Genomic DNA, 61,792 nt, shown 5'->3' on the forward strand with positions numbered 1-61,792 from the left:
ACCCCCGGCACAGAGCACAACTTCGGGCGTCTCCGAAGTTGCGTTCTGTGTCGGGGGAGGCAGGCGCTGTGGGGGGCTTTTTGCCATTTGCCCTCCCCAGCCAAGGGGGAGGCAAACTGCGAAAAGCCCCCGGCCGCAGTGCCACACTTCGGCTTTGGCACTGGCTTGGCGGCGGTGGGGGAAAGGCGCAGGATCGTTCCTTTGCCTTTCCCCCACCCTGCCCGACAGAGCCGGATCCGATGAAGCTTCTGAAGCTTCGCCCGATCCGGCTCTGTCGTTGGCAGCAGCGGCGGCGCTTGTTCTCTTGGCTTGCGGAAGCGCCTGCCTGCCTTCCCCGAGCCAAGAGAGCAAGCGCCGCCGCTGCCACCAGTTCCCCCAGAGCCCATAGGAACACATTAATTGACTTTTAATGCATTCCTATGGGAAACGGTGCCTCGCTAGACGAAATTTTCGTAGGACGAATTGAGTCCTGGAACGAATTAATTTCGTCTAGCGAGGCACCACTGTATTTCAGCTCTGGCACAAGTTTGGACTAGAACCCCCATAGTTCCTGACTATGGGCCAGGGTTCTGTTGGGAGTCAGAACCCAAGAACCTTTGGATCAGCAACTGGCAACCACAGGGCCAAATCCGCCCCCCTGCGCTGCACCAATGAGAAAGCGGAGCGAGAGAGAGGCTGCAGCAGCCAGCCAATAAAACTGTGACAGCCCGCCTGTACAGTACACAACTTTCATCCCACTGCTTATCATAAATTGGATCTCATTGGCTGACCCTCATACATAATACATCCCGCCCTTTCGTCTCCTTTGTCCAATGGGCAGGGCCAAGCAGCCAATGATGACCAATGACAGAAAACGTCTGACAGCAGAAGCGACGTCCAGTCAGATGCTTCCGCCTGAGTTATTGGCCGAAGGAAGTTCGGTACGAAGGAGGGAATATCCGGGACAAGAGAGGCGGCATGCGAGATGTGTTATCAGCCACGCACGCGCAGTTGGAGGCCCCCTCGGTTTCCGGCGCCACAAAAGTCGCGGGCGGCCATTTTAAGGAACCTTTCAAGGAAAGGCCACGTCTCTTTCCCTTCGGCCGCTTTGCGTCACTCGGCGACGGAGCAGCGGATTGGCTGTGGGGGGGGGGTATTGGCCCCAGCATCCCCCGCGCGGGAGGCGGGCTGCTCCTTTTCCTCGTCGCGTCTCGCTGGTCGGATTGGCGATGGCGGGCGCCAGGCTGATGCTGCTTCGTCTGGCTGCGGCGGCGCTGCTGGTGCTGAGCGGGGCTCGAGGTACGGGCACCTCCCGCGGCTGCGATAACGGGCCTGCCCTTCCCGGCTCTTCTTCCGGCTTTCCGTGGGGCTGGGATGACTCGGTTGGTAGAGCCAGAGACTCCCGCCCTCAGGGCTGTGGGTTCGAGCCCCCCTCGCAGATGACCCTCGGGACCCTTCCACCTCTGCAGTTCTAGGGTTCTGTGGGCTTCGTCGGGTAAGGGGAGAAGCGCGTGTGCGAAATGTGGGGGGCACGTGTCTTGGCCCCGGGAAGCTCGCCCACCTCGCGGTGTTGCTGTGCGGGCCCAAGGGGCGGGTGACTGAGCCCTTCGTGCTGCCCTCAGGCCTTTCCTTACAGCTCGGTTTGACTTGCCTAGCGCACCGTGTAAACCAGGCTTCCTCAACCTCGGCTCCAGATGTTTTGAGACTACAATTCTCATCATCCCTGACCCACTGGTCTTGCTAACTAGGGATCATGGGAGTTGTAGGCCAAAAACATCTGGAGGGCCGAGGTTGAGGAAGCCTGGTGTAAACTCACCGCTTTCCCCTCGGTCTCTCAAGGCTCCCCACGTGGCAGCATCTGCGCACCAGGCATGGCCGCCCTGGGCAGACTTTGTGAGCTGACCCATTCCAGGGGTTTCCTTAGGAACATAGGAAGGTAGGCAAAGGATTTCCCCACCTAGCCCCGCAGCGACATGCCAAGGCTCAGCCTGATAGGGTTGGGGGTTGTCGTTTTTCACAAAGTGTAGCTGAGTCGTTATTCTTATTTGGAAGTTAAGTCTAATTCAGTGGGTCTTCTTTGGAATAATGCAATTGCCTATAGTGCCTCTGTTTCATAGTGGCTTTTTCATCATATGCCCAGTGACATTTCCCATCCCCTCCCCTCCTTTGTTTTCACTGGTTAAGCTCTAGCTTGATGAAAAGTGTTGACAAACACTAAAGCTTGCTCACTTCTTTACAGCCTTCCCCATTTGTTTCAGTAAAATATATTGTTACTTTGGATTTTTCAATCATCCTGGAAGATGTTAATTAAGTATTCCTGGAGCAGTTCATCCAAACAACAGCAGGAGGATAATGTCAAGTTAGAAAGCAGCAAGCAACTATTTGTGTTTTCACAGAGCTCTTTCTTGGGACTAGATCTTGCACAGAACATAAAGGAGAAGGGAGAAGAGAAAATATATAGGGATACCAAATGGCAGCTCCTACTTGTACCTTTATAATGTGCAGTTTTACCAGTGCACATGTGTGTAATGAATGAGGCAGTACATGAACCGCTAAACTGGTAAAGGCCAAGTTAAAACTTACTAGCTTTTATTGATGAGGTTTGCATTAATAGTTGACACATCTAGAAACTTAATTTTCTCTAACCTTTCTTAATGTTTTGACCAATTTCTAGCCAATGCTGTTGAAGCAGTTGGCAATGCAATTTGTAGAAAATGATAAAACAAAAATATGAATCATAATCAACCAAAGCATACTAAGATCAATGTTCTGTAGTTAAATCTAGCTCGGATTGTGAGCCAACATGAAAAGACCAGCTGTCTAGCAATTCTGAGGAAGCTGATAAGTTGAGTCTCCTTAAGATGGGAGTTCCACAGTTGGGGTGCCACCACATTGAGATGTAGCAATTCACAAAGGGCACAGTTTTATAAATATTTCATAGATTTATGCGTATGTGCATGCACACACATATCTATCTTGTTACGAATGTGAGTAGCTTGTGATGATTACTAACTTCTGAATGTTGTTATTTTTTTCTAACTAGTAGGATGTGTGTTTTCTTTACTACTTGAGCCTTAGATCCAGTTCTCTCAACAGGATCCTTTCATTAATCTGTTGGTAGCAGTAGGTGGTTTCAGCAATTCCTTAAGATGCATTCTGACATGTTGAGCTCCGTAGGAACATTGCATGTAGACCTTGGGTCCCCAGCTGTTGTTGGACCTACATCTCCCATCTCTCTTGATTACTGATCTTGCTAGCTAGGGATGATGGGAATTGTAGTCCAGCAACAGCCCCAAGGTTGAGAAACACTGATGTAAACCATCCTCTGTGAATGGCCTCAGGTGCTTGCTTATCCCTTTTCAGATTGAAAATGTGTTGATTCATAAGCCATTTTCTCTTTACTATCAGCTGAAACCTGTACAGACCCAGTCATCTCTCCATCCTACTACACTACCTCAGATGCTGTAATCTCTTCAGAGACTGTCTTTGTTGTTGAGATCTCCCTCACCTGTAAGAACGGAGCTCAAGTGAGTGCTGGAATACTTGGCTTATTTCATTTCTAAAAATAAAGTGCCACTTTGTAGATTTGATAATGGGCCTTAAATGTAGGGGCTAGGGCAGGCATCCCCAAACTGCGGCCCTCCAGGTGTTTTGGCCTACAACTCCCATGATCCCTAGCTAACAGGACCAGTGGTCAGAGATGATGGGAATTGTAGTCCAAAACATCTGGAGGGCCGAAGTTTGGGGATGCCTGGGCTAGGGTTTCCCATTTTGCAATGAGCGCATCCCAAGTATGTGCATGGATTTGGATTTATGGTGGGTCCCAATCCATGGGCTTTCCATAGTGTACCCCATGCTACATTAACCTGCCTCCCCGAACCATTGGCTGGCCTGGCTTGCTGTAGCGCCAGCCACTGAGGTGGGTGGCACATGTACATTCTGGGAAAGGGACAAAAAGGGTGCATCCAGGGGCTCTCTGGAATCTTTACCAAAGACCGTACAACCCCTATAACTTTGATGGGATGTTGGCATTTGAGCTATAAAGATCTGCCTTTCCCATTGTCCCTGAGCTTTCAATAGGGCGTGCTGTGGATTCCCTTTGATTTGATATTCATCCTACTCTCTTTCTGTAGAATGTTGCTCTCTATGCAGATGTCAATGGCAAGCAGTTTCCTGTTACTCGGGGTCAGGATGTTGGCCGCTATCAGGTAAGAACAAGCAGTGATTTCTGGTACAGACAGCAAAGTGCTAGTAACACTCTGGGCAGAACAGTGTCAGATGTGAGTTTAAATTCTAGCTCAGTCATATATCTTCTGGGTGGGGCAAGCTTAATTGACATTAACTCCTGGGAATATTTTGAGAATGGGCATTTTTAATATATCACTTGTAGAAAATGTGCTCCCTTCAGGCTTCTCTGCAACATATGATGCTTTGTTAAAATCCAAAATCATGGATTTTTCTTCCAGCTTGTTTAAGCATTTTTAATGTTCATTTTCACTACTTGAAAACATAGACAAAAACAAAATAAAAAAATTCCTTCAGTAGCACCTTAAAGACCAACTAAGTTTATATTTTGGTATGAGCTTTCGTGTGCATGCACACTTCTTCAGATACACACGTGTGTATCTGAAGAAGTGTGCATGCACACGAAAGCTCATACCAAAATATAAACTTAGTTGATCTTTAAGGTGCTACTGAAGGAATTCTTTTATTTTGCTTCGACTCAGACCAACACGGCTACCTACCTGTAAATAGACAAAAACAGTGCATCAAGTAAATATAAGCCAGATTCATCAGACTTGTATAATATTCAGGGCATGTTCGACACATGAGAATAATGGTAACCAGAGCAAGAATATTGTAGAATACACCCTTTTCTACTCAATATAGTTTGCAGTAGAAAAATTGTGCAGTTTGCCAATAAAGTTGGCATGGGATGAGAAAGTTGTGCAATTTGCCAATAACTAAAGAAAGTAAGCTATAACTGCCGTATGGTTTTTAGGCTTCATATTTGACGTTGGCATTGCTGAACAAGTTGGCATTCTTTAGGCTGTACAAATTCAAGTTAGGAAATTGCAGTCCTCCTGCACAAATGCATGGCTCTGGATTTATGGCGGGTCTGGTTCCATAGATCCCCCCATAGTGTACTCCATGCTAAAGCAAGCTGCTACTCCGAACCATTGGCCAGTCTGGCTTGTAGTAGCCCTGGCTACTGAAGCGGGTGGCACATGTGTGCGAGCATCTTTTGTGTGCATGCCCATCTGTGTTCCCCTCTGATCAGGGGGAGGGCCCATCCTTGCCCAGCACTGATTGCCCATTCCTTTGCTTTGGCAGGTCTCTTGGAGCATGGAGCATAAGCTGGCTCGCTCTGGCACCTATGAGGTGAAGTTCTTTGATGAGGAGTCCTATAGCATCTTGCGCAAGGTGAGGTTGCCCCCTGGTGGGGGGAGGGGGATGCCTTAGCTAATTACATGGGCTGTAGGTGACATGACCTCTAGTAGCATAAGGAAGGGAAGCTCTTGCTGGTACTCTTGGCCTTAGTCTCACAGCTCTTACTCCATGTCTTCTAACATTTGTTGTCCTCACTCTACCTCCCATTTTGAGATGCACACAGTGTCTCACTTACCACTGAGCAACTGAAGCCTGTCTGCACACACTTGGAACTCGAAAGAGTGAGCGTTCCTTTAATGGTGGGTGGCAAGGATCCCATGGCAACCTGAGCCCCAGTACTTAAAAAAGAAAAGAAAATATTTCAAATCTTAATATGTTTGTCATCCTGGTTGCTCCTCTTTATGGTCTCCACTGGACATTTCCCTGCAGAGCTACTCATTGTAGGAGAGTGGCAGTGATACCAGATCTGTGGAGAGAAAATTTATCCCACAAGGAGCCCTGTTTAATTGTACAGTATGTAAACTCAGATATCCCAATTCTATCTCTCCTGCTCTCCCACCCCCAGGCTCAGCGCAACAACGAGGATGTCTCTGAGATCAAACCCCTCTTTTCAGTCAATGTGGATCATCGAGTGAGTAAAAGAGGGGGACCTGGGCAGCCTGCTTCTCTCTGGGGAAAGGGGCTGCTTCCAAGGGTGGGCAGTGCCCAAGACAAGGTGGAACGGCTTTTACATCCATGCTAGATCTTTCAGTGCTGTAATGCGGACTGGTAGTTTGTGGGTCTGTTCTGTGATGGGCACCATGGAACATTATCCGAGAGTCCAAATTTGGGTCCCTTGTCACAAGGCAGAAGCCTTGGCTCCACCAAAACAGGACAGTTGAGCATGGGTCACCTGCCCACAAGGCAGAGGTTATTCTCTTTGGGTTGGATGGAGCGGTCAGCAAGTGCTGGTGGAGGAGAACCTGCAACAAGGTATTGGGCATAAAGGGATGGTCCAGAATGAAGCTTTTTATGTCCCTTTTAATTTGGTCTGGGTGGCTGTGATTTGCACTTAGGGCACTGGCTGAAAATGTCTCCTCAGTTTGAGGCCTGATCTCCAATTTGCTGCTTGACTGTTGAGATTATTTCTACACCTGAGCCAGGGTTAAACCTTCAATGCAAATCCCTGCCCTCTGTAGAAGCCATCTGCCTTCATGGCCAATAATCTTTTAGTCTCTCAAAGACTCCTTATCCTTGGCGCTGCTGTTCTGTTCCCTGGAAGTGTACAGCAGGCCAAAAGCGGGGATACCAAAAAGATTCAGCTACAACATTCCTGATGCCCCTATATATGCCTAGCTCTGTGACTTAAATGTTTTCTGTTCTCTTTCTCCTCCTCTCTCTTGTCCCAATCAATAAGGGCGCCTGGAGCGGACCATGGGTCTCCACTGAGGTGCTGGCAGCATTCATTGGTCTCCTTGTGTATTACATGGCTTTCAGTGCCAAGAGCAACATCCAAGCGTAATCTTTTTCAATAAACCTTTCATGCCAAACTTGCTGTGTGCATTTGCCCTTGTCCTTTCCAGGGGTGGGTGAGGATTTCTTTACACTGGGCTCCACCAAGAGCCGTATCACACTTCAGAAGTGCAGCTACCCCTCTGGCCTGCCAATAATCAGCTCTTGGGGCTCTTGCAGGGGGGGGGATGAGAGAAGAATGCAAGGACCAGGAAATGTTTGCTCCTACTGGACTTCTTCCCTCCTTTTCTTGTTCCTAAAAGCAGCCTTTTGAGGATGCTAGGATACTTAAGAGTATAAGGAACAAGCACCTCATATGAATCCGCCTCCTAGACTGAACCCCAACCCATTTTTGCAGCACAGTCTTCTAAGCAGTGGCTGGCTCTGTGGTGTGGATGAGCTGTAATGGCAGCTGCCACCCCACCCCTGAGGTTTGGTCTCCTTTTCTTTGCCTTAATCCTGTTAAGCAGCCTGTCTCTGGGTGCAGCAATAGTCGCACCACAGCTCCTTATCCGCCTAATGACAGTGGCTCCTGGTGTGAGCCAGTGCAGTACGGCTGGGATTACACACTGCTCTAAAGTTGTGCTAATGCCGGATTAGTAAGGGGAAGCTTTCCACAAAGGGGCTGCAGGGAGTATCTCTGTTGAATATCCTACTGTGATCCTAGAAAGGCAGTGAATCTTGCTGGTTATGGAGAGGTCCCCATTTGCCATTTCCTTGAGTAAGCAAAGCTTGTGCTATATCATCTCTGCTTGAGACTAGCTTGGCCTTCCCTGCCTGAGTTTTTTTTTCCAGGTGGCTGCCTGCATCTCTGTGACCTGCTTGACATGATGAGTTAACATTGCTCTGTTAATCATCCAATGTCTTGGCCCCTTCCCAGGCACTTGGGGACTGACTGAGTGCTGCTTTGTCTTGACGCAGCTAGGGTAAAAGAAGTGGGAGTCCTGCCTTTGTTAGAGTTTGGGAGGGGTCTTTGAGTCCTCTCTAGGCAATCATTGTAGAAGTCCACTACAATAATACGAAATGTAAAATTCAATGCGATGCAAGTTCACGTTTTGCTTGAAGTGGGGGGTAACTAAAAGTTTGGTTGCTAAATGCAAAAGCTAAAGAAAAATATGTGTGGGAGGGTAGGGAGGGAATGTTCCATCTAGAATCCGCTGCTTAATTATGAGCCAAGAGTAAGTATGGACCCAATGTAAATATCCCCTGGCTGCAGCTGCCACTCCCTTCACTGAGTTGTCAGTGTGTGTGTGTGTGTGTGTGTGTGTGTGTGTGTGTGTGTGCAATTTTCAACAGCAATATGCTACCTACCCTTCCTTTGCCTGGGATATTCTTTGATATAAACTTCATGTACTATACCAACCTAAATGTTATGAATTTCCCTGAGGAACTTGGGGGGCTTGCAGTTTTGTTAGAGCAGTGCATGCAGGGTTTTATGCACATGCAAAAATAAACATATATTCAGGGGTTCATCAAAAGAGCAAGGACAATAAAAATTCATAAATCAATTTTTGAATACAGATAATGTCCATGAGACTACACAATGATAGCTTAGAAGAGCACTTTTTTTAAAAAAGGGAAAGAACCGATATTGGGAGTGAGTATTCACTGTTCCTTCTGTTTGGTTCTTGCCACAAGGCTATAACTGATTTCACAATTGTGTTCATGTTCTAAAACAGCTTTAAGCCTTTTCACTGTGGCATGCACTAACCGGATTGTGTTAAAAAATGAGTCAAATGTTAGTTTAAGCTACTTCATACCACTAAGCCAGGCATCCCCGAACTGCGGCCCTCCAGATGTTTTGGCCTACAACTCCCATGATCCCTAGCTAACAAGACCAGTGGTCAGGGAAGATGGGAATTGTAGTCCAAAACATCTGGAGGGCTGAAGTTTGGGGATGCCTGCACTAAGCAGTAATTAGTCCATCTCCCTACGGGCTTCCTCACTGCTCCTCTGACTAGTTCTGCAACGTCTCAGGGTAGAGCCCATCCCAGCTCTTCCACTTGAGATCCTTTTGATGAAGCCCAGGGCTTCATGCATGTAAAACATGTGGCTGCTCTGTTAAATCTATCTGAGGTGTTTAGAATAATAAATATTTATTTACTGGGCAAATAAGTTGCATGTTTCCTCAGAAGCCCCATTAGCTTCAATGGAACATGCTCCCAGGTAAGTTCTTACAGGATTGCAGCCTGAGGACTGCAGGAAGGGATGCTTGCAAGCTCTTGGTTGCGGGATGCTACCAGCATTCGGGGAGGGTTTTTGCTTACGCTCAGCTGCTTTGCAGCACTCGCTTCCCAAAGCAACCCCATTTTCAGTATCTGCCAGCGTGTTACTCATTAAGCACGTGTGTGTGGGGGTGTTTTGTAGGATTCTGCTACGGCGTGAAAGGATTTGCTGTTTTCTGGTGTCCTGTACCACTGAGCTTCAAAAATAAAGCCCCTGTGAAATGGATTTTTACGGTTTTTTGCAATGAGTAAAAAGTTTTCTTTTTATTGTAACAATGCAAGTTCAGCCTTGGATACAGGGTTTTACCACAAGCTCTCTGCTCCACAGTCTCTTCCCCCCCTCCCCCCACTAAACTAGAGCCCCTATCCATGGGGCAGGTGGGGTGGGGTAAGCAGGTGACAGAAAATGCAGAAAGAGGACTGTCAAGTTGCTTGTGAGATGAGCCGCCAGGGCCCAAGCTTCCACTTAAATAGAGAAATGAAAAGGGAATTGAGATCCACGACCACAAAAGAGAAAAGAGAGAGAGAGAGAGAAAGAAAAAGAAGAAAGAAAGATGTCACAATATCCCAAGGGGAGGGGGTGAGGAGTGCCTTCATTGGTCTTGGCCTGTACGGAAGGGGTGAGCCTCCTCACTTTCCTTGTGCTCCGCATACTGCACAGAGAGGAACCCAGCTGAAACCTTGTGCTTCCAAATGTGATGTGCCGGGGATAAGCTGGCAAAAACTCTCTGTCAGGGTCAGGTGAGTGAGCTTCCCTGCAGAACACCTTCAATACAGGTAATCTGTGCATTGGGATGGGGACAGACCTCTCTGTAGCAAGCTCCTGGTGGATGCAGGATCGGGGCTGTGGCCCCTCTTGCCCTCTTAAGGCTGCAAGGGACTCTGGGCTTACTGTCCCCCTCTAAATTTGGTTCAAAGAGCCCAATGGAGCTCCGGCAGCAAACGGCCAACGATTCCTTGGTGTGTTCAAAGAGCAAGCTTCCTGATAACAGGAAAGGATCGGCCCATCCAGTCGTCGTTCTCCGGCAAAGCCGGAGGGAAGGAGAACATCATCACAACTCCTTCTGTTGCTCCTTCCAATGCTCTCAAACCGTGGTGACAGACAGCAGTGGGTTGTAAACCCTGCGCCCGTCTGCTGAGCGAGTGCCATGTGCCAGCATCTCTTGGATGGTTATCCAGTTGTCCAGGATGCGCCGGCTCCGTTTCTTCATGGTTTTGCGGTGACTCAGGGCCAGGATGTTGACCTCGCCAGACACTCCCCGGGCTTCGCTGCCTTCTCGCTCCCTCAAGCAGTCCAGCCGGCTCTGCATCATGAACTCGCGGCGCTTCCGCTGCTCCCGGGCGCGGATCAGGTGCTGCTTCCGCTCCTCCTTGCTCCAGTACCGCCCCATCTTCATCTCACTGACGGCGTCGTCGTCCGTCGTCATGCCGCTGCGCTCCTCGCGGATCTTCATGGCCCTGGCTTTGAGCAGCCGGTCCCTCACTGGCCTCTTGGCCACATAGCGCGTGCCATCGCTGCGCACCTTCACTTTCCACTCCATGCGGGGCTCTCCTTTGCCCCCCAGAGAGTCCTTGCATATGCTGGCCAGGCTCATTGGGCTGATAGGAGTGGGCGGCTCCTCCCGCTGCCGCCGCCCCAAGTAGGGGCTGCCTTCCCCGGCTGCCTTGGGGCTGCGCCGCACCCGCTCTTCACGCCGGAATTTGGGCTGGGGCGGCGAAGGCGGGGCAGTCCGGTTGAGGTTGGGGGGCTCTGCCAGGCGGCGAAGGGGGCTCTCCAGCAAGGGGGTGCTTCGGCAACTCTCCCCGGTGTTGTAGGCACTGGTGCTGTCCTTATCGGAGCGTTCTGGCAGCTCGGTGATGTCGGACAACTCGTGTTTCTTCGGTTCCCCTTCCAAGGTATACAGCCCTTCCTCCTCCAGCAGCCAGGCCTTCATGCAGCGCTCGCGCAGCTGCTGCATCTTCTGGGCTCGCAGGATGTTGCGGCACTTGAACTCCAGGTGGCGGAGCTCCTCCTCCAGAAGGGCCACCTCGTTGCGGTTGACGTCCAGCGCAGCGCTCACCAGGCCCGGCTCGTTGCCGTTCTCCAGGTGGCACTTTAGCTCCAGCAGCTCGCGGTAGCGCTCGTACTCTTCGTCAGTGAGCCCCGGCATCATGTCGGTGCCCACGGCGCTGGGTGGCTCCCCTGCCAGCAGAGAGTCCATACTGTAGTGGAAGTCGCGCGGCTGCAGGCTAGGCCCAAATTTGCGCAGGGTTCCCGGGGTGTTGGCAGCGCTGGGTGCTTCGTCTCCCAGGAGGTCATGCTCAGAGCTCTCCTCGTTGCGAGTGCTTTCATCAGTGCGGCCAACACCACTGTCCAGCTCCTGGCTGTTGGTCAGAGGAGTGGCCGGGTCTCCAGGAGGCTTTTCTTGTAAGGGTTCGTTCTATGGAGAAGGAAGGAGAGGGCACCGTTCAGAGAAAAAAGAATGAACACCACCTTATGCCAGGCATCTAGCCCAGAATTTCCTACATGACACCTTTGTGTGACTCATAGACAGACCCCTGATGGGCAAGGAAGCTTCTACAGGCGCAAGGTTTTGAACTGGGCAAAAACTGAGAGCCCAGCTGCACTTCAAGATTAACACCCATGTAAGCTGAAAAGACAGGCACTTCTAAACTCCCTTTAAGGTAAAAGGACCCCTGACCATTAGGTCCAGTCGTGACCGACTCTGGGGTTGCGCGCTCATCTCGCATTATTGGCCGAGGGAGCTGGCGTACAGCTTCCAGGTCATGTGGCCAGCATGACAAAGCCGCTTCTGGCAAACCAGAGCAGCACATGGAAACGCCGTTTACCTTCCCGCTGTAGCGGTTCCTATTTATCTACTTGCATTTTGACGTGCTTTCAAGCTGCTAGGTTGGCAGGAGCTGGGACCGAGCAACGGGAGCTCACCCCGTCACAGGGATTTGAACCGCCGACCTTCTGATCAGCAAGCCCTAGGCTCAGTGGTTTAACCACAGTGCCACCTGGGTCCCCTAAACTCCCTTTATCAACCTGTAAATGGCTACAGAAAGGTAGGGAGAGAGTCATCCTCTTATTGTGCATCTCAACCAATCACTCAAAGCCTATTGCTTCCCAGGTGTGAACAAAAATAATAGCAGCATTTCCCCCTTCAGCGGCTTACTTGAGTGCAGGCATCAGAAGACTTGGGGTTTATAAAAGCTGCATTGTTTTCCACTAGTGCAATTATTGCAGGGGATGGAGTCAAGTACAAAATGCTGCCTGTGTGTGAAGCCCATTCCCTCCTGCACTCTAATATACCTTATTATACACAGCAGGGATCCTAATCCTAACCTAATCAAGTATTTGTGAATCAGGGAAAGGGCAGCCTTTCATTGAAGTCATTGCTAAACAACCTGGAGTTAGAAATTGTTGCTAGCCTACTGCAGTCCATCCAGCAACATGCAGGTAGATCTTGACCTATAAGCGTAAGCTGAGACATAGAGAAACGGAAGTGAGTAACTCAAGTGCATAATAAACAGAGATCTGTTGCTGCTCAGAGAAGGGAGCAGGGAGATTACCAAATTACCAAACCAAGTGAAAGTACAGGTTTCTACGGTACCTTCCTGCCAAGTGGAAGCAAAGGTGTCGCCTCATATTGCAAACCGTTGAAATGAAAGTTTGGCAGCAAATCTAGCCACCCCCATGACCATTCCAGGTTGAGTCAGCTAGGATTTGCAGCAGTCAGGGCTGTAGCTCCATGGTATACTTTGCGTCTGACGGGCAGCTTCCCCATAGCAATCGTGAACTAGGTGGACCAAAGGTCTGACTCGGCCGAGAGCAGCTTCCCCATCGGTTGAAAGTGAGCGTTTAATGCACATGAGAAGTGCTTCTCTAGACGTTCTATCTGTACATGATCCAGCCATAAGTCACTCCCTATCAGGTAATACAATGTACCCCAGTTGCTGCTTCTTGTGTCTCAAAATCCTGCAACACATACAATGTCCCACTGTGGGGGTGGGGAACTGCAGGCCTAGAAGCTAAATCTGGTGCTCCAGGCCTCCTCTCTATTCTCCCCTTGGGACTCTCCTCAGGCCACACCTGGGATGCCCTCCTCTCTGGCCCTGCTCTCAACCCTCCTTTAGTGCTTTTTCCAGGCTGGAAAATCTCTGAGTGATGATGATGCCTCTTGCCTGCCTGGATGGAGGTTGGGGAGTTTTGTGCGGGATGTATAGAAACCTTTGGCTTTCATGGTTTTGGAGTGTAGCCTTCTGTATAAAGATGAAAGTCTCACCCATTGCTCCATCTGTTTTTGCCTCTGGTCCCCAGAAAGTTACCCAGGAGAGAACTCTTGGTTCTCCACCCCAACTACTTTTCAGAGCATACTGCTGACTTACCCGCCACTTCCCCTTCTAGACCACCTACCTGCTGGTCTGGTGGAGAAAGGAGCCGCCGGGCCTTTGTTCCGGCTTCATGTTCAGAGCCAAAGTCATCCAGGAAATCCTCGCGGTCACTGTCCTTCCAACGCTTGGACAACTGGAAGAGTGAAGAGAATTAACAGTGAACATGGCTGGGAATTCCACTGCCTCGCCCGGGGCTGGAGACTTGGTTACCCTCCAGATGTTGTTGAATACCCATCAGCCACAGCCAGCAGGGCCAATGGTCAGGGATGATGGGAGATGTAGTCCAGCAACCCACGGAGGGCCGCAGGTTCCCTATCCCTGGCCTGGCTTCAATGAGCCCCAACCAAGTGTCCTTGCATCAAATTCACACACTATGAACTTTTTCTTTCCAAAACAAGTGCAATAGGTCAGTAAGGGGGTAAAATCAAATGTGTTTTTACGAAGCGTGTTTTTTTTGGGGGTAACTCTGGAATCATTGAGATCCACGTTCAAATCCTTGGGCTAGCCCCCCCCCCCGGCTCTCAGCCTAACCTACCATCCAGAGTTGTTGCAATTGCAAAATGGAGGCAGGTGGGGGGAAAGAGTCATATACATATATTGCTGTGAGCTCCTTGGTGGAAGTAACACCAGATTTAGGGCGGTGCGGGCGGTTCCGTCCCACAGAGCGCTGAGCCAAGGGGGCACAAAATTGAGAAGATATACAGTGGTACTTTAGGTTACAGACGCTTCAGGTTACAGACTCCGCTAACCCAGAAATAGTACCTCAGGTTAAGAACTTTACTTCAGGGTGAGAACAGAAATCGCATGGCGGCGGCATAGCGGCAGCAGGAGGCTCCATTAGCTAAAGTGGTACCTCAGGTTAAGAACAGTTTTAGGTTAAGAACGGACCTCCAGAAAGCATTAAGTTCTTAACCCGAGGTACCACTGTCCTCTGGTTTCTCTTCAAATCATATAAATTGAGAAGTTCTCTAACTGAGAAGAGTGATCTGGGACTGCCAAATTCAGGGCACCATAGCACCAAAGATGACCAAAGTCTGTCCCTGTGGAAAGACTGGATAAAAATATAAATGAAGGGTGGAATTAAATGTAACGGCAAGTGTCTCATTTCAACGGCACAAGGATTTCTGCTTGCACTGTGGGAAACGATCCCTTTCTCCCCTCAAGCCCCCCTGAATCTGTTCTAGGAGTTCCCCCAACCCTTTGGAGGAGATTTGGGGAGGGGTGTGCACAGGGGTGGGATGAGAATGGGGGGAGCCCTGCTGTAGAAGCAGAAATCCCTGCCCTGATGGGACGTGGCAGATGGATACCATCCAAAATGTCTAGGGGGGGGGGAATGGGCAGGGGGCGAAAGATGGCCGTTGAAACTATCTTCCCCCCACTAATTCACCAGGCTAACAAACAAGGTTCGGGATCCTATGTGTTTGCCTTGCAACATGTTGCTCCATCCTCAGTTTGAAGTTTTAAATATTTGAGTAATACAAAGTAAATGAGACATAAAGGGAGCCCACCATCTTTCACCAGGGCAGGGGCTTGGAGGGCTTATGGAAACCGACTTGCTGAGGAGGGGCTGCTGCTACTGGATAAATGTCAATCCATCCCTCTCCTGGCTCACAGCCAAAGCACCTGGCTGTTTGAAATCAGACATGACATTGACTTGAGTGTTCTGTAGCCATCCATTTTTGCCTGCTAGAGGAGAGCAGCTGCTCCCAATATATATATATATTCCAGTATTATTACCTGGGTTGCCTCTGTCCTTAATCCGACTCCGCCTACTTGCTTTATGCTTTAATATATATATATATTTAAAAATATAATTATGTTTGGAATTGGCACATGATCAGTTTGCCACAGTTTTCAATGCATATCTCCACAGAATTGCCAACATGGACCAGCACATAAGTACACTATTAATATAAATCAGTACAAAAATGAATCCTGATTTGATCACACAAGGATTATTTTGTGCTGTGATTTAAAACCAATGTGCAGTTGTAAAAGGGAGAAAGCAACGAAAGCCGCAGCCAACTGTGGACATACAGGCACGTGACCCACGTCCAGATAGTGTGTGTGTGTGTGTGTGTGTGTGTGTGTGCGTGTGTGTGTGAAAAGAAGTTTCTTTCTTACATGACAGGTTTCAACAGCTGAGGTTTGATCCACCACCCTCCCCCCCCCCCATCCTCTGACTCCATTCACCTTCTGCTTCGCCATGCATCTAAAGGCCTCTTACCTCAGTCTCAGGCCTAGCCAGCAGCAGAGAAATATTTGTCCGCTCCTCCTGGGTGAGAATTGCTACAGCCTCCTCCCGGTTTTGTACCTCCATGCCATTTATCTAGGATTGGAGGAAATGTATAGAAGGGCAAGTTTAAATTTGTGCATTAAATTATCCTTCTTAACACCCACAACAGTCGCCCACAGGATTCACTTCACCTGGATTATGCGATCTCCTTCCCGGATTCGCCCATCCTTGGCAGCAATGCTGTTAGGATTTACCTGGCGTAAGAAAAATTAAGTGAGTGTCAGGAGGTGAACTTAAGTGTGCTGTTTCCTAGTTTCTTTTCCAGCCTGCTAAGAACCTGCTAATCTTTGAATGCTGAACAGAGAACCCAGGACCCCTGTCCGTCCTCGTAACTGTAGCACACACCAGACCTAAAATCCCTTCCCTTAGATGCGAGCTTGAACTTGATTCTGCCCTGTTCTCTTACACCCCAAGACCTGGAAGAAGTACATACATAAGGCCTGTTCCCTCCATCAATGCAGCATAGGATTTGGAACAGTATGGGAAATAACTCTCCATCTAATGCTAGTTGATCTCCAGAATTTGCTCTTTTCTAAAGGGCTGTCTTGCCAGTTGTACACCGGCATAGCAAGGATACACTTGTTCAAATCCCTCACTGTTCCATGAAGCTCATTGGGTGGTCTTGAGCCAGTCATACCCTCTCTCAGCCCAATCACCAGATAGGATTGTTGTCAGGGTAAAAAGAGGGGTGGGTGGGTGCTAGAATAAAAATGCAATCCCTAAACGATTTAGAGTTAAGTGTCGCAAATTCCATGCCTGCTTTAAAAAATTATTCACAATTGCACCAACAGATAACAGAAACAGTTCCATTAATTACTGAACAGCTCCTTGCCAGGACACACTGATAATTTTAGGGAGCAGTTGATGAAAATGTCTTAAGCTGACATCTTCAGCTAGGCAGGGTTCTCCAGAATGGCACAGTCTATCTCTGGCTTTCTGTGATGATAACTTGGTGCATCGTGTTTTCCCTGCCTCCAACTCTTTTCACAATAGCTATAAATTCAATAGTGCTTTGAGCCCAGAGCACCAAAGATGCCCCCTGCGATACTCCCCCCACAGCAGCCCCTAATGTTCCTTGCGCATATGCAGCTAACACCACACTTACAAGGGCCAATGGCTTGTAGTAAATTAAGATCATACTATGTGGTGGCGTGGTAGCACTCCTGGTTCTATTCAAAAGCATGCTCCTGGAACCTTGACTTTGGGGGCAAAGTAGAGGCAATGCTGAATGTATGAGTGCAATGAACATGCGCAGCTGTTAAAATGTAAAGCTGATGCACGGGCCCCTGAGCAGCACCCAGAAACAGAGTTCAACCTGTGGCCCTCCAGACTCCAACTCCCATCAGTTCCAGCCAGCACCGCCAATAAACAGGAGGCAAGCAAGGTTCCCTATCCTTGGTTTAACTCAATCCCAAAGAAATCTCCCTCCCTCCCCCCTCTCTCTCACACACTTATTTTTTTTCTGCAGCAGCAATGAAGCCTGGAGCTCCTTGCTCTCCACGGCTTCATAAAGCTTGACAGCAGCTTCCTGCCACCACTTGCCTGCCTCCTCTGCCTCCCCAGGCCACACATCGCACCCCACCAAGAGTTGCCCCCTCCCCCACCTCTCCAACGTAGATGCCTACATCGTCCTCATCATCGGTTCGGTAACAAACCATCAGGCCCAGCTTGTCCCGGTGACTGGATTTGTACAACTCCACCTCCTGTGGGATAGAGAAAGCACCAGGCAAAGTCAGACATGGTTGCAAGCCCTGAGCCAAGGCAGGAGAAGAAGGTTTGTTTTCACAGACCTTCTCAAGAACATTTTAATGCTTCATTCAGTCAGCCCAGGTACAAATTCATAGCTAAACCGTCCCTTTAGTTTCTCTGAATCGGCCCTACTTGACTTTCCCATCCTTTCCTAGGTTTGCAGTCAAAGATAAATAGTGCCCAAATCTTCTACAGGGGTCATTGTTACCATTATCTTAATTTATATCCTGCTTGGTAGTTGAGCGAAAGTGGAACCATCTGTAACCACCTTAGGATCAGTTCACACCTGCATGTTCATCATTAATGTCAAGAATAAATGTGTGAACGATGCCCATCATAGATCAAGCTTATTCCAAGAAAGAATGTGGGTGCAGCCCCTATATGAGCAAAACCCTTAAGGATAAGGAGAACAAGTGGGGCCGACGACAAACTTTTGCAGGGTCTTCTCCCTCCAGAGAAGAAGTGCTCCTGTTCAGGATTCCAACCAGCCATTTCCCCCAAGCAGGGCATTCCATTTCCTCCCCTGATTCTGTTTTTCTTTTCAGAAACAGTTATTACTGTGCTTACTGAGCATGCACAGTCCTCTTTGGGCTATGGGCTGTGGAATTGCCTCCTTGGAATTGATTTTCTAAACTTATTTGTACTTTTAACAAATTTTCAGAATCTCCTGATTATGCTGAGGCCCCCTGTTGTTTTTCACTGGTCCCCTTTTGGTTACAATGCTGGTGGCACTCAGGAGACTGTACTACAGCTCTTTCCTCACTCCAAGCTGCCTCTCGACAACATAGGACTGAACTCACAGCAAGTGGTTATTAAATGGAAGCAAATGCTCATGTGGACCTGACCTAAGAGAAGAAGAAGAAGAAGAGTTTGTTTGGATTTGATATCCTGCTTTATCACTACCCGAAGGAGTCTCAAAGCGGCTGACAATCTCCTTTTCCCTTCCTCCCCCACAACAGACACCCTGTGAGGTGAGTGGGGCTGAGAGACTTCAGAGAAGTGTGACTAGCCCAAGGTCACCCAGCAGCTGCATGTGGAGGAGCGGAGACGCGAACCCGGTTCCCCAGATTAGGAGTCTACCGCTCTTAACCACTACACCACACAGGGATGAAATAGGGCTCACTGGAGATATGAAGCAATGAGAAGCAAACAAGCAGAGCACAGGCCACCCAAGTGTTTTCCACAGTGGCACCAGTCTCCTCACTGGAAGGCTATATGTAGTGGAAAATATCTGCTCTGGGATTTGGGGGGGCCCTTGAGCGAGGCAACTTTGGGGTTAGCCTGGAGGAAGTGAGATTTGCCAGCTAAAACCTCTTCTATGCAAAGTTGAGAATGGCAGTCTCTAGGGTGGCAGGCTGTTTGCCAGCCTTGGCATCCTTGCCAATGCCCAACCTTGCAGCTCTGTGCAGCCAGCCTGAGACTGAATGTCTTGTACAAACACAGCACCGCATTAAATAACTGAGCGATGTGCTGCCATTTAATGGTACCCAGAATGGTCCACTCAACATGGTTTGCCTCACTCTGCCTAATGGGCAGGGGGCCAGGCCCTGCTTCCTGATCTGTGGATATAAACCCAGAGACTGCCTCTTCCAGCTTCATCACATTCTCACCTCATATTCCAGCTCCTCTGCCCGCTCAGTCTCTGGGGCACCTCCTTCCATGAATTCCACAGGGTCATAATATTCGTGCCCAATTGAGGGGCTGTGAACAAGGAAAGGCATAAAGCAGTTAGGTGAAGCATCCATTTGCCACTCAGGACCACCGTTACTCTTAGAAAACTCCCAGAGCAAGGTCATGCAAACTAGATGTGAAAACTTGATCCTGGGGCCTTGAAGCATGAGGTTTGGTGGCCGTGGTTAACTGAGGGATGAGGGAATTTCATTTGTACATGCATGTCCTTTTTATCCAGGCTGCATCATATAGGAAAAGTGAACTCAAGAAGCCAAGAGCAGCTGCGATGGCTCCACAGCCCTGATGCTGGGAAAACAGACTCATCATCTGAGAGTGAACAGGGTTGCCAGGTGATAAAGAAAATGGACTGGCCTGCTCTTGTGAATACATTTACGGGCGTTCAGGTGTTGTTGTTGTTGTTAATACCCCACCTATCTGGCTGGGTTTTCCCAGGCACTCTAGGCTGCTTACAGCATATATAAAACATAGTAAAATATCAAACATTAAAAACTTCCCAATACAGGGCTGCCTTCAGATGTCTTCTAAAAGTTATGTATTTCCTTGACATCTGAAGGGAGGGCATTCCACGGGGAGGGCACCACTACTGAGAAGGCCTTATGACTGGTTTGCTGTAACTTCACTTCTTGCAGTGAGGGAACCAGCAGAAGACCCTCGGAGGAGGACCTCAGTGTCCAGGCTGAACTATGGGGGGTGGAGATGCTCCTTCAGGTATACGGGGTCAAGGCCATTTAAGGGTTTAAAGGTCAGCACCAACACTTTGAACTGTGCTTGGAAATGTACTAGGAGCCAGTGAAGATCCTTTAGGACTGGTGTTATATGGTTCTGGCGGCCACTTCCAGTCACCAGTCTTGCTGCCATATTCTGGATTAGTTGTAGTTTTTGAGTCACCTTCAAAGGTAGCCCCATGTAGAGCGCAGTGCAGTTGTCCAAGTGGGGAAGAACCAAGACATTTACCACTCTGTCAAGACAGTCTGCAGGCAGGTAGGGTCTCAGCCAGCGTACCAGATGGAGCTGGTAAGCAGCTGCCCTGGACACAGAATTGACCTGCGCCTCCACGGACAGTTCTGAGTCCAAAATGACTCCCAGGCTGCGCACTTGGTCCTTCAGGGGCACAGTTACCCCATTCAGGACCAGGGAGTCCTCCGCACCTGCCCACCCCGTCCCCCCAAAACAGTACTTCTGTTTGTTAGGATTCAACCTCAATCTGTTAGTCGCCATGCATCCTCCAACTGCCTCCAGACATTCATACAAGACATTCACTGCGTTCACTGGTTCCAATTTATAAGTTAGGTAGAGCTGGGTGTCATCCACATACTGGTGAACACCTGGCCCAAACCCCCTGATGATCTCTTCCAGCAGCTTCATATAGATATTGAAAAACATGGAGGAGAGGAGAGAGCTGTGTTTATCTCAGTGCTGCTAAGTTCTGCGTATTGAGCTGCTTTAAAATACACAACTATGGAGACTAGTTTAAAAACTGGCACCTCTAAAAGGACAGAGTAGTAGGAAGGGACCATGGGGCTATAACTGATTGAAGGGCATGGAGAGCAAATGCAATGGGGAAGGTTTTTCTTGGGGGAGCACTCACAGATCAGGCAGCCCATAAGGTTCCAAAGTCACAGCTGGGGGGCTTGGGGGATGCATCCTGCCTAGCCCCAGTAGGTGTTCAAAGGTGATGTCTGTCTGCGTTCCACTGTCCACCAATGTTGTGGGGTCCCCCTGGGGGGCAGCTCCTTCGCTGGCACCACCCCGGCTGCGGGGGCTGCGCCGCAACACCTGGATGACCAGAGGCTCTTTGGAGCACCGCAGGGCTTCAAGGGTTTGCTCCTGTGAGAGGCGCGACAACTCCCGGCCATTGACCTATAGAGGAAAGGAGGAAACAGACAGACAGACCGACAAGACAGACCTTGTAGGTCCAAAGTCTGGTGCTTCTTTTCACCAGTCCACTGAGAACTCCAACCCGCCCCCTCAGATAACATTATTCCTGGGGGATGTGTAAGAGATGCACTCATTTGGGTTCTGCATCTGCTCAAGGTTTTGCTTCGCTGCCTTTTCTTCAAGAAATCTGAGCATTCAAAAAGCACCCTCACCATCCTATCTGCCATGTGTAACCTGCAGCTCAATCCTCCGCCACTGACCACACTGTAACAAACAATCCCTCCTGCAGGGAAGGCCTCCACATCTCCCCACATCCCATCCTGGCAATGCTTGCTTAGAGCTGATTCTCCTCCTCCTCCTCCCTCTTCCATCTATAATGCAGTTTCAGTCTTTCACACACCCATTCAGACCAGGTTTGCCCAAGACAGTTTGCTGCTTGAAGACCAGGCAGCATGTCCCCATTCAACCCACAGAAGCCAACAGTGGAAAGTTTTTTTTCAAAAGTGCAAACAGGAGGGCATCCTCTGCTGCATAGAACTTAGGGGGTGAAGGACAGGCTACATCAGACACAGGCAACCTTGGCTCTCCAGATGTTTTGGAACTACAACTCCCATGATCCCTAGCTAACAGGGCCCAGTGGTCAGGGATCATGGGAGTTGTAGTTCCAAAACATCTGGAGAGCCAAGGTTGCCTATGCCTGGGCTACAAGGCTGGCGCTCACACACAGCTCCATCCTCCAACAGAAGAGAAGGGCAGGTCCCGCTGATATTGCTGCCCTGCATATATACCCAAACGTCTGTTGCTGGGGGCACCTGCTTCATTCTAATGGTAAGAATGGCACAAACACGAGTTCCCTTCTCCCAGCTGACGGTAGCGTTACCACCTTTCAACATGGCAAATTATTGGTGGTCCAGCCATTCAGTTAGTGGGATAAAACAAGTAGAATGTCAAGGGGCTTACTGCAAACATGCTGTGATAAAGAGATTCTAGCAACAAGTACTTTAATTATTTTAAATATAAGGATAAAAGAAATGCCTTGTGGCCTTCATAACTCCTCATTATTCTACAATACAATTTCAGTTTTCAAACTGAGCGTTACAAAGTAGTGCAGTGCACTGGGGGTGCTTGAAAACACACACACACTCTCTCTCTCATTCTCTCTCTCTCTCAGAGAGAGAGAGAGAGAGAGAGAGATATCGTGCAGTTTGAGACACACACACCCATTTCAGAGAACCAGAGAATTGTAGAGTTGGAAGGTACCCTGGAGGGTCATCTAATCCAACCCCCTGCAATGCAGGAATCTCAACCAAAGCATCCCTGACAGATGGCCACCCAACCTCTGCTTAAAAATCTCCAAGAGAGGAGACTCCACAACCTCCTGAGGGAGTCTGCTTTACTGCCAAACTGCTGGTGTTTAGTCGGGATCTCCTTGTAACTTGAAGCCATTGGTGACCAGTCACCTGTCATTCACGTAAAATATACCGGTACTGTACTTTGGTTGTCTATCAGGATTTTGTTTCCCATGCATAATTACTATCAGGGCTACTAACAGACTTTGGGGGACCCTTGGCATAGTACTGGAATGCCCACTACGCATCAGGGCAGGTACTGTATAGTCCTACCTGGATGACAGATCTATAGGCATTACATTTCGGGTTACTTAAATGGTGGGCAGCCACCAGGGATGAGAGCCAGTGGCCAACCTGGCTGACTGCTGGCATAAGCAAAAAAAATAAAAAAAAATCCTTCAGTAGCACCTTAAAGACCAACTAAGTTTTTATTTTGGTATGAGCTTTCGTGTGCATGCACACTTCTTCAGATACACTTGAAACAGAAGTCAGTCCCTTATGTATATACAGAGGGTGGGGGGGCGGGAATGGGTGATGGGCTGGTGGGAGTGGTAAACCTGTAGATGGCTGTTAACGACTGCTGATGACTGCAATTGGTCCTGCGGGGGGAAAGCAAGGGCTTTTTCATTATGCATGATTAAGAAAGCTTGATCATGCATAATGAGATAAGAATCCAATGTCTTTGTTCATCCCAGGTGGCTCCATGGTTTTAAGCTTGGTAATGAGTTCCAATTCAGCAACTTCTCTTTCCTTTTGTTGGCATAAGGACTGATTACCAGCAAAGACACACACGAAATGAATGAATTCCTTCTTGGGAGTTCCCAATAATTCTGGAGAGAACCACCAAAAACAAGGGCACCCCAGGGATATTATGAACCAGCTGTACTGATCTTAAGTCACACTATTTATCTGTCTAACTCTTCCACCGAGAAGCTCAGTGCAGCTTATAGAAAGCTACAGTATTTCATTTTGTCCTCACACCACAACCCTCTGAGGTAGGCCTAGTTCTCACTGAAATGGAAAATCTGTGTGAAATGGAAAATCTGTGTGAGTTACACCACAACCTCTTATGACCGCAGCTGGGGACTCATTTGAGTGAATACTCTTTCAGCAAAAAAAACAACAACCATTTTTGCACATAAAAATCTTGCAGAGAAAGGGTTCAATTAGAACTCCATCAACGCACTTCTATTCCCTGTGATACAAATTGCACACTCCAAATCCTATACTTAAAACGACAACTATTTTGTTTGCCTACTGAGTGTCTCATTCACACACTTCTCATGGCCAGTTTTAAACTTGAATAATTTTTGTCTACCATGCAGCTGTTAAGGGCACAGGGGTGCTTCCAGAAAAGGTTCCTCTGTCTTCTGACAGACCTACTCCTCATGCCTAGGACTGCCAACTTCTCTTCTGGCAAGGTTCCTCTGTCAACTCTCACCTCAGGGGTTCCAGAGGGATAGCCCTGTAAGCAGTGTCAGAAATCCCCCAGGCGCCAGGTGTGCTTTGCTACTGGCACAGGTCCAATTGCACCATGTGGAGAGATCTCTGGATGCCAGGTTGGTGGCTGACATCTCCACCTGACTGGCCTCTCCAGCTTTCTTAAGCAGGTAAGCAGAAGAGCATATTTATTGCATTTATATTTGACCTTTTTCTCCAATATGAGTACATGGCTCACCCCCCTCCTTGGTTAAACCCTACATCGACCCTGCGAGGAAGGTTAAGAGGCTGTGACTGGCCCAAAGTCACCCAGTGAGCTTCATGACTAAGTGGGGATTTGAACCCTGATCTCCCAGGTCTTCGTCCGACACACTAACCACTACTCCAAACTGGCTTCCTGGGTACTTCTGCTATGGAGCAGACATATAAATTAGGTAGGTAGGTAGGTAGGTAAATAAATAAATAAATAAATAAATAAATAAATAAATAAATACTGTATGGAGAAAGCAAAATGTCTCTTACAGAAGGATTTGAAATATCTTCCTTGAAGCTTGAATTTGTTTTATTCTGGATTGCTTTATTTGATATTTTAATTTGTTGCAAAGCACTTTGATATTTTTCTCTTTAAAATATAAAGCTGTATATAAACAAAATGAATAATAATAATAATAATAAATTTCATTGAAAAAAGATGGTGCCTAAACATTCTGTTGTGGCAACCATAACCTTTGTTTAACATGCCATTTGGAGATTACGGTAGCTTATACTGTATATCTGAGTTTCTAACACTATCTGTAAGTCTGTGGCAGCAAAAGCAACCTCAAGATTGTTGTAACAGGAGTGACCCTCGCTTACTCAATATGAGTTTACCCACCTAAGGAATTACATATTTTGTCCTGCCACACCTCCTCCCTGAACACTTTGGGCCATTTAAAGGTACCCATTTTTCTATTCTGATACCAAACCAGGCCTAAAACCTAGTGAGGACCAAGAACCAAGTGCTGAGATAAAAAACATGGCAAGGAAATTCTGCCACAAAATCTGGCTGGAAGCCTAGTTGGAGCCAAACCGCAGGCCAGCTTGGGGAAAACCTGCTCCTTTGTTTACCAACAACTGGTATTCAGAAGGACAGAAACATAGGAAGCTGCCCTATACCAAGTCAGACCAGTCAGTATTGTCTGCACTGACAGGAAGCATCTCTCCAGGGCCATTCCCAGCCCTATTTGCAGGGATTGAACCCGAGATTTGTACCACTGATGTGGCTCTTTCATGGAGCTTCTGTTTAGCAATCACAGTGGACAATTCCTGATACAGCACTTGTGTACACCACTTACAGAGTTTTAGGATTAGACGGTCTATAAATCTTTGCAGATAAATCAATCCATCCTCCATGAATTTGTTTCAAGCCATCTGAGGCCTGGCCAGTATGTACAAAGTAATAATAAGGTAAGAATAAGAAATGGAGGCAGTGAGAGATTTTACTTTCTTGGGCTCCTTGATCACTGCAGATGGTGACAGCAGTCACGAAATTAAAAGACGCCTGCTTCTTGGGAGAAAAGCAATGACAAACCTAGACAGCATCTTCAAAAGCAGAGACATCACCTTGCCGACAAAGGTCCGTATAGTTAAAGCTATGGTTTTCCCAGTAGTGATGTATGGAAGTGAGAGCTGGACCATAAAGAAGGCTGATCGCCAAAGGATTGATGCTTTTGAATTATGGTGCTGGAGGAGACTCTCGAGAGTCCCATGGACTGCAAGAAGATCAAACCTATCCATTCTGAAGGAAATCAGCCCTGACTGCTCACTGGAAGGACAGATCCTGAAGCTGAGGCTCCAATACTTTGGCCACCTCATGAGAAGAGAAGAATCCTTGGAAAAGACCCTGATGTTGGGAAAGATTGAGGGCACTAGGAGAAGGGGACGACAGAGGATGAGATGGTTGGACAGTGTTCTCGAAGCTACGAACATGAGTTTGACCAAACTGCGGGAGGCAGTGCAAGACAGGAGTGCCTGGCGTGCTATGGTCCATGGGGTCACGAAGAGTCGGACACGACTAAACGACTAAACAACAACAACAACAAAGAAAAAGGTAGCAAAATCCTGAAGTGGGAGAATGACTTGTACCAATGTAAATGATTTCAAGCGCACACCAAAATTTCAAAGACTCCCCTCTAAGAAATTCCCTACAAATAGAAAACTAATTGAGGCAGGAGCAGACTGGGACACAATTCTTCTCCCTGATGTGCTGCAGGGAATAGGCGAGAGGGTGGGAAGTATTCTACCCGCAGTGGAGGGAATATGGAAAAAAGGACACACACGACACACACACAGTTTGAAATGATACAGTCTCTACACTGGGGAGCTGGGTATGTTTAGCCTGGAGAAGAGAAGATTAAGGGGTGATATGATAGCCATGTTCAAATATATAAAAGGATGTCATATAGAGGAGGGAGAAAGATTGTTTTCTGCTGCCCCAGAGAAGCGGACACGGAGCAATGGATTCAAACTACAAGAAAGAAGATTCCACCTAAACATTAAGAAGAACTTCCTGACAGTAAGAGCTGTTCGGCAGTGGAATTTGCTACCAAGGAGTGTGGTGGAGTCTCCTTCTTTGGAGGTCTTTAAGCAGAGGCTTGACAGCCATATGTCAGGAATGCTTTGATGGTGTTTCCTGCTTGGCAGGGGGGTTGGACTGGATGGCCCTTGTGGTCTCTTCCAACTCTATGATTCTATGATTGCCAATGTGGTGCCCTCCAGATGCTGATGTGCTCCAAACTGCCACCACCCTCTGCCAGCATAGCCAGAGGCCAGGGATTGTGGGAGGGTGCAGTACAACAGTATCTGGAGGGCACCGTTTTGGCTACCCCTGCTCTGCTCCGTGACCTCAGGGCTCCATCACCTAGGGTGGCCAGATGGAAGAGAGGAGAAGAACGATCCTGCACCTTTATATAGAATGAAAGATGGAAGTCATACCTCTTCTGCATATCTATTAAAGGTGCAGCAGGAGGAACTCTGAGTTCCCTGGCATCTGTCCACCCTATAGGATACCGTAGGTGTGTGCACAGGGAGGGCCTTTTTGAAGGCTGAAACTGCTGGTTTACACAACTGCTTTGTTCCAGGACTTGCAATGAGGCAACGGGGCCCTAATCTTTCCAGGGGTTAGTGACTGTCAGCCTCATGAGCATGTAAACAAATTGGAGTCTGTTTCAGGGATGTTGTCACAGGATAACTGATCATGTAAAAAAGCCATTACAGCAGTGGCAGTAAAATAAGATAAGGGACTTGCTTACACATTCAGAGATTGCTTCAGAGGTTGTCACGGGGTTATTATTATCCCCGGAGGCAGAAGTCTCTGTTTACACATAGACAAAGAATGCCAGGGAGCATTTTGGACTTGAATCCCTGCTATCTTGGACTGCTCAGTTAAATTTTGTCTGCGGAGAACTCTATACTCTGTTCAGCGTTTGCATGTCTGGTAGAAGAGATTCCAGGGCCCTTGACTTTATCAAGGGCTCTATCCTTGCCTTTAACCTCACTTCAGTTGCTGATTTGCCCCCAATTATAGAAGCAAGTTAGAGGCCAAAACAAAGTAGAGGGTTGCTATCCCAGGTTAGCTGATTATATAGCTAAGCCCAAGTACTTCAGCTCATAGAATACAGTAATTGTGGCAATAGCATGAGCAACCGTAAGGCTATGGCATAGTGGATCACCATGCTTTTAGATATTCTTGCCAGCTTTTTGAATTTCTTGAACTGTGCCTAAGTTCTTAACGGCAGCAAGATAAGAAGAAATTCAGTCAGTGTATCAGGTCTAAGCATTTCTGTCTAAAGCTTAGGAAATGTTTCACCTGCTGAATTTCTGATACATAATTAAAGACCCAAAGAAAAAAACCACCCTTGTAGTGTGATTTGCCTCAGCACAAGCAAATACCCAAGACATCCCTGATGCTCTCAAGTATCAGTACGTAAAGATCATGAAATGTTCCACTACCCCTCATTCAAACATTTATTCAATCTCTATTTTATCACTCCTCTTTTCCAGATGGGAACCTGAAGGGGAAATAAAGTCATTCAGGTTGTCCCCGGATAGGTAGTATCTGATGCTGGCTGTCAAACTCTTACCTCTACCATAATCCAAACTCTAGCAGTTTGTGGTCCATTTTGTCTCGCCAAAGGTCCATGACAACACGCCCCGTTTCCTGTATGCTGCACAATGCTCCCTCATGCACGTGACTCAACAGACTGTCGTTATTGTGGGAACCTACACAACCACCACTTCATTATGCGTCATGGGTTGAGGCATCTGTAGGTGCGTCATTGTACAGTGTGTACCCTCATACAATGCGCAGAGCAGTTTTGTGTATTGCGTTGCCTTTTGCTGCACAGCCTTGTGTGCGTCTCCCTCTCTTTCTCCATCACTGCAGCTGCAGTTGCCATGGAAACTAGAGTGATTGATACAGGCATCTGCAGCTGGGGAGAAGGAAAATATGGGGAAAGGGGATCAAAAGCCGAACAAATCTCCTCCCCACTCCCTCTCCTCAAAGTCAAGGGTATCATTAATTCCCATTTCCTCTTCCACTATGAAATATGGGGGGGGGGGAAGCAACCAGGATGGATTGCCTCTTCAAATGGAGGGTCACCCCCCAGAACTGGAGAGGGAGAGCTGTGGGCCGGAGTGGAAAATAACTGAGAAGGGGGTGGGGCAGGAGCAGTAAAGTGATGATGAGGAATCCAAAGGGCGGAGAAATGAGGCTGCATGTTTAAAAGCTTGGAACGAAGACCCTAGACTGGTGATTTGGGGAGGGGCTCTGCCTCAAGAAGACCCTGCAGGAATTTATAACAAATGCTAATCACATTCCTGCAGGCAGGTCTGGAATGAGATCCAGCCTCAGGCCTTCAGCAGATGGTTCTCACAGCTTCCCTTTGTGTGTTTCTTTTCTTCTTCATCTTTCCCAAACTGCCTTTCCAGCAACTCTCCACGCCTCTCCCCCTCCCTCCAGATCCCGGCTCTATAAGCCTCCTGGAGAGCCTTTTCTCTAATGTATTCTCTGAAGCCTTGGGCGCTGCTTATATTTTATGATTCCTCCTAGCTCTGACCAAAAGCTCCCCCATTCCCCTTTCTGCAAGAATCTCTGGCTACTGACCAGCGTTAGAATGCGCAGCCTTGTCCCACTGCAGCAGAGAGCGTGCAAGCGAGGGGGGGCGGCGAAAAGGTGTTACAATTTTTTGTGTGAAATGTGGTTAGGTCTGGAGTGTAGAAATGTAACCCTGTATTGTGAGTAGTACCTATGAAATCTCAGGAATCATAGCAGTTTTGACTTTGTAGACATATGGCATTGTTTGCATGTGTAACTACTATTGGGGTGTGTGTGTGTGTGTGTGTGTGTGTTTTGTGTGTGTTATATTTAGATCTCTGTTTTTGTCTGGTCTTGGTGTGTGGGTGTCCATCCAGAAAGTGTCTGCAAAGGAACTGTCTGGAAAAGTAATTATTTGGTGCGAGCAATGTGTGTATGTGTACACACACAGAGACACACAGAAGAGATTAGCCAATATTGCAAGAGGAACAGTGTTTACACACTTTTATGGTTCTATTTCCATCCCATTGACTTCTGATAAAAGGAGCTATGCCCTATTTTGTCCATTTCTCTTTGTGTCTGGTGCTGATTATGTAACTATTCATATTTAGATAGGGCATATACCGTATTTATGTCACTAGGTTTATATCTCACCTGCTTTGTGTGCATTTCTACAGGTGTGCTTGGTCTTTTGTGTCTAACCTAGTTTGCAGGTGATTTCATTGTTGTCTTTGGTTTTTTTGTATGAGGTGTCCATCCAACTGAGTTTCTCAGAGAACCTATGCACCAGGCATTTCTCTATCACATCTTTTTCTGCAACAACTTCTGAGAAGTTCTCTGTGACATCTCAATAAAGCAGTTAAATACTCTACTCAGCCCATGACATTCTTAAGCCACAAGTACCAATATGGATGCCCTTTGTGGAAAATACATCACCAGCCAGCCTTGTATTTGCAAACATTCCTTTACCAGAGACAGACAACCGTCATACTAGACAGAATTTGTCCTAGTGAGTCTCTTGAAGGCAGAATGATGACAGGAGGCTTATCTGAGTCTTCAAATGGAGCTAAGCTAAGAAACTCAAAAGCAGTGAAGGCAACATCACTCATTGATGCCTGGCATTCAAAAATATACTGACTGAACATTTCACTATCATAGCTAATAACCATTTGCTAGGCCTCTCTTCTAATATCCTGTTTTTAAAGCCTCCTTTTTAAAAAGCCATCGGGGTAGACTTTGGTAACATGGTGCCCCAAATGAGGACAAAGTCTGTACAAAATTTGTTATTTTCACAATACTGTAATTCCTTTTGGTACAGTTGCTTTTAATGGATCTTTTCAGTAGGTACCCGTATGATTTTGATATTATTATTATTATTATTATTATTATTATTAACCCTCTCAGTTCAGCATCCTGTGTGGCAGAACCTCTGGCACTGCCCCAAATTCAGTGCTGTAAAGCTACCAGGCCATCATCTTGTGGCTATGAATTCCAGAGTTAAGTAAGCTACTGAAGCTCACACATCCTGGATCTGAGGGTGAGAAGCACAAGGAAATTATATTGTGTGCTTTAAAGATGCACAAGGAAGGTAACATAGAACAAAAGTGGATAAAACAGGGTAGCCCTGCTGGCCAGTAGGTAGCCACCATCAACCAATGAGAAATATGGATCCACAGCCCACTCTCACACACCACCAGTGCTTTTTTTCTAGAAAAAAATAGGTGCCAGTACTCACCATGCAGTTGTTACAGTAAGTGCCATACTTCCTAACAAAAACAACAACAACAAAAAGAGATGGCAGTACCCTTGAGCACCCCCTGAAAAAACCACTGATTATAACTAGGGAGTATCAATAAGATCTGAATGAACTAACCAGTAGCCTTCCAGATGTTGTTAGATTACAACTCCCATAATCTCTGGCCATGGGTAATGTTGTCTTGGGCTGATGGGAGTCCAACAACATCTGGCAGGCCACAGGTTCCCCTGTGATGTCCTGAATTGATTGGGAGGAGCCTGAGAAGATCGCAATTCTATTTCATCAACCCCTGGAATGCCGATGGAAACCAGAAGTCAGTTCTCCTGCTTGTATGTCCATTGGCGGCTCGCCACTTGATTATTCAATGCTTCGTGACTCAGGCAAATATGTGAATTGGCTCCACTGAAAAAGCCGTGTGGTGCTATGAAAGCTCTGTGGCTGCGATACTTGGTTTGCGATTGCTCAGACATGCATGTGAAGTCTTACACTTGATGCTGCTGTTAGCAGGTGATGAACAGGCACTGTGGAATCAACCCAGGCAGGGAGGGACTCAAAACACACCCCTTCACAATGGCCCCACAGATCACTCTTAGCACTTTGACAACAGGTGACCTGTGAAATTGACAGGAACAATTCCCAAATCCCAGGACTCCAAAGTGTAAGAAGCACCTTGCCGGCTGTCAGAGCCCAGGCAACCTGGAAAACCTGGGTTCCAGATCTGTCTTTGACATAAGTAAGTTACTCACTATCCTACAGCCTTTGCCCCTCATTTGTCAAACAGGAACAACAGCCACTTCCCTCACAAAGCAAAGATAGAGTTGTAAAGCATTTACGAATGGTCTCTCTTACACAGTACGGAAAGTAGTAAAAACTGGAAAATGTCACTTGACATTAGAAATTCCTCATAATCGTAAGAATATTTCACAATGAAGTTCTTGGACATATCCCTGGACGTGTTAGTTGGTGATCTTTGGAAGTTACATCTTTAAGTGATAAATTAAGTGTCTGAGAGAAATTGACCCATTAACTATCACATATGCTACTATAGGTAAAGTGTCTTCATTAAGATGAGAATGTGTGAAGCAACCGTTAAAAACCAGGCCATTATTAATTCACAATTTAATACTAATATTGTATTTCAGAACTTATTACTTGGCTCCCCATGAAACTTGTTATTTATTATCTCTGATCACCCACATTTGTCACAGCCAGGAGCAAAAAAACCCCAAAAATAATCCTTCAAGTTTCTAAAATTTGCTTCTTTAAATAAGCAAAAATCTGTCTAGTCAATGCATTCTACTTTTGAGCTTCCTTGATTTCCTGTGCTCTAGATTGAATATGTAAGCAAACTCTAGTAAATGAAGCCATAAGAATATGAATCAGCAAAGGTTCCTGATGGCAGAAATTTGAATCTAGAGTCTCATTTCCAAAATGAATCTTTCAATGCTATTGATAAATTTTAATAACTATGCTTACAGCTTAGCTTGGAATAATTAGCATGCATACCACCAAATAAAACTCAAAACCATTTAAACTGGACAAAATATATACAGAGAGAGATATTATTGTAGCTAGTACTGGAATCACGTGATAAAGGGCAGGATAGGTAGGTAAATAAATGTATCATAGTCACTCTTCAAAGTAACCAAGAGATGAGGCAATGCAAAGCAGAGGAGCAGTAGAAGCCTCAGGTCTCCAGGTCTGTCCCTGCCCCTCCACTTGTTGGAAACTCAGCCTGAAAGGGCTTCTGATGAACTTAGATGAGGTGGGAAACAGCAAGAGCCCCTGTGCAGCTCTCATGTGACAATGCTCAGCCTCTCCCCATTCCTCTTACATAGTGATGCACACTTAGTTTTGTTATAAAGAGACAAAGACAGGAATCCCCTTCATGGATCAATGCCTTGTCGTGGTGAAGGGGCTTGAATAACTCAGAGAAGCTATGAGCTATGCCATGCAGGGCCACCCAAGATGGACATGTCATAGTGGAGAGTTTTGACTAAATGTGATCCACCTGGAGAAGGAACTGGCAAGCCACTTGAGAGTCCCATGGACTGCAAGAAGATCAAACCTATCCATTCTTAAGGAAATCAGCCCTGACTGCTCACTGGAAGGACAGATCCTGAAGCTGAGGCTCCAATACTTTGGCCACCTCATGAGAAGAGAAGAATCCTTGGAAAAGACCCTGATGTTGGGAAAGATGGAGGGCACAAGGAGAAGGGGACGACAGAGGACGAGATGGTTGGACAGTGTTCTCGAAGCTACGAACATGAGTTTGACCAAACTGCAGGAGGCAGTGCAAGACAGGAGTGCCTGGTGTGCTATGGTCCATGGGGTCACGAAGAGTCGGACACGACTAAACGACTAAACAACAACAAAGACAGGAATGACTTCCAGTTATCTCAGTCTGATAATAAGTATGTTTTGGAACCAAAAGCTTTGTTCATAACAATATTGCCCTTCTCTGTAAAACAGGGGTTTTACAGAGTGGTCCTCCAGATATTGTTAAACTCCCATCAGCCCCAGCCACGATGCCCAGCGATCAGGGATTACAGAAGATGTTGTCCAGCAACATCTGGAGAGCCATAGGTTCCTCATCCCTACTTTAAAAGACTATACAGTGGTATCTCAGGTTACAGATGCTTCAGGTTACAGGCTAAGGTTACAGACCCAGAAATAGTACCTCGGGTTAAGAACTTTGCTTCAGGATGAGAACAGAAATCGTGCTCTGGCGACGTGGCAGCAGCGGGAGGCCCCATTAGCTAAAGTGGTGCTTCAGGTTAAGAACAGTTTCAGGTTAAGAACGGACTTCTGGAATGAATTAAGTTCTTTACCAGAGGTACCACTGTAATGAGACCATTAGCTAATCTGACCTTCCCTATTGGAAGGAAATCTGGTTCCCACTATTAAAAACTGAATTGGAATTATGAAAGAACATACACATCCCTTCAAAGTAGACCTTGCACACAGGTAGACTAAATACAAAGACTGCCAGGGCAAAAAGAAGGCAGTTATTTGAGATGGCTCAAAAGAAGAGGAAACTTTGAAGGCAAACACCGTTAAAGCCATCACCTCCCATTTTCCTTAGTCACAACAGGATCCCCTTTGCTAGATTACTGGTTGCAATGTTCAAGTAACAGCCCAAAGGAAAGGAAGGGGGCTTCCAGAGATGGAGGTTTAGTGTGGGGTGGGGGCTCCTCATGCATGCATTTTCTCCACAATGTCTACACAATGTCTTTGTCATCAAAATGCCAGCTGGTAATTCTCTCCCCACTTTGGTCCAGAAATGTGGAACTTAGAATGAAAACCTGTTCCCCAAAACCCATTTGCAATATCTGAAAGACTCATTTACAATATTACGCTGTTGTCTAGAAGACCCAAACACGCATGCTTTCTCTCTGTGTGTAAATATATGTAATACTGAATATGCAGATATACATGGCATTGCCTATATATAGAAGTAGTTTTGTAGAGGGGTGTCAGGATAGTAGGTGAAGATGTTATGAGCACCTATACAGCATAAACCATAATTTTTGGGTCATTTCTCTCACTACACATGGCAGGCTTATTTGCCACTTGTACACTGCCTGCCTATGAATAAACACCAAGGGAAGAGATTTAAAAAGCAAGCCAAAAAGAAAAGATACTGTCTCTTTACTGTGCAAACAAGAACATGTAAACCTACAGTTATGTCCAAATAGCCAGTACAATGCATACTGGCAAATATACTGATGCCCATTCACACAGAAAGACGGGGAGAGAGAGAGCGCACATCTGGGGGGCACCATGTTGGCTACTCCTGAGCCTAGACACACCACCACCATTCTACCTCAAGCCTTTCTCTTTTGCCCTGAGTCCCAGGGCTTCAACCAACAGATCTTACGGGACCAAGTTGGGGATGCGGGAAGGTGCCTTTGTACCTCTAATCTGGGCGGAGGAGTAGGGTAGGGGGAGACCAGGATGGATGGAATGTATAAATGGGTAGAGAGGGGAGGTGGGGGAGAGAGTGAGCAAAAAAGAAAGATATGAATGAACAGGGGCTGATGCAGACAAAAAGAAGGGAGGGAGTCTGAAAATAGATACCTGAACAGGCAGAGAAAGGGCAGGCAGGTTAAGGAGATGCAGAACCGTACAAGGACTGAGGGATGGAAAGGAGAGTGAGTGGAGATGAATGGATTGGGGGGGGGGGGGCTGGGGCTGGTGGTGAATGAATGAATGCCTGCCTCATGTTAGTCTGTCCCATTCCCTCTCAGACCCTTCCCCATCCTTTCCTCCCACTTCAGCTGCCCTTTGCCATTCCTCCCAATTCCTCTTTCTCCTTTCTTCTTCTCTTTCGCAGAAGCCCCCTCCCCATTATTTCAGGCACTGTGTGGCATGGGAAAATGGGGGGGGGGCGAGAGTTGGAGAAAGAAGGACCAGTTGCTAGGCAACCTCCCCCTACCTGCTCCCCTCCCCCACTGCAGCATCACCCCCCCTCCAATGCCACAGAACCTCCTCCCCAGAAAATGTGCCCCCACTCCAATAATGCCAGGCCGCCTTCTCTTTCCACAGTGCCCCCTCCCGTCATTCCCCACCCCTTCGCCTCCCTTACATTCAAAGGGCTCATCCTCACGTCCAGGATAGTCACCCCACCCCACCGAACCCCACCACCCAGGAACCCCTGGAAACTCTCGCCAACCTTTCCGAGCCTCCCTTGTCCCCAGACAACCCCCTGGAGCCTCAGCCCCCCTTTATCCCCACAAGTACCACAAACGCACCCATAGGCAACCCCTTATCGCCCCCCTCCCTACCCCATATGCAACCTATCCCATTCCCCTTCACTCCCAGAAGGGCGTGAAGGGGAACCCCAACTCTTCTCTCCCGCCCCCCGCCCCCCCCCCCGCGAGGTCCCCCTTACCTGCAGCATGACCCTATATTGTTCCTCAGGCTTCTCCACCACACACATGTTACATCCCATGGCGAGGCCGCGGGAGGGGCGGCACCGAGGGGGGGCTCGCAATTCGGGAGGAGGGTCAGCTCATGGGGATCCTACAGGTGGGGGGCGCGGGGCGCTCGCTCTCCCGGCCCCCCCACCACCCTGGCATAGCCCTGGGCAGGGAGGCTGGGGGTGCCCTCCGGTCGCTGCGCCCCATTCAACCCCCGGGGGGCATGGCGGCGGGGGGCGGGGCGGTGCTGGGAGATCGGCTTGCCCCGCTTCCCTGGGGGTCAGCCGGGGTCCCCTCCCGGAGGAGCAGCGGACGGGGGCGAGCCGCCTGCCGGTCTCTGCCGCGGAGAAACGCGCGCGCTCGTCCGCCGTCTGGTCTGCCTCGCTCCTTTGCTCCGATTACCAGAGGGAGGGGAGGGGGACGCGGCGGCGGCGCCTGATAAATATGGATGACTTCGGGGAGGGGGCGAGGCGAGGGGAGGAGGCGACTCCGAGCCCGCCCGAGTCGCTGTTGGTGCGCCTGTGCCCAGCCGCCCGCCGGTGCCGTCCCGCTCGTGCTGCCTCGCCAGGTGCCGGCCGCGCTTCGTTGGCCACCCGCGCGGGCTCTTATCCGGCCAGAGAGCGCCTTCTCTCCCGCATCTCCCCGGCCCCTGCACGCCACGGGGCGGCTGCTCGCTCGTCGATTCCTTTCCCGCCAGAGCATCTCTCTGCTCTCTTCCAACCTTCTGCCCTTTCAGACACCCGCGCTCCGTGCCCCTTAACGAATAGGCCCATATTTTGGGGCACAGGCGGAATCTGGCCCGCCACCTCCACGTCGTCTGTTCTTTCAGTCACCCACCTCCAGAGAGCCTGCGATCAGATTTAATGTTATTATTTAACACAGGAGGGGGGACGTCAGAAAGGCAAATGGCCGAAGAGGCCAGGGACTGACCACTAAGCATGGCGTGTGGTAAGTACGGCTCCTTGGCTGTGAAGGAACTCAGGATCCTAGGTTCAACCACCACGTTGGGCAGAAGATTCCTGCATTGCAGGGGGTTGGACTAGATGGCCCTCCTGGTCCCTTACAACTCTACAATTCTATGATTCTATGTAGTCATCCAGTCATCTTCTGCTGCTGCTACTCTTTGTTACTGTTATGTTTTCTACAGCAAAAAACATACTACAAAGGCTAAGTCTGTTTACTACACTACTAAAAGGAAAAGGGACCCCTGACTATTAGGTCCAGTCGTGACCGACTCTGGGGTTGCAGCGCTCATCTCACATTATTGGTCGAGGGAGCCGGCGTACAGCTTCCAGGTCATGTGGCCAGCATGACAAAGCCACTTCTGGCAAACCAGAACAGCACACGGAACCGTTTACCTTCCCCGCCAGAGCGGTACCTATTTATCTACTTGCACTTTGATGTGCTTTCAAACTGCTAGGTTGGCAGGAGCAGGGACTGAACAATGGGAGCTCACCCCGTCACGGGGATTTGAACCGCCAACCTTCTGATCGGCAAGCCCTAGGCTCTGTGCCATCCACGTCCCCACCATGCACCACTAGTAGTAAACATTTAATTAGTCCCAATAGTATGCTTAGAAGCATGGTGCTGCTACCAAGAGGCTTAGCATCTGCAGTAGCAAATGGAGGTGAGATATTGACAACTAGTGGCCTTAGAGTAGAGAAGAGCCAGGAAGCAAGGGAGGTCCAGACGCCTTGTTCTCACCCTTCACTTCATCCACCTTCTGCCCATCAGCATTAACCCATCTTCCCATTGATAAAGTCCCTTTTAAAAAGTCCTTTCACAGAGCCTGCCACTGAGTTGAGTTACTTAAAAATACATCAGGATAATGTGATGGCCACAAGCACGAGGAGGTTGTTGTTTTTAACAGATAGACAAATTTATTGAGGATAAGCCTAGCTGTGTGTATAAATTAACCATGCATGGAATACCTCAGGTGCAACAGATGACATATGACTTGAAGCTGGGGACAGATTACAAGCGGGGTGGGGCGTGTTGTGGCAGCGCCTGTCACCTTCTCAACCTGCTGGCCAGGTGGCCGCTGCGCAGAGCCCAGGTGGCAGAGCCCTGGGTCAGAATGTCTACATTGCCTAAATGTGGGGAGGGGGGCAAGGAGAGATGTAGCTATGGGGGGGGAGCCAGCTGGGGTTTTTTGCCCCTAGTGAAGCCTCCAGAGGCTCTCATGTGTGTGTGTGTGTGTGTATGTGTGTGTGTGTGTACGCAAATGCACGTGGGCGTGTGCCAAACTGGGTCTTTGACCAGGGTGAAATAAAGCCTAGTTTCCCCCCCTGGGAACCAGGAATTCTTCTCCCTACCACCGCTCTGGGAATGGAGGAGAAACAAGGCAGGGATTAGAAGGGGTAAGTGAAGAGAGAGGGGCCCCATTTGTTACAGCAATGCTTGCCGCGGGGGTCCCTGCGACATCTCATAAATGATTCTAGGCATGGAGGGAGTCAGGAGGTAAATTGATTCTTTGATTCATTGTGACAGGCCAGGGTTGATGAACAGCAGGAGAAAGAGCAGCTAGTAGTGCAAGGAAGTAGCAGGGTTATGAAATCCACAGCTGTTTATAAGGGGATTCCTCTCCTGATACTATCCTCTCTGTGGGCTTTTTATATGTGTTTCCCCCCCCCCCCAAGAGCAACCCTTTGTTGAGATGCAGCTGCCTCTGAGGCGGAACTTGTTGATGCAAGTTTGCCCCCCCCCAGTGTGTCCTTGCATGCATGGCTGTCAAGAGAAAGGCCCTGCATATCATGGAAATGCAGGAAGGTCTGCTTGCACTGGATCACAGAAACATTAAAACAAACAAACACAAAAATAACAATAAAAATTGCTGTCCTGTTCATACAAGTTCAACATCTAACTGGAGGCGAGTTCAATAGCTTATTTCAGTGTCCAACTTGTAGAACTTGAGCCCAGGGGATTTTCTGATAGATGGCGCTTGTAAGGTACAGTATTAGGATAGGACCACTTCCTTGCAGACATCCCAATGGACTTCATAATGTATGTCTGTGGTAAGTGTCACAGGAGCATCATACCAAGTGAATCCAGGGAGAGGAATATGCGGATGAAGGGGCAGGGTTCTGCAAATTGGGTCCACCTCTATTCTCAAGGCATGTCCCTGCAATCTCTGAGAGAAAAACAATGTGGTCTAATCCAGGATGCAGTTGAGGGCAACAAAGGATGATTTCCTAAACCAGGTTTCCTCAACCTCGGCCCTCCAGATGTTTTTGGCCTACAACTCCCATGATCCCTAGCTAGCAGAACTAGTGGTCAGGGATGATGGGAAGTGTAGTCTCAAAACATCTGGAGGGCCGAGGTTGAGGAAGCCTGTCCTAAACCATGGGGGCCATCAGAGTGGTAGGACAATTTATTCCCCCCCATCTGCAGCACATAAATTGGGTCCAAGGAACACCCCCTTACTTTCCCCCATGTAAATTAATGGCTACAATGCACTCCTATGAGTTGCATATGGAAGCAGCACCGCAAATGGGAGCAAAGATCCACCCAGGAGTGGCCTGGTCAACCTAAAGCAGACACCCACAACCTTCAGCCCTCCAGATGTTTTGGCCTACAACTCCCATGATCCCTAGCTAACAGGACCAGTGGTCGGGAAAGATGGGAATTGTAGTCCAAAGCATCTGGAGGGCTGAAGGTTGGGGATGCCTGACCTAGAGTAACCCTTCAGTGGGTGTAACAGCTCTTTGCACAGAGCACACAGCGATGTACTGCATCTCCCGTGAATGGACTCAATGGGCAGCAGGCTATCCATTGGCACACAACCGGCTTCTCATATTGCTAGGGGCATTTTGGTAGAACATTGCCTAGCCAGATTTACTTTGCTCAACAGATCTTCTCAGAGGTTCGCTCTCAGTCCATAGGCAACAATGGTAGCAGCAAGTTTGCATGTCCAATGGGAGTTATGGCAAGTGTGTGTTGACTATCCCATGCACTCCACTTTTCAGCCCACAGGCTGCCAGCCATGTGCATCCAGTGCACCTTGTGGCACATCACTGCCAACCTCACTTCTGAAGAGCAGTTGCTGGAAACCACAGCTGGGGAGAGAGAGGGCTCTTGTGCTCAGATCCTGCTTGGCCATCTGTTTCGCCACTATGAGAACAGGATGTACTGATATGTTCCTGGTAGAGTGGTACCTCGGGTTACGAACTTAATCCATTCCAGAGGTCTGTTCTTAAACCAAAGTATTCTTAAACCAAGGCGTGTGCTTTCCCTAATGAGGCCTCTCGCATTTGTCCTCCAGGGCAAAGTTAGCTAACCGGAAGACCTATTTCCAGTTTTGCGGAGTTCGTTGTCCGAAGTGTTCGTTTACAAAGCGTTTGTAGACCAAGGTACCACTGTATTCATATACTGTACTATACAAAGCAACCCAAACAGGACTAGAGCACTGACTTATTCTAAAACTTGTTAATAATAATAATAATAATAATAATAATAATAATAATAATAATTTATTTATATCCCGCCCATCTGCCTGGGTTTCCCCAGCCACTCTGGGCGGCTTCCAACAGAAATATTAAAAGCAATAATAAGAGTTTTCCTTCTTACAAACAGTGGCCAGCAAATTTTATTTGTTAAAACTCTAAGGGCTCATACTTTAAGTGAGATTGTCAACTTTCAGGAACCTTCAAAAAACACCTGTGGTGAAAAATTGCAGTGTGCAAATCATTGAAACATAACCACTTAGTTCACCAACCCATCACCTGTGGGTGCGTAGCATCCACAAAGACTTCATTGGCCTGACTTTGAGCTTTCATTAAAAGAAGCCCCATAGTCTCTAGCCATCCTAGAAAGTAAGTTATGAAGCAGAATATGCAGTTAACATTCTTACATGATTTTTGCGAAATGAGTAATCCTGGCTGCTCCCACCTGTCCATGTTTTGGTCAGTGAGTAAAATCAGAGCTGCAATTGATAAGTGATAGGAATCTTTAAAGAGCTTCAGTTTCCCTATCCCCTTTAAAATATTTTCCCTGATTCTGTCTCATTTTGAACCAGTACAGTAAGCCTTTGCTCGTATGAAGATACAGTTATGGAAAAAGCTCCACCTTGATTGTACTTTCTCTCTTGTGTTGTGTTATGCCACACCTGCATTGGCAGCCGCTATTTTGTGACATAACTCAAAATTCAAAGTGTGCCTCCTGGTCCAAAAAAGTTGACTACCCCTGACTTGCTTCATTGGGTAAGGATCTGACAGAATCAGCTACAAGATATTTAATCAGTTGCTTGGCAAGCTTCAAAATGCTAAATAGTTAGTGTGCATGCACACAAAAGCTCATACCAAAATAAAAACTTAGTTGGTCTTTAAGGTGCTACTGAAGGATTTTTTTTATTTTGCTTCGACTCAGATCAACACGGCTACCTACCTGTAGTTAGTACCTTGTTCACCAGAAGGCTAAAAACATTTGCCTTAACAAATAGCTTTGCTCTCTCTGTACGTGAGAATTTGCCACCTTTCTCTATTGTCAGAAGAAGAGCTCTGTGCAGCTTGGAAGTCTGCATTAGCCCTACATCAATAGACATTGCTCTAGCATAAGATAGCCCCTTTATTGCAGCTCTGATGAGTCTTGTTCATTCAAATTTTTTCTCACCACTTGCCTCTACAACTCCCACCCCGTGTGTGTGTGTGTGTGTGTGTGTGTGTGTGTGTGAGTGAGAGAGAGAGAGAGAGAGAGAGAGAGAGAGAGAGAGAGAGAGAGAGCGCTGAAGAGAAAGGCTCCAGCCCTATCACACACCCCTACCTTTGTTAGCCTGGATGGTTCTCCAGCCTGATTGTGAACATGCTGGTTGTGGGTGTGTGGAAACCCAGGGTCAGAGATTGAAAAGGGGTGTCATGCTGATACTGCAGACATTTCCCCAGCCTGGAGAACAAAGCCTCTCTCTCGCAGTCTCCCTCCCACTCCACACTGCTCAGAAATTCACCTGGAGCTGCTGACAAAATAGCAGCCACAGCCTTTAACCCAGGGACAAAAGCTGACCCAGGTCTCACCCCACCACCCCACATGTGTTTAGACTTTTTCGGATGACACGTGGGGAGAGAGAGGGTTTGCTGAGGCATCCCCAGCAATAGGCAGGCAGAGACTGGGCACCAGTAAGGACAGCAGAATGGGAGACAGACCAAGCTGATCCACTGAGAAGTTCTCCTGCACAAGTTCTCTTGTTGCCACTGTGCAGCAACATGTCTAGGAATTTTGTCAACTTCTGGTGGATTCTGCCCCACCAGCTAATTAAGCAGAAGTGCAATTTGGATTTTTAACCTAAATGTCTTGGAACAGCAAGCTACACCAAGTGTCAGCTTTAAAATGCACATTTTTACAGTATTTGCTTTGTTTCTATGCCACATTTTGGCCAAAGAAACCCCTCGGGAAGGCAGCTCACAAAGGTTAACACAGAAAGAAATGGTACAAGGCAACGTACAACAACAACATCACCATAACGACACACAGTATTTAAAACAACAAACCGAAAAGCAATCAAGTATTTGCTCCTGCCTGTCTCAAAGCATAAAAGAGTTTCCCTAAATCCAAAAAGAAAAAGAGGAAGGAAGGAACCCCTGTAGAAATCAGACAAAATGGAGGATAAAGCTATCCATGGCTACTTGTTACGACTGCTAAATAGAAACTCCAGGGCACCTGAGGCAAAGCACAAAATGGCTCCTCCCCACCTTGCTCTATACGTATCAGAACAAGGTGGGAATAAAGATCTACAGGTGATGCATTCCTTGGAGGCTGGATCTGCTGCTGTTGTGGATCCTGCTGCCCAAAGTGATCGCCTCACCTTCCCTCATGAGTGGGCCGGCCCTGCTACTTGCTGGGAATCACAAGTCAGGGGAAATACATTCATGGGCTTCCAAGAAGCATCTGGTTGGTTATTGAGAGAAGATAATGTAGGCACTAGATGAGCCTTTGCAGTGCTTATTTTCTAAAAAGTTTAGGGGGACTCATTTTGACTCAATAAAATCACCCATTAAATCGGGGAAAAATAAATACAGTAAATAGACAAAAGTACAAAGATTCACAAAATGTTCCGGGGTATGCGTTGTCCCCCCCCCCCAAGAAAAAAAGCACTGAGCCTTTGAATTGGTCCTGTTTCTTAAGTAAAGTCCCATGTCATTGATCTTATTAATTAATAATGCTGGAATAGCCCAACAGTCCATGATCAATGGGGTTGATAGTTACTTTTTAAATGACAGCTGAAGCACATTAACTCAAGGGTTCAAGCTCCTTGACCTTTGTCTCAGAGCCAGTCCTCTACAGTTGCAAGTTCCATATTTGTGAGCAGAGACATTATCCAGTTTCTTCTAATATATAGAAGCAACCAAATGTCTTGCTCTGCTTTCCTTTGGACCACCTCCATAAGGCCAAGAGGGGGTCTTGTCTTCTGAGCAGCCCAGGGCAGGCCTCCATACACACGGTCCAGGATTGTGCCCCGGGAAGTCACTTTGGTGCTGCTAATAGCAGTTTGATTTCACCCACAGAGGAGCACTCCAATGTCTCTTGAGACAGATGGATAACAACAAGAAATATGTAGATGTACCCTGCATATTTGTCCAATGGCATTGCTGGTTTTGAAAAACCTTTAGGAAAAGCAGAGTGAGGCCAAAACACACCTGTTTTTATGGAACACATATACAACTCATATTAACAGTGATGATTTCTTCTTAATCTCCTTTCTTTTCTTTTTAAAATAAGTTTATTCAACATTACTACTTTTATTATGCCTGCCTTGATTGGGGATTTGATTTTCACACTGTTTAATTCATTTGGCATATGTATTAAAATGTATACAGTACGGTAAGAAGATGTGTACATAAATTGGGTGCAGTAATCTTCTTAATGCATTCATCCAATGATTCACTCAGAATCAATGAGAAAATGTTTTCCACTCCTCCAATATATTATTCCCAATAAAGAACAAGTGATGTCAGATGAACTTCAGATGAAAATTATCCATCAATTGATTTTCCTGTCTTGTGTGAATGTATTATATTAAGCTAATCATTTTAGAAACTTTCCACACATATTTTGCAATTATTCATTAACTGAGTGATCTGTTTAAAGCTGTTACCACTTTTTCCAGCTGTGAGGGCATTTGTGGCATTAATTCTTTTGACACTCTGTATTTAGCATATGTCAAGGCATATGTCAAGAATGCTTTGATGGTGTTTCCTGCTTGGCAGGGGGTTGGACTGGATGGCCCTTGTGGTCTCTTCCAACTCTATGATTCTATGATTCTATTTAAAGCATTGTATATAACGGGTGGCGCTGTGGTCTAAACCACAGAGCCTAGGGCTTGCTGATCGGAAGGTTGGTGGTTCGAATCCCCGTGATGGGGTGAGCTCCCATTGTTTGGTCCCAGCTCCTGCCCACCTAGCAGTTCGAAAGCATTCAAGTGTATATTCCGGCGTATAAGACGACTGGGCGTATGATGACCCCCAACTTTTCCAGTTAAAATATAGAGTTTGGCATATACTCGCCGTATAAGAAATACAACCCGGCGTATAAGACGACCCCCGACTTTTGAGAAGATTTTCCTGGGTTAAAAAGTAGTCTTATACGCAGGAATATACAGTAGATAAATAGGTACCGCTCCAGCAGGAAGGTAAACAGCCTTTCCGTGCACTGCTCTGGTTTGCCAGTCATGCTGGCCACATAACCCGGAAGCTGTCTGTGGACAAACGCCGGCTCCCTCGACCTACAGAGCGATATGAGCGCACAACCCCAGAGTTGTCCGCAACTGGACCTAATGGTCAGGGGTACCTTTACCTTTACCTATATAACCATAATGATCATTTGGCAGCAGTGTAGTGAAGTTGATTACTCCTTCATGGAGGGTGCCATTCTTTCTTCAAAAAATGGAACACAAACCACCCTATATCCTAGGGAGTTTTACTGGCATGGGACACCACCCACAAAAAGCTCTTCCTTAAGAGCTATACAAGTAACACTTTCCAGATGTTTTTCAAACTTTCCTCTCTAAGTCCAAGTTTCCTAATGATATTATGTTCATCCAATGCCATAAATATTTATAGATGATAATATATTCTTCCTTTAGTTGCAGCTTTTATTGATCACATGTCACACTTGCACTTCTGATTTCCAATAAGAAGATTAATGTTGGTATTAAGGGAAATAATTATTTTGTAGCATTTGCTGCTTGTCTTTTTCATGGTGGGTACAGGGACTGAGAAGCCAACTATATGTGTACTATGTGTCAAAATGATACTTGTGACTCCACATAAATATCGTAAAGTAACAATCCTAGGCTTGTCTAGTCAAAAGGTTAACCACACTGAATTCAATGGGACAACCAGCAAAGTGAGTGTAGGACTGCAGCTGTGAATCCTGATTCTGTACATATTTACTGGGAACTTAGGACTCAGCTATACAACTGCAAATAAAACGTTTTAAGTGTGTTGTAAAGTGCAATATACAAATGTGATACTAGATGGCAATGGTGAGCTACGGCAAATTCAATATATTTTTCAAACCTTTTTTTAAAAAAGCATTTTGACAGCGTTTTTATATGTGTGTAGATTCTACCTAAGTCCCCCCGATTTCAATGGAGATTAATCCTGAGTAAGTATGCAAAGAATTGCAATCTTAAACCTAGTTTGCACATCACACTACAAAGCCAAACTATGGCTTAGCAGCAATGTATTCAAGCATTCAGAGTCACAGAGGATGAGCTCACTGCTGCTTTGCTCCTCTTTGGTTTAGCATAGTGTGTGATCTGAACCAGGGGTAGAGATTCTTCTTACTCCTCAGTAACTACAAACTGTAACCAAGAACAAACCTTGGTCACATAATCTGGCTCAGTGTGGTGTGTGAACCAGGCTATGGCTGCATACACGTGGCATTTTATTTCAGAATCAACGGAGGCTGAGTATGTGAGGAGTAACAAGTAACCAAAGAGTTAACTGTGTTCTGTATAGCACCTGACCACTGAGGAAGATATCATGTTACAGAATGTACCAGAAGTGTTTCTGTGTGTATCAGTTGGTTTCGTTTCTGCCTGGGAGACGGTCGCAAGATGTCTGCGCTCTCACCAGGTTGTTTGTTATTTTCTCTCTAGAATAAACTTAAGTAGTTATTAGAACACTTTGGACTCTGTGTGTTCTTAAGAGGCTTTTTATCCAACGGCTATACAAGCTTTCGCTGTGTGAGAAGAAGAAGAACTCTGCTGTGTGTGTTTTACTGCCAGCCCGGATCTACGGAAGCAGAGAAGCGCAGAGAAAGCGCGCCGGGCGATAATCAGTGGCTCCTAATTGAGTCATAAACAGCTCAACGGAGCCCTATACCCGTCACAGGTTATGGGAGATAACAGGTCATGGACTCACCTGTCACAAGTTCTGGGTGACAGGTTATGGGTCATAGAACCTAATCAATCACCAAAGCAATAAAAGGTGATTGCAGCTGTAAAAGCCTTGGAGAAAGCCGGTGTAAAGAGCTAGCTGGGAGAAACCTGTTGTTTTGCAGTCGGCAATTAACAGATGCACTCGCTAGCAGAAAGACCCTGTACCAGAAGGCTGGGATCCGCAGTCTACCCGGAGGAGCAACGTGAGCTATTCTGAGTGAGTACACAGACACGGAGCCCGGGGGTGGACAAGATGGCGGAGCAGCTACAGGAGTCATTTGTCGTGCCGTTCCAGAGGTTGAATGGCGACAACTATGCAGAGTGGAGAGAAAGGGCCAGAATGTGGTTGCTGGGAAAGGATTTGTGGACTTGTGTGTTAAATCCTCCAACCCCTGTCGCTGATAATTCAGCAGCTGAAGCACAGAGGTTTGCAGCAGAAACCAGGAAAGACAATAAGGCTCTACCGTGTTTCCCCTTTTTTAATACATAGTCAAAAAGTAAGCCAGGGCAGGGTTTTTAAGCATTTGAGACATATAAGGCATACCCTGAAAATAAGCCATACTTCAGTGCCACGTGGAGCAAGACCACCAAGTGCCCCAGCCAGCTAGTGGGACCCAGCACGGCGGCCGCTACAGGAGGTGGAAGCCTGCCCGGTCGGGTCAGTGCCTGGAAGCGGCTGCGCAGCAGCCGATAAAGCGTGCAACAGCCGCACGGAGCACCGAGGGCACAAGCCAGCAGGACCCAGCTCCTGCAATGCCGGCTGCGGCAAGAGGAGGAAGCCTGCCGGGTCAGGTCGGCGCCCGGAAGCGGCAGCGACTGCAGCGCTAACAAAGCACGAAGCAGCGCCGCACGGAGCACCAAGGGCATGAGCGGCAGGAGGAAAGAGAGAGAGGCTCGTTACTTGCGGCACTTTAAGAGAAACGATCTCCACATTCCGAGCCTCCCTTTTGCGCGTGCGGGCGTGTTAAAGCCCCAATCGGTTCACTCCCCGCTTCCTCCTCGCCATCCGTCCCTTCCACACATTGCCTCGGCCCCGCAGACCCCTCCCTGGGCATCTTCCCCTAAGTGCGGTGCTGCTTCGTGCTTTGTCAACGCTGCAGCCACCGCCGCTTCCGACAAAGCGCAAAGCAGCGCCACACTCTGTGTGTGTGTGTGTGTGTGTGTGCACGTCCGTCTCTGTGCGCGCACACGTCTCTCTCTCCCCTTGCGTCTCTCTCTGTCTCTCTGTCTCTGTGCGCACGCACGTCTCTCTCTCCCCTTGCGTCTCTCTCTGTCTCTCTCTGTGTGCGTGCGCGTCTCTCTCTCTGTGTGTGTGTTTGCGCGCGCGTCTCTCCCCCCCCCGTGTGCACGTCTGTCTCTCTGTGTTTGCGCGCGCGTATCTCTCCCCCCCCCCGTGTGCACATCTCTCTCTCTCTCTCTCTCTCTCTCTCTCTCTCTCTCTCTCTCTCTCTCTCTCTCTCTCATGCTTTTGGAAGCATAAAGTGGCTCCAGTTGGGTGTACATTTGCCCAATGGGGAAGGTAATGGTATCTTCCTGGGCAATGCTGCTTACAGATGTTCTATGGCCATAGGGTGGTTCAGAATGGCTTCACCTTCTGGCTTTTTAAAAAACTGACATCCCCCCCCCGTCTCGTTTTGCCAACAGACCCACTGCAAATCTGGAGGAGGAGTGGCTCTGGTGGGCTCTGAATAATCTCTCTCTCTCTCCCTTTCTCCTGGAGGAGGATCTGGTGTGTAGGACTTACAAACCTTCAGAGACCCAGCTCTTGGGGGGGGGCTTTTGGACACCACGCTTTGCCTCCCCTCTGATTGGGAACATTCTGGCATCGCAGGAGGTGGCCAAGCGGGTGGTGTCACTTCCGCGCCGCCCCCGCAAGACTTGGCAATAAGATATAGTGATAGGCGCAGTTCTGGAGGGCACCAAGGAAGAGGCGAGGCTGGACACTGCGCCTCCGAGCAACAGCTCCAGCCCCGCCGGCAGCACCCTTAAGACAGCCCTGGATAAATGTACTGTAGATTGCTTTACCATACCGGTACTTATGTGGTAATAAAAAAAATAAGACACCACCTGAAAATAAGCCACCATGTGTTTTTTTGAGGAAAAAAAGTTATAAGAGGGTGTCTTAAAAAAGGGGAAACACGGTATGTGCCATTGCCATGAGCTGTGATGCTACGCAACTGCCCTATGTGCAAAATGCTGAAAATGCTAAGCAAGCCTGGGACAGTTTGGAAAGGGTCCATCAGAGAAAAACAGCTGGAGCTAAGCTGCATGCTATGAGGCATCTCTTTGAGTTGAGACTGAGACCAGGGCAACCCATTAAGGAGCACATTGCCAATGTGATTGATGCATTCCATAAGCTGCAGCGGCATGAGCTTGTGTTCAAAGAGAAGGAAAAAGTTTATATTTTGCTGTCTAGTTTGGGAAACGCCTATGAACATTTGTGTTTAACATTTGAGACGATGCCTGAAGCTGAACTCACGATTGCTTACGTTTCTGGGACAGTTTGGCGGATGAGGAACTGAGACGCCAGAAAGAATCGGCTGAGAAGGGGGGCCGTGGGCGCAGAGAAGCCAGTGGGGGTGCAGTAAAAAGCACTGAGGAATCCACTGTGAGTGCGTGCACAACAAGGCTTTGCTTTCGGTGCCAGGAGCCGGGGCACGTAGCGAGATTTTGCCCAGCTCCGGAAGCAGCCAAGGTCACTCAGCCAGGTGCCAGGCAACCCAGCGGACGTGGTCGTGGGACCATCCAGCAGCGCCGAGGCAGAGGACGTGGGAAAACTCCAGATAAGCCTGTCAGCCGTCTTTCTGCTGCCTTAGCAACGATTCGAAACAAAGGACAGGACAGTTTCACTTTTATTATCGACTCAGGCAGCACCCATCATCTTGTACCGCCTTCAGGACAGATCCTGAACTGCAGGCCACTTGAAGATGAAAAGAGCCTGCATCTTGCTGATGGTTCTTCTGGAACAATTAAAAGCAAGGGTGTTTTTTATATGCAATGCTTAGACACTAACCTTGATGTTTATGTTGTACCAGGCATGGAAAATGGTCTTTTAAGTGTGTCTTGCTTATTGCGTGAGGGCTTTGAAATAAGTTTTGCCAATGGTGTTTGCAAAATTGCCAGAGATGGGGCTGAGCTGGTAAGTGTTACTGTTGGGTCTGATGGTCTGTTTGTCCTAGATGGGAGGGGGCAAGCAGGTGGAAGTAACACTGGTGATGCTCAGGCTAAAAGTGCCAATACCCCAAAGGGCACAGAGGGCGCTATCCATAAGGATTGTATTCATGCTTGGCACAGAAGATATTGTCACATGTCTTTTCCTTATGTGAAAAAAGCCCCTGATTTTGTCAAAGGTTGCAGGTTCAAGCCATGTCAAAAACACCTGCAATGCCGCGCATGTGCGAAAGCGAAGACGAAGAGATGCTCTTATCCTAGGTCTGAGAGGAAGAGCACAAAACCATTTCAGTTAGTTCACATGGATATTTCTGGGCCTATGTCAACGTTAAGTTAAGGTGGTTCAAAATATGTTTTGTGTCTTCTGGATGATTTCAGCCATTTTTCCTGGGTCATAACACTGAAAGAGAAGGGGGAGGCTGCCAGAGTGATACAGGAGTGGGTAGCCGAGGTAGAACTACAGTTCTCCGTCACTGTCCAGTGTTTCCAGAGTGACAGGGCGGGAGAGTTTTTGAGTGCAGAACTACAAGGGTTTTTCCGCAGCAAGGGAATTAGGCACAGGAAAACCGCTCCTTTTAGTCCACAGGAGAATGGTTTAGCTGAAAGGAAATTTAGAACGCTGTCTGAACTGGTGGAGGCAACGTTGTTTGATGCAGGACTACCCCAGAAGTTTTGGGGGGAATGCTATAAATTTGTGAATTATTGTTCAAACCACGCTTTTAATTCAGTTGTGGACAACACACCCTACTACATGTTGTATGGCAAAGTTCCGAAGGTGCACTATTTCAGAACTTTTGGGTGTGAGGCTTGGGTTCTAATTCCAAAGCAGAAGCGCAGAAAGGGAGGATCAAGATCCAGAAAAATGATCTTCTGTGGTTACGAACCAAACTCAAAGGCTTGGAGGTTTGTACCAGCAGAGGGGGACCAAACCTGCGTTCACATTAGCAGGAGTGCTACGTTCTGTGAACAAGAGGGCTGGAGACGCATTCATGCTAACCCCGAAGTTCTTCTTGACTGGTCTTCAGGTTTTGACCAGGAAGAGGGAACTCAGGTGGCTGATGCTGGAGTTCCAGGTGCTGCAGGACCAGATCCAGGTCAGGCAGCTGGTCCAAGTGGTGTAGCTCCTAGGGAAGTGAAGCAAGAAGTCAGAAGCGCACCGACTTCACCCCAGGTCAAGCCTGGGAAGTACAGCAAACGTGGTAGGTCACCCACTTCACCCAAAGCAAGCCCAGAGGGGGCTGCAAAGCGTAGTAAGTCTCTTGACAGTGCTGCTAGTCCGAGAGAGCCACAGTCAGAGACAAGCAGTTCGGATTTAGAGGGGGAAGATGTGGGACCAAGGCGTTCAAAACGCACCACGAAAGGTAAACCACCTGAAAGGTTTTCAGCTGTCAGTGTATGGGCGAACCTAGCAGTGTGTGAGCCTGAAAGCTTTGAAGAGGTGCAACAGTTGTCAGTGGAGGAAGCTAGTAAGTGGAAAGTTGCAATGGAGAAAGAGTTGAACTCCATGCAATCTCTTGGTGTGTATAGCCTAACACAGTTGCCAGAAGGTAAGAAAGCAGTCAGTTGTAGGTGGGTCTACAGGCTGAAACCCACAGTGACTGGAGAGCCTCAGTACAAGGCTAGATTAGTGGCTAGAGGTTTTACTCAGAAGAAAGGAATCCACTACACAGATGTCTTTAGTCCGACTTCGAGAGCGGAATCTTTCAGGATGCTTTTAGTGACTGCAGCGCAGAGAGGCCTAGTGGTCAACCACTTTGATGTGGACACCGCTTATTTGAACTCTGACCTCCAGGAGGAGTTGTACATGTTGCCTCCTCCAGGGTTTGAGAGTGACGTGCCAGGTCAGGTGTGGAAGCTGCACAAGTCGATCTACGGTCTGAAGCAATCTGCTAAAAATTGGAATTCATGTCTTGATTCTGTTTTGAAGAGCCTAGGTTTCAGGAAGAGTCTAGCTGACAGTTGTCTGTATCTCAGAGGTGAAGGAGAACAGCAGGAACTGTTGCTTGTCTATGTTGATGACTTGATCTGCTTAGCAAAGAGCCAGATGCAAGTGCAGAAGTTTGCAAAAGAGCTAGGCAAGAGGTTCAAACTCAAGAATCTAGGTGCAGTGAATGTTTATCTAGGTGTGCAGATAGACAGAACTGAGGATGGAAGTTTTTTGCTCAGTCAGAAAGGCAAGATTGAACATTTGCTTGAGAAGTTCAGAATGTCTGACTGTAAAGGGGTCAGAACACCCATGGAGACAAACTTTGTGAAAGATTCACAAGTGAAGGACAAAGTAGCGTTTGAGAGTCCTGAAGTGTTTCAGTCAGCGCTAGGGAGTCTGTTGTATTTGTCACAATGGAGCAGACCAGATATTGCTTTTGCAGTCAATTTGCTCAGTAGAGAAGCATCGAAACCTAGCGTGCATGCTTGGAATGGCATTAAGAGAGTGCTTAGGTATTTGCAGGAGACCAAAGAGTATTGTTTGGAGATGTCAGCGCAAGGTGAGCCACAACTCACTTGTTTTGCAGATGCTGATTGGGCCAATCAGGAGGACAGGAAGTCAGTGACTGGTTTGGTAGTCAAGTTTGGAAATGCCCTGATTGGTTGGCGGTCGCGCAGGCAAAGCCTAATAGCAATGTCTTCCACGGAAGCCGAATTCTGTGCGTTGTCTGCGACATGCACTGAATTGGAGTACTACAGATGTTTGGTCCAGGAAATCTGGGGTGATTGTAGCCAGCCCATCACTGTTTGGGGCGACAGTCAACCATCTTTGAGACTGGCGGAGTCTGGACAGTTCAAGGCCAGAACCAAACACTTAGACATCCGCTTCCGAAACGTATGTCAGAGCATACAGGTAGGCTTGGTGAAGTTGAGGTATTGTCCAAGCCAAGAGAACCTAGCAGATGGGTTCACAAAACCCTTGAGTTTCCAACGGCATGGGGAATTCTGTGAAGGGTTGGTTTTGGGGTAAGTTTGGATACCCGCTATCCCCAGTGTTCAGGTGAGAGGGGGTGTGAGGAGTAACAAGTAACCAAAGAGTTAACTGTGTTCTGTATAGCACCTGACCACTGAGGAAGATATCATGTTACAGAATGTACCAGAAGTGTTTCTGTGTGTATCAGTTGGTTTCGTTTCTGCCTGGGAGACGGTCGCAAGATGTCTGCGCTCTCACCAGGTTGTTTGTTATTTTCTCTCTAGAATAAACTTAAGTAGTTATTAGAACACTTTGGACTCTATGTGTTCTTAAGAGGCTTTTTATCCAACGGCTATACAAGCTTTCGCTGTGTGAGAAGAAGAAGAACTCTGCTGTGTGTGTTTTACTGCCAGCCCGGATCTACGGAAGCAGAGAAGCGCAGAGAAAGCGCGCCGGGCGATAATCAGTGGCTCCTAATTGAGTCATAAACAGCTCAACGGAGCCCTATACCCGTCACAGAGTACTCTCCCCTCCCATCTGTTCCACACACAATCTAGAGCTACTGCATATTTTTTGTTCCTGGAAAGCACTTCTTTGAGAAGCTGGTTCCATATGAAAACAGATGTTGGAAGTCCTGGCAATGGAGAAGTGTTTCCACACCTGCCCAGTGACATTGTGGGTGGGTGCATACCAAGAACACAATCACTACTTCTTCATTCACCTGGGATATGGGCATGGAGGTAAACGTGGGAATAACCTCATCAAGGGAAGGGTTTTCAAATGTGTATCAGGTAGCCAGGTCTAGAATCAATCTAGGCTGAAAGCAACACACTGAGGATGAGCATGAATGATTCCAAAATGAGAAAACTAAATTTTGGGTTTACCAACTGGTTGGTGCGTATGCATCCAATGTCTCTTAATTTCCATTTCAGAGAAAGAAAACAGAAAAAGAAACAGGTACCAGTACCCTCAGGTAAAGGTAAAGGGACCCCTGACCATTAGGCCCAATCGTGACCGACTCTGGGGTTGCGGCAATCATCTCGTGTTATTGGCCGAGGGAGCCGGCGTACAGCTTCCAGGTCATGTGGCCAGCATGACAAAGCCGCTTCTGGCGAACCAGAGCAGCACACGGAAACGCTGTTTACCTTCCCGCTGTAGCGGTTCCTATTTATCTACTTGCACTTTGACGTGCTTTCGAACTGCTGGGGATTCGAACCGCCGACCTTCTGATCGGCAAGCCCTAGGCTCTGTGTTTTAACCCACAGCGCCACCCGCGTCCCTCAGTACCCTCAGAGTAAGGGCCAAATGAGATACGATTCAGGAGAGCAGAGCTGTGTTTTTGTTTTTAAAAAAACTTCAAAGCAGCAGTGGAGGGTTTCAAGATTTTTGGAGGGAAGAGGGTTAAACCTTCCACAATTGCACCATTTTCCTGATCTGACCCCACCCCCATAGCTACTATAATCTCTGCTGGGGAGAAAGAAAATGCAGGCAGGATCCAAGGACATGCCTGACCCCAGTCAACTGGAAGTAAAGAGCACGGGTTCACTGTGGCTGAAAGCTCTGCCATTCCTTTTATTGGGAGAAGCTGTGGTTCCTGCACTGCTAAGGGTTTGAATCCTAATATCACATAAAACCATCTCCCCCTGTTGTTTTTGTTACAGGTTTTGAAGCTGATAAATATGCTGTTGGAAGCGGATCCTGGCTTACAATGCTCCAGCTGCTGAGACAGCAGTTTGGGCATCTCTGGGGTGTCAACTGTTTACTGTGCTGCTGTTTAGCCCAGGGAGCTGTGATCTATGGGACTAGATGGTGTTTGCCTTTTTAATTCATTCTCTCTGTGAGTAGGAGGGATTTTAATTGAATCTCTAGCTATGGCTGCCTCTGCAGTTGATCCCCTCCCTTTTCTTCAGCTGTACAGCATAATAATCACAATTACAACAAATAAAGGCTTGGCATATCTTGCTTTGCATGTTATGAGTCTATCACAGGGGTCAGCGAACTTTTTCAGCATGTCCCTCAGACCTTGTGGGGGGCTGGAATATATTTTGGAAAAAAAATATGAACGAATTCCTATGCCCCGCAAATAACTCAGAGATCCATTTTAAATCAAAGGACACATTCTACTCATGTAAAAACACCAGGCAGGCCCCACAAATAACCCAGAGATGCATTTTTATAAAAGGACACATTCTACTCATATAAAAACATGCTGATTCCCGGACTGTCCGCGGGCCGGATTTAGAAGGTGATGGGGCTGCATCCGGCCCCCGGGCCTTAGTTTGGGGGATCCCTGGTCTATCACCTATATTGGTTTCACCTTTTAAGTTAAATTACTGAAATAAATGAACTTTTTGGCAATATTCTAATTTTTCGAGTTTCACCTGTATAGCCATTCAAATGTGTTTGTGGGAGTGGATTAGTATTGATTTGTTGTTTTTGTTTTAAGTATTTACTTGTGTTTTTGCCTTGCATTTCAATCCTGTAAACCACCCTGAGATCTTGTGGTGAAGGGCAGTATCATAGCTGCCAAGTTTTCCCTTTTCTCGCGAGGAAGCCTATTCAGCATAAGGGAAAATCCCTTAAAAAAAGGGAGAACTTGGCAGCTATGGGCAGTATACAAAGCTAATAAAATAAATAAATAAATAAATTGCTACAGTATAGTATCAAAATTTTACACACGCACAACCAGAAATAGTATCCACACCTCTCTTCAAGAGCATTGGCTGTTCTTCTACCGTACAGTTCTCCATGACATATTGTGGCAAACAGGGATTTTCAAATGAAAGATCAGAAAAGAGCAGAGCTTTTTCGTGTTGAGGAGGAGATGAGAGTTTGTTTGTCTCAAATTAGACCTAATATAAATGAGATTATCCGGCAAAAGCAAGCTCGTATCTCTCACTGATTCTTAAGAGGTTTGTTTATAATTATATTTTGGGAATGATTCATGTTGTTATTATTTGTTAAATTTATATGCCACCCTTCATGCAAGGATCATCCAAGCAATCAGTCTACTTGCCCCACAAGTGCAGAAGGGGCAGTTCCCAGACTGACAGCCCTTTAATCCTCACGGTCATCAGCGCACACTGTGGGAAGCCAGACAGATGGACTTGCCAGCGAGCATCAGGCCCTTGCAACCACATGGGCTTGTGAAAGTGAGACATCAATAGGAGATGCAGCACTTCATGAGCCAGGCTGGGCACACTCAGCTGGTATGTTCCACCCATGATGATGATGTCAGAGCCATCTGCTATACCTTGGCTCACCTGTGCAGTAACGTGCTCATACACTGTGGCCATGAATCTCCACCGCTCCATGAATCTGAATTAGGTGACAGGAGCTGAGGTGAAGTGCCAGACATTCTGGAAGCTTTAGCCACAGTGTATTTCCATTTTTCGGGTTCGGTGATCACCCTATGAGATGTGTGAAGGATTGCCTGGTGTAGGCCCTGAGAGGGCTTCTGTATAGAAAGGAGAATTTGCACAGAAAGGAGAATTTCACTAGCTGCAGCTTTTGCAATGGCGTGCGGCTAGGTATACACTAGCAGCTGACAACACAGAGGTAATTTCCGCCCCTGCTGCATTTCAAGTCGCATTTGCATGGTGCTGTATGCATCAGAGAGGGGGCAGGCATGATTTCACCCGCGTTTGCTCTTCCTGCCCCTGCAACCCCCGGCACTCCTGTTAATGAACTTATCATTTGTGTATGCATATTGGCAGACACAAACCACTCTGAGGTAGGAAGTGAACGCAGCTTAGGTTTTCTAGTTTGATTGAAGCTGGCTGGAGGAGGAGGAGGAGGAGGAGGAGGAGGAGGAGGAGAAGGAGAAGGAGAAGGAGAAGGAGAAGGAGAAGGAGAAGGAGAAGGAGAAGGAGAAGGAGAAGGAGAAGGAGAAGGAGAAGGAGAAGGAGAAGGAGACAACACATCAAATGAGTGTCTCTCAAGAAGCTGCAGGATTGATATGGACTGTGGCTAACATTGGGAGAGGCTTCAAACATCAGTAGGGGGAGAGCACTGGGTGCAGAGAAAATGGGAATGTGCAGACAGCCAAAGAAGAAGAAAAATCTTTTGCAGGTACTGAATTAGGGCAGTCAAGTTCCTGTGTGGGTTGGTCAGCTGCATGATATTCCTTGTAGATGAAACTGGTTCTGTTAATTACCAGCTGAAGAAAGTTGTGCACAGGGCTGGTTAGCTGGTCTTTCCAATATCATGGAGTCATTTCCGCACACCACACACAACCCTCCCTGTCTTTCCCCAGTGCCTAGATTTTCAAAATACTGTAGATAAATAAATCCCTTGGACATAGCTCAGTTTGTTAGAGTGTGGTGCTGATAACACCAAGGTTGCGGGTTCAATCCCCGTGTGGAACAGCTGCATATTCCTGCATTGCAGGGGGTTGGTTGGACTAGATCAGGCATAGGCAACTTTGGCTCTCCAGATGTTTTGGAACTACAACTCCCATGATCCCTAGCTAACAGGGACAGTGGTCAGGGATCATGGGAATTGTAGTCCCAAAACATCTGGAGAGCCAAGGTTGCCTATGCCTGGACTAGTTGATCCTCAGGGTCCTTCCAACTCTACAATTCTATTACAAGGTGCCAAATTGCCAAACACTTGAAAAACTCTGAATGAGAAAGCATGGGCATGGCAAGAGTACTGGATTTGGAGGCAAGTACATGTACCATTTGAGAAGAAAAGGGAGGGGGAGCCAAGCAGGATGGGGGAATGTGGCCCTTATTCCTTCTCCTTCAAGCAAAGGTTGCAGTGGGAGTTGTGAAGTAATCAATGATAGCTCATATACATCTGTGTTTGTATAATAACAACGCCTCAGCATGTATAGGCTACCTATTTCTTCACCAATGGGCAAGAACTGATCCCACACATCTAGCACTAAGCAGCAGGGCACCCACACAGGCCTGCCCCCCTCCCTAGTTCCTGTTTTAGGAAGTAAGCAACGCCTGCTTCCCCCACAACAATAGCCTTCTGAGATCAGTCCTAGTTTATAGTTGTCTTTCCACAGCTCCATCAAACCTCATGCCGTTTCCACTACAGTACTCTGTCACTGACTGCACCGTCGTCCTTTCCCCACTGGGTGCCAGTGCCAGCGTTTGAGGGAGTTGTACGGTGTACCTGATATGACTGTCCATACCACGAACCTCTTAAAATCCCAGGGGCTATCATGGTGCATAGTGGTGCAAACAAGAGACTTCTGCAGAAAAGCAGCCAAGCACAATAGCGCAGAGGGAAATAAAGCACCCTAGTGCCACCTGCAGGCCATGCCTAGTACTACTGAATTTTGCTACCTGCTCTGATTGTCTTTTGTCTTGCTTTTAGGGCCCAGGGCTGGGCTGGGGGTGGGGGAATGCTACGTGAGCCCTTGCATCTGTCAGTGCAAGGTGCAGTATTATTCCTAGGGACATTGGGACAATATATGTTGGAAAGCTTAAGAAAGTGGGTTGTGTCCTTTTTGTTTGCGTAGGTCTGAGCCACAACGTTAAGGCTGCCACAAGATGATGCACCACACAAGTCTGCTTGAGGATTGTGCCCCAGGGAATATCTCAGAGGATGCTGAGGTGCAACTCTTTGATCACCTGTAGCGTGCACGACCTGGGAATTGTATGCCAACATCCTCTGTAACACTGCAACGAACAGACCTGGGGGTGAAGTGTTGCAACATGTCACTGATACAAGAAGACTGCCTAATTTATACTGGGCTGTCCAAAGATGTCTCTGCTCTATTAGTTGTTCTGCGATGCTTGCTTCAATGTTACCACATTATTGCCGTCTGGAGGGCAACAAATGTGAGATAGGAAACAAACATCTTGTGCATTTGTGATACTGTATATGCAGCACCTCACCAAGAAGTTATGGGACACGCACTGACTGAAAAGGAAGTGGACGTGCAAATGGTATTGAAAGCAGGGACTGCAGCAAAGCACCATGAGCACAAATCACCAGGAATGCACAATAAAAAGGAAGGCTGGAGACTCCCCCGCCAAGAGAACCAGTTTAGATTAGTGGCTATTGAGCTGGCTCTCCCAGATAATACTCCACCTCAGCTACTTGGGTTACATGTCCCTGTTTATAAGGGGAATTGTTGTTGTTGTTTAGTCGTTTAGTCGTGTCCGACTCTTCATGACCCCATGGACCAGAGCACGCCAGGCACTCCGGTCTTCCACTGCCTCCCGCAGTTTGGTCAGACTCATATTGGTAGCTTTGAGAACACTGTCCAACCATCTCGTCCTCTGTCGTCCCCTTCTCCTAGTGCCCTCAATCTTTCTCAACATCAGGGTCTTTTCCAGGGAGTCTTCTCTTCTCATGAGGTGGCCAAAGTATTGGAGCCTCAGCTTCACGATCTGTCCTTCTAGTGAGCACTCAGGGCTGATTTCCTTCAGAATGGATAGGTTTGATCTTCTTGCAGTCCATGGGACTCTCAAGAGTCTCCTCCAGCACCATAATTCAAAAGCATCAATTCTTCGGCGATCAGCCTTCTTTATGGTCCAGCTCTCACTTCCATACATCACTACTGGGATCTGAGCCTTAAATTGATTGTTCTTTGGGAGGAAGAAATTCACAATACCCATGTTCAGGGGTGACCTATCCCATTTCACCGCCCAAGGCAAAACAGGAAGGCGCGCCTCATTTACTGGGGATGCACAGAGCTTCTGGCAAGATCTCACAATAAGCTTCTGCCATTGCTTCTTGTCACTTCTCTGGTGCCACAGCCTTATGGGATTCCATCGCCCAAGGCAGCAGCTTCCCTCTGACTCATAGGCAGGATGGCCATGGTGGAAATGTGATTTCCCTGGTGCAGCAGTTTGTCGGGCTTTCCCATTATTTCATAGGTCATAGGAGCCACCTCCTAGGGGCCATGGGATCTTCGACCCCCACAATAAAATATTTGAGGGGGCTGGACCCCACGAAGTTGTTGGGCATTCCCATTCAGATGGTGTGTGTGCACTGCATCATGTGATCAGTTATGTGGGGTGGGACTTACCTGATGACTGTGAGTTTAAAATGGCAGGCTGTGACTTGAGTATAGCAAAGTAAATGTCAGGAAAGCTTTATTTATTTTATTTTATTATTACCAGTGTAAAAAAACAAACAAAACCCAGAGTCTTTGAAAATCATTAAGATTCTTAAAGACTGCACATGAAATTTATGGGATTAGATTCATAAATGGATTTGAAACCCACTAATGACTCTGGTCCCTTGCTCATGTTGTGGCTCTTTTGTTAAAACAACAACTTTATATGGTTTAAGGCTCTCAGGTGTAAAGAGATGGTGGCCTGGTGTGACAGCACTGTTGGGATGCAGGAGAGAGGTGATTCTCCAAGACCTCCAAGTCACTAATGCCATCTTCTGTCATCTGAGTGGAGCTGGAAGCTGACCATCCTGGCATACCTGCACTAGGAATGTTGCAGGAAGGAGCCCAATAGAGTGTATTCATATAACTGGGTTGGAGCCATCGTTCCTTTGCCTCACACAACAACTTGGTCGGCTAACATATGATCTGGCCTGAGTTAATGATATTTCACAGGAAAATAGGCTTTGTATTTTGTCTGCTATCCTAGAAATCCTTATGAGGGGAGTCTCCCACCATTTACACTCATTGTCAAGCCACAGGGGCTGGTATTCTATGCCTCTTCAAACCTGTTAAGTTTCTCCTTCTGCCATTCCCTTCCACACACCTGCCCTGCAATTGCCAGGGCGGAGTGAGGGGTCTGGATCATGTAGCACAGGCATCCCCAAACTGCGGCCCTCCAGATGTTTTGGCCTACAACTCCCATGATCCCTAGCTAACAGGATCAGTGGTTGGGGAAGATGGGAATTGTAGTACAAACATCTGGAGGGCCGAAGTTTGGGGATGCCTTCAGATGCCACTGGGTGGTTCAAAATCTTGGAGCAGGGTCTTAGGCATGTTTACCCAGAAGCAGGACCCACTGCGTTTGATAGGGCTTACTCCCAAGGATTGTGATATCCTCCTTCTGAATTATCTGCTCAGAAAGGACCCATGAGGTCTGATTAGTGCTAGAAGCAGATTTGAGTAATCACTGGCTTTTATTGTTTAGGTGGCCCATGTGAAATGGCTGAGCAGGATAGCAATTTGGATCCTCTTCAATCAGTGCTGAACAGCCACCATGTTTTTCTTTCACACCACACTTGATCAAACAACTGTCATTTCTGTAATTATGTGTATTTAAATCAACTACCTTCTTCCCAAACTTCAGTGTAGGGACCTTTCCCCCTAATTTCACAGGTGAAAACTAGTGTGTCTCTTAGATGGGGTAGAACCGACAAAAGCTTCACTGTGAGAAGAGAAGTTGGATGTAGACTTTAGTCATGCTTAGGGGAGACACACTGAAATCAATAGGACTTAAGTTAGTGATTTAGATGGACTGCCCCTAAGCATGACTGACTCTGGATCCAGCCCTAAGCATTTGCTTCAGGAATCTGGAATACAGACTATTCCCAATTAAGTTAACACACCAAAGTCAAAATTGTTGTTGTTTTGTTGTTTATTCGTTTAGTCGTGTCCGACTCTTCGTGACCCCATGGACCATAGCACGCCAGGCACTCCTGTCTTGCACTGCCTCCCGCAGTTTGGTCAAACTCATGTTCGTAGCTTCGAGAACACTGTCCAACCATCTCGTCCTCTGTCGTCCCCTTCTCCTAGTGCCCTCAATCTTTCACAACACAAGGGTCTTTTCCAGGGAGTCTTCTCTTCTCATGAGGTGGCCAAAGTATTGGAGCCTCAGCTTCAGGATCTGTCCTTCCAGTGAGCACTCAGGGCTGATTTCCTTCAGAATGGATAGGTTTGATCTTCTTGCAGCCCATGGGACTCTCAAGAGTCTCCTCCAGCACCATAATTCAAAAGCATCAATTATTTGGCGATCAGCCTTCTTTATGGTCCAGCTCTCACTTCCATACATCACTACTGGGAAAACCATAGTTTTAACTATACGGACCTTTGTCGGCAAGGTGATGTCTCTGCTTTTTAAGATGCTGAAAAGTCTAAATAGCTCCCCCAAATAAACTAAGCCAAATTCCATAGCATGGATTTCAGCAGTGTGTCATCAGCCTCAGCTTCTCACAGCTCTTCTTGCTTTAGCCATTTCCTCCTCAAAGGCAGGCTTATTGGCTGCTACTGTACTCAAATCACAAGGAAAACCCACTTTAAAAAGTTCGGCTTTAATCAAAACTAGTACAAGGAGGAGGGGGCCACTGTGGCTGTGTGGCTCTACAGACACAGCTGTGTGTCCTTCAATCTCAGACCCGCCAGTTAATCAAGGGCAAGCTTTAATCACAGTTTACTCTGCCAATTAAACTGATTAAAGTTTGCCGCCCAAGTCCTTGTGTCCTTAATGTACAAAGCAGTCATCAGAGTGGCAGGCCGGCCTTCCCAAGGAGGCATAAACAGCTGTTAGGAGAGGCAACAGCAACATCCTGCCAGCTTTGAGGTGCATCTTGATTGGGCCGGCAGGCAGAGTGGCAGTGTGCTTGGCCCAATCTGTGTTTCACAATACTGGCCGACTGAGGGTTGATAATAGAGAAACAGCTAAGGGCTCTCGGACGTATACACAGGTCCTTGATCGCAGGGAGGGTTCTATTGACCGAACCTTTCCTGGGTTTTCTTCCTCTATTACAGGTGTTATGTACTGAGCTGAATCCTAGAACAATAGGATTCAGAATCAGCAGTTGGATTGGGTAGCTCCTGCTGACCAATCAGACTG

The 61,792-nt window shown here is 47.5% G+C and overlaps 2 protein-coding genes and 2 non-coding genes across 4 annotated transcripts; 3 read left to right on the top strand and 1 right to left on the bottom strand.

The window, feature by feature from the left end:
* The first annotated feature begins 1,118 nt into the window (after window positions 1-1,118).
* Window positions 1,119-6,899, top strand: SSR4 (signal sequence receptor subunit 4). The gene is made up of 6 exons (XM_035097338.2): window positions 1,119-1,278; window positions 3,388-3,506; window positions 4,113-4,187; window positions 5,314-5,403; window positions 5,936-6,001; window positions 6,767-6,899. Exons 1-6 carry the CDS (start codon window positions 1,209-1,211, stop codon window positions 6,869-6,871), a joined length of 525 nt encoding a protein of 174 aa, XP_034953229.1. The 5' UTR covers window positions 1,119-1,208; the 3' UTR covers window positions 6,872-6,899.
* LOC118075508 (small nucleolar RNA SNORA42/SNORA80 family) lies at window positions 3,777-3,913 on the top strand. The gene has a single exon (XR_004691385.1). It is a non-coding gene; the product is annotated as a small nucleolar RNA SNORA42/SNORA80 family (small nucleolar RNA).
* Window positions 5,074-5,211, top strand: LOC118075509 (small nucleolar RNA SNORA42/SNORA80 family). Its single transcript, XR_004691387.1, has one exon. It is a non-coding gene; the product is annotated as a small nucleolar RNA SNORA42/SNORA80 family (small nucleolar RNA).
* A 2,462-nt stretch (window positions 6,900-9,361) lies between the features above and the next one.
* On the bottom strand, window positions 9,362-35,651 carry PDZD4 (PDZ domain containing 4). The gene is made up of 9 exons (XM_060269133.1): window positions 35,592-35,651; window positions 20,789-21,060; window positions 19,119-19,209; window positions 17,364-17,462; window positions 15,891-15,953; window positions 15,691-15,792; window positions 13,465-13,596; window positions 13,162-13,171; window positions 9,362-11,475 (listed from the first exon to the last, which is right to left on the bottom strand). The coding sequence occupies exons 1-9, from the start codon at window positions 35,649-35,651 to the stop codon at window positions 10,172-10,174; spliced, it is 2,133 nt and encodes a 710-aa protein (XP_060125116.1). The 3' UTR covers window positions 9,362-10,171.
* Between the last annotated feature and the right edge of the window lie 26,141 nt (window positions 35,652-61,792).

Source organism: Zootoca vivipara, chromosome 16 (genome assembly GCF_963506605.1).
Source record: "Zootoca vivipara chromosome 16, rZooViv1.1, whole genome shotgun sequence".
NCBI classification, from domain to species: domain Eukaryota; kingdom Metazoa; phylum Chordata; class Lepidosauria; order Squamata; family Lacertidae; genus Zootoca; species Zootoca vivipara.

Bases quoted from the DNA above. Each gene is read 5' to 3' on its own strand.
- SSR4 (XM_035097338.2), top strand. From the start codon at position 1,209: ATGGCGGGCGCCAGGCTGATGCTGCTTCGTCTGGCTGCGGCGGCGCTG. The intron at 1,279-3,387 runs GTACGGGCACCT...CTTTACTATCAG, and splicing joins GGTGCTGAGCGGGGCTCGAG to CTGAAACCTGTACAGACCCA. The intron at 5,404-5,935 runs GTGAGGTTGCCC...TCCCACCCCCAG, and splicing joins CCTATAGCATCTTGCGCAAG to GCTCAGCGCAACAACGAGGA.
- PDZD4 (XM_060269133.1), bottom strand. From the start codon at position 35,651: ATGGGATGTAACATGTGTGTGGTGGAGAAGCCTGAGGAACAATATAGG. The intron at 21,061-35,591 runs GTAAGGGGGACC...TTTCCTCTATAG, and splicing joins AATATAGGGTCATGCTGCAG to GTCAATGGCCGGGAGTTGTC. The intron at 17,463-19,118 runs GTGAGAATGTGA...TCTATCCCACAG, and splicing joins CAGAGGAGCTGGAATATGAG to GAGGTGGAGTTGTACAAATC.